The sequence below is a fragment of the Squalius cephalus genome, assembly GCF_949319135.1.
Source record: "Squalius cephalus genome assembly, chromosome: 25".
NCBI lineage: Eukaryota > Metazoa > Chordata > Actinopteri > Cypriniformes > Leuciscidae > Squalius > Squalius cephalus.
In genome coordinates, this window is record NC_137146.1 from 9,458,968 (window position 1) to 9,515,233 (window position 56,266).

General features: G+C 36.0%; 3 protein-coding genes across 7 annotated transcripts; all 3 read right to left on the minus strand.

Moving 5' to 3' along the window:
* Window positions 1–13,653: 13,653 nt before the first annotated feature.
* On the minus strand, window positions 13,654–28,413 carry tnk2a (tyrosine kinase, non-receptor, 2a). 4 transcript variants are annotated; one of them, XM_079863286.1, is made up of 17 exons: window positions 28,332–28,413; window positions 26,420–26,570; window positions 24,265–24,442; window positions 23,932–24,002; window positions 20,990–21,217; window positions 20,742–20,897; window positions 19,863–20,140; window positions 19,660–19,786; window positions 19,435–19,581; window positions 19,191–19,285; window positions 18,670–18,864; window positions 17,808–17,899; window positions 17,656–17,700; window positions 16,203–17,575; window positions 16,027–16,122; window positions 15,799–15,926; window positions 13,654–15,511 (listed from the first exon to the last, which is right to left on the minus strand). In XM_079863286.1, the coding sequence occupies exons 3-17, from the start codon at window positions 24,425–24,427 to the stop codon at window positions 15,505–15,507; spliced, it is 3,201 nt and encodes a 1,066-aa protein (XP_079719412.1). In that variant the 5' UTR covers window positions 24,428–24,442; window positions 26,420–26,570; window positions 28,332–28,413; the 3' UTR covers window positions 13,654–15,504. The 4 variants fall into 4 exon arrangements, with proteins under 4 accessions (XP_079719412.1, XP_079719411.1, XP_079719410.1 ...); XM_079863285.1 differs by having other exon boundaries at window positions 16,203–17,599; XM_079863284.1 differs by lacking the exons at window positions 26,420–26,570; window positions 28,332–28,413 and adding an exon at window positions 24,593–24,718.
* Window positions 28,414–28,989: 576 nt separating this feature from the next.
* tfr1b (transferrin receptor 1b) lies at window positions 28,990–40,936 on the minus strand. Its single transcript, XM_079863287.1, has 18 exons — window positions 40,840–40,936; window positions 38,613–38,662; window positions 38,300–38,519; window positions 35,607–35,907; window positions 35,056–35,193; window positions 34,766–34,853; window positions 34,519–34,644; window positions 34,269–34,367; window positions 33,819–33,958; window positions 33,563–33,723; window positions 33,367–33,483; window positions 33,199–33,284; window positions 33,033–33,096; window positions 32,130–32,259; window positions 31,921–32,011; window positions 31,453–31,689; window positions 31,198–31,347; window positions 28,990–31,094 (listed from the first exon to the last, which is right to left on the minus strand). Exons 2-18 carry the CDS (start codon window positions 38,655–38,657, stop codon window positions 30,852–30,854), a joined length of 2,436 nt encoding a protein of 811 aa, XP_079719413.1. The 5' UTR covers window positions 38,658–38,662; window positions 40,840–40,936; the 3' UTR covers window positions 28,990–30,851.
* Window positions 40,937–43,488: 2,552 nt separating this feature from the next.
* Window positions 43,489–49,643, minus strand: ccl20b (chemokine (C-C motif) ligand 20b). 2 transcript variants are annotated; one of them, XR_013820136.1, is made up of 5 exons: window positions 49,415–49,643; window positions 48,843–48,945; window positions 48,342–48,419; window positions 45,817–45,869; window positions 43,489–44,646 (listed from the first exon to the last, which is right to left on the minus strand). XR_013820136.1 is itself a non-coding variant. In XM_079862691.1 (4 exons), the coding sequence occupies exons 1-4, from the start codon at window positions 49,476–49,478 to the stop codon at window positions 48,191–48,193; spliced, it is 294 nt and encodes a 97-aa protein (XP_079718817.1). In that variant the 5' UTR covers window positions 49,479–49,631; the 3' UTR covers window positions 48,088–48,190. The 2 variants fall into 2 exon arrangements, 1 of the variants encoding a protein (XP_079718817.1); XM_079862691.1 differs by lacking the exons at window positions 43,489–44,646; window positions 45,817–45,869 and adding an exon at window positions 48,088–48,239 and having other exon boundaries at window positions 49,415–49,631.
* Window positions 49,644–56,266: the final 6,623 nt, after the last annotated feature.

Consider the following 56,266-nt stretch of genomic DNA (forward strand, 5'->3'; position numbering starts at 1 on the left):
CAGCTACGATGGTGTCACTCTCCTCCAAAGCCATTGGGAACCAATCACAGCTCCACAGCTGATACATTCACTTCAGCCACAGTTTTACATCCTGTCTCTCTTCATAAAGTGTTACAGTTTCAATGTGTCATTTGTCAAGAAACGTACATATATGTATGCATGGTGCTGGGCTAACACATCTCCAGGGTAAAGAATATGGAATTTTAATTGACTCTTTATACACAAATATGGGGTGACGTGGCAAGGTGACACTTGATGGATTTTTTTTCTCGAATGTGTCTGAAAACTGAGCTAAAACTCACACCTTACATTGTTCACAGTCAGTGTAAAGATGTTCTAAACATGCATGACGTTCTTTCTTCTGTTTAATATAAAGGAAGATATTTAGAAGAAAGTTGGAAACCAAAAGAGTTGCTAGTCCCCATTGACTTCCATAGTATTTTTTTCCTATACTATAGAAGGACCAGCACAAGTGTTCAGCACAAGAAAGAAATGAATACAGGTTTGGAACAACTTGGCGGTGAGTAAACGATGACAGAATTTGAATTTTTTGGGTGAACTATCCCTTTAAGTGCTTCACTGTAACACAGATTGCTTTTTTGGAAAAACAAATGTGGAATTTGGTTTTTTTTAGCACAATTTTTGTTCTAGAAATGCTGAAAACCATAAACTGAACACACGGTGTTTAGAATGTCTCGTTCTTAGTTAAGTTGTCATGGCAGCACAGGTTAATGACACGGACTAGCTCGATATTTCCACATGTAATTTCAATGGCATGTGAAATGGCAGACATGATTGTCTGAAACGTCTAAAGAGCATTTGTCGTATGTGGCACAGAGAAGCTTTTTAGAGAGATCAACTCAAGTTAATAACATAATATAATTTCATTAATCTCTCCTCATTCTCTCGGAGTATATGAACAATGCATACATTTAATTTAAGCGATATGATTTTAGCCACAATCTGTCATCTGAGACTAATTTTAGAAATTGTAAAAGTCTCTGACATTTGTTTCCCAGGAATAACATTGCCAACATCAGTGCCAAAGCATAACCGTTTTATAACCATAAATTGTTTTTATCTGTCTCCCTCAATATTCAAATATATAAAAATGTGCTACTAGTGCAGTATTTTAGTTATTTTAATGTTTCTAAGATTTAAATGTGTGTTAATAGGATTAAGTGTTTTTTGTGTAAAGTTGTATTCAATTTTACCACTTTGCTACCATGATTACCATGATTGTAAATCCCTTACTGTATAACTAGATTTTTGTTTTTAAGAAAATTCAACAATCAACAGTATGCTACAACATGCTGTTTATTAAGCTTACATAACTGAGCACATTATTTCAGCAAATTTAACACATGGTTAAAGTGGATTACAGGTGGTTATTAAAATACTGCATGCAGAGTGGCACAACTGCTATTGAATTTGTCACAGAAAGTTTTTAGCATGCCAGTGACTTCCAATACGTCCATTTGCTGTTATTTTGAAAGCGATTCAGATATCTGCTAGAATCAGCCTCATTATTCATATAAGAGGCTTCAGTGGATCAAACAGCAACCCATCCTGCCATGCTGTGGTATGAACAAGACATGACTCTGATATGACAGTGAAAATATTAGATGACACTGCTACATAGAGATGGAGTGTGTATGGATGTATGTGCAAGAGAAATGTGCCCTGAGAGTGTTTCAGATATATCAGACATTTGAATCTTTCACTTATCCAAAATGACTGATACATTTTTGTTCCGAAGTTACACAATATACTGGAGAGATTTTCCAATAATGTGACAGAGCCAGCCTTGTAGAAAATTCAATAATGATGAAAGTGATAGCACTGGGATATACTTCACACATGTTGTTTAACAGACTCCAAGCGACATTCAAAAGCATTAAAGTTTCTTTGGACGTGAACCTCATAAAATAATAAAATTATTCAGAAAAGTTAAATTAGTTTTGAGAAAGGTGTTCACATTCTTTTTGGGGTCACTGTACATTTTTTAGTCTATCATGTATCAGTTTTTCAGTAATAAACACTAAATTATCTCAACAGTCTCCTTTCTTTTAATTAAGCTTTACGATTTAAATCACCAATTTATATGCTGTGTACTCCGACAGATTCATTCAACAAGATTAAAGTTGCCTGCCTTTCAAATTTTACTGGACTAAAGAGAAATCTGCCTCACTGTCAGCTGGTGATTGTCCATTCCACACACCTGCAAATGAATGCAAATCTCACTTTTTAAAGGACACTGGAGTCTGTTTCCTAGTCAAGAAGAACAAACTACCGTTCTGCTGGAGTGGCCTTGCCTTCTTTTCTAAGCCATTCATCACATTGTCAATTACTGTAGGAGAAAAGAGAAAGTGCATACATAAATCACCATTATGAGTAAGTTCGAGAAAGAGGCAGGCAAGGTGAGGTGACACAGACTCAACCAAATGATAATGTGGTGGAAATCATTCCTTGACTGCTGAATTGAAATTAAGGGATAGTTCACCAAACAAACATAAAAAAAGAACGAAAAGAACATTCTGTGACTATTCACTCAAGCTAATGTCGTTTTAAATCTTTATACTGTAAAAAATGTTGCAGCCTTACATTTTTAAATACAATCAACTTAGATGTTTAAGTCATTTTAACTTAAATTACATTAAACTGACTTAAAAAAAATCTTTTATAGCATAAAAAGTTGAAAATTACTTAACGTATTTGATGAGTTAAAGCAATGAAAAAAAAAAAAAAAAAAAAAAAAAAAAAAAATATATATATATATATATATATATTACTTGTTCCAGAGCAAATTGATTTTGGTTAAGGGGAAAACTATGTTTCATAACTTTATATTAAGGCTATATTTCGCTTAAATCCTGTACTAGAGCTGCTTGTATGTTTGACTGAATTGTTTGCTTGTGTTTATTTCCTATTGTCTTTCATAATGGCTATTGTTGTTAATTTAAATATTGTAGTTCAATAAATATTTTTTTATATAAATAATATGCCGTATTTGGTATTATAACAAAGGATCGTGATATGGAGTCAGAACAAATATGTTGTTTTAGCGCTGTCAGGAGAAGGACAAAGATGAACATATCGCTTTCCTCAATTAATACAATTTTCTTCCAAATATATGACTTTGTGTTACACACAATAAAAATAAATTCATACTGGTTCATAAAAACAAAAACAAAAATATTTCTTAGTGCACTATAACTTCTGTTGAATCCAACTGCTAGCATGTCAAGATAGCCTCCCAAAAAGCAAGAAATCAATGTAGAAAAACACACAAAGCTTCATTTTACAGCTCATATTAAGTGACTGAAAATCCATAGGTATAATGTACCTATGATCGTTGCTTCCTTGATGGAGCATTTGATCAGTCATTCTCATGTGCAGCTGAGCACGGTGAAACTGGAGCAGGGAGTGTGTTAATACGGTAAAATAAACAGCTAGGCGTTTTTGCATTGTAGCATGAATCATCAGTTCACTCTGCGCCTGAAGGCCTCCTGCAACAAATACGCATCCCACCCTTACCACAAAGTCCCAGTTCCACACTTAGTCACCATCACAAGAACTCTAATGCCTAATAATGACTAAATAGGGAGACTGGGAACAAGGTGAACTTACTGTATTCAATCTGTTCTCATTGGTAATACAGAAATTGGAGGTCAGAAAGAGAGACTGTGTGAAAAAGTGATTGGGGTGCTCGGTAGTCATTATTCATGTTTAAAGAAATCCCTCTGCGCTTTTTTCATGACCATCTCAGTTGCTGATGTGTAACTTTGTTTGGTGATGCATCTGTGTCCATTTCCACAGCCCATTACAGGCATCTGTCTCCATTAAATACCAGGATGAGGGAGAATCCCCATAGAGAAAGAACAACACACAATGTTTTTTTCTATCATAGAGGAGACTTTCCACTGACTTCTATTGAATTATAGTGAGCTAATTATATTTTCTGTCCATTAACCCTTGCAGAAACCGTTCTACATTTTTACCATTTTCATTAAGCTATAATTTCTTGTGCTTAAACCATCTTCAGTCGATACATGACCAGAAACATCAGTGCCATTTAGAAATGAACTGAAAATGCACTCAATTCTTTAATTTGAAATGAGTTAAATTGAGGTAGCAAACATGACAGATTTTTTTGTTTGAATGGAAGGAATTATAATGAAAATGAACTGAAAATTCAAAAGAAATTCGTATGACTTTTTTTAAATGCAAAAGCAAAGTTTGTCAAAAAAATAGAGAACGATAGATGGACAGAACACCAGATGGATGAATGGGTGGACGGAAAGATGGAATGGACGGATGTATGGAACGAACAATGGAAGGATGGAACGAACAATGGATGGATGGAACAAACAGTGGACAGACGGAAAGAACAATGGATTGATGGAAAGAACAATTGACAGATGGAACGGATAGACGGATGGAATGAACTATGGATGCAACTGGCAGGCTTATTCATAAGCTTAAAATTTGTTGTACCAGAAAATCTCGCAAGGTTTCAAAGACTTGCAAGATGACCTGATAAAAGGAGGAAAAACATTAAAATGCAGAGTAAAAGAAGAACACTAGACAAGCATGGCTTTCATGTTGGGACTTGAATATGCTTAAATTCATTTGATAGACCTGTGGAGTTCTGGAAGAACGTGTTATGGAGTGATGTGTCCAAACTGGAACTTTTTGGACCCATGGATCAAGATTTGCACCGTCTGGTGCAAAAAAGACAAAGCTTATAAGCAGAAGACCTCCATCTCCGTTGGTCAAACATGGAGGTGGTCCAGTCTTGTTATGGGGGTGCTTTGCTGTTGCAGGAAGTGGAAATATTGACTGTCTGATGAATCATGAATTCTTTGAAGTATCAAGCCATTTTGGCAAAGATGCATGGTGATGCCTTCGGTGCCGAGACTTAAGCTTGATGATCAATGGAATTCCCTGGACAGCCATTTCAAAGTATAAATCCAAATCTACTTAAGCTTGGTTCAGGGATCAGTTGTAGAATGTCCTTGAGTGTGCCTGTACCATCTTCAGATTTAAATCTCATTGAAAATATTTGGTGGAATTTGAAGAAAGCAGTGTTAACGTGAAAACCAATGATTATCAGTGATCTGGAAGCTTTTTAAAGCAATGGGCCAAGATTGCAGTAGAGAGGTAACAGATGCTTCTAAGCACTTACGGGCAACGTTTAATGGAGGTTATAAAGAATAAAAGATTCTGTACAAAATTTGGCTTTTGGGGATTGACTAATTTTGTACATGAATATTTAGAGCCAATTTGAATTTTTTTCCCATTTTTCATCAACTTTAAGTTCTCAGAATCACTTAAATGTGTTTTAATAAACCTTCTGTAAAGACTCCTACTGGTGATTCTCAGAGGGAGCATTCCAATGGAGCATCGGATAAAAAATCTTGAGGCAACATCCATTTTAAAATTTTATTTCAAAGGTTCAGATAGTTAGGCATAATAGTTTATTGATGCCTTTGTTGAACTGTTTTCATTACATTTTGTTCTCGGCAGCAAAATGTCTTGTAGGTCAAGGGGGTGGAACAATTTGAATTGCAAAGATAGATAGATAGATAGATGGCTGGATGGACAGATGGATGCGAAGGAAGAATGCCAGATAAATTTGCAGGATGTTAGAAAGAAAGAAAAAAGAACATTTGGATGGATGGATGGATGGATGGACCCACATACACACAAAAACATGTATACACTCATGCTGAGTGCATATACAGAAAGGTGTAGCTTACAGTATATGATGATGTTTTATTTTCCTTAATGAAATGAACATTGCATACACTGAGCTCTCTTCGGCTCATGCATTAGGCCATCAAAAAACCCTTTTCACACTTGTGATACACAGAATCCCACTCAGAGGAACAGAGCATAATTATTATGATATGAATTTTGAAAAAGCCCAGTGGACGAGGATGAGCAGAGGTGAAAAGAAAAGTACTTAAAATTTCACACCACGGCGCAAGAGGATGACGAAAACAAACACCTTCAACCCAAAGTCGCTGCTCGGGCCAAAGGCTTCTGCTTAATGAGAGGCAAAACAGGAAAAGAAAAAGACTAAAGTGAGAGAGGAAGACTGAATGATTGGTGCATGCATTACGTCACACATTACAGAGATAACCAATAACTTTGATGGGAGTGTTTGTATCCATTAGTCATCAAAGCGTAAATTAATTTGCTGTTGGCTTTTCATCAAGGTGTGTGTATGCATGTGTGTGTGTGTGTGGGGGGGGGGGGGGGGGGGGGGTTGATACGGAAGCGTTATGATGGTGGGGAGCTTATTTGGTGACCTGCAGTTATCTGTCACTAAAATGACAGTTTGGAAATTGATGGGTGTAAAGCTGTTTGAACTACAGCCACGGTCTTATCTTAAGACGAGCCACCTGCACCCTCACATTTGTTCCTCCTCCGTCACGTTAACGTCTAAAGTCTGGCCATCAGACATTAAAGTTATAAGAAAATGTCACTCAAGGCCTTCTTTCTCTCTGTATACACCTCAGACCTTTCACAATACGGACAGAAAAAAATATTTTATAATTATTTCTATATATATACTCATGCTATTGGTAGACTGCATGATCAACATTTTGTTGATCTGAGTAGAATAAATTAATAGAAAGGTTTTTTTTTTTTTTTTTTTTTTTTTTTTACATACTTTCCCCATATTCCAGTTTAAAACCATTTGTAGGCTGACTCCACCAAAAATGAAAACACTCTGTGGCAAAACTTTGCTCTGTTTAAACATTCTGACCAATTTATCAATTATTCACCAGAAATTTCGGGCTGAAATTCTTGACTGAATATTTCAACAGTATCTTGTCTTCATTATTGTGACTTACATCCAAGTGAAACGAAATACTACAAAAAGAAAAATATATAGGGCAGGGACTTCTATCCATTGATTGTTGATTGGATGGAGGCAGATCTGAATGTGAGTTTGCAGTGACCAGTCAGTTATGACATTTCTCGAATCAGAAGATCGAGTTGACATTTCCATAAAAAAATTGTAAAAAAAGCAAAAACTAGTGATAAGGGTGAATTTTCATGTCAGAAATATAACAGAAACAGTGACAAAGAGAAAACGTATTTGATATCCTGGTTTAATCACATTTATGATATTATACAAAATAGTTTCAGTTTTTGGCCTAGTGTATGTTTTTGGTTTCAGCCAAGATCTTTCATTTCAGGGCGCTACTCAGTTTACGCAATTACCTTGGAATATTCCTTTGAATAGCGCATTATCTATCTTGTAGCCCTTGGGTTTAACACCTTTGAATGAACCTTTTTGGGGCCCGGGGAAGAGCCAGACATCATCTGAGTGTGATGGGATCAATATACTCAGGTTCGGCAATGAGTCACAGAACATTTAGGTCTCCAACACAGCTTTTAATGCTCCAGCAAACACAAGACAATAAGACTGGGAATATGTCCCCTTTTTCTGTATGGACAAACAACCACTGCAGACAGCACTTTCAGGTCTCTTGGTAATAACGGACACACAGCCTTTGCAGATGCACACCTTTTAGTTTATCCAACTGTGTCATCTTCCTCCTGAGATTTAGATTAAAAAAAAAAAACCTGTATATAAAGGTTTGAAGTATCACCAGCTGCCTTGATATACCAGGGCAACTCATAGGAAGCAACAGCAGCTTTGCTTACAACAGGAGTGTTATCGATCTGAATCAGCTGTCTTAGATGTTTCTATGATAGCAGAAGCCAGAAGCCGGACTACAGCAGACACAAACCTGTAGCATCACTTCTAATGTCTAATCTCAGCAAGAACAGGAGTCATCGGATATTACTTGAACGCAGTGGGGCTTTTCAATAATAGTTTAAAGAAACGTCTTTGGTCTCCTAAAGCTTTCAATTCTAGTTTGAATTATTACAGTAATATGTATCAGGGCCATTTCAATATTTTCAATAGTCTGAGCTTTATGCGCCACAAGGTTTTAGTAAACAAAGGAATTACTGAATGGAAATGTGATTGCACGGTTCACTCTGATGCTTTCTAATATTCTTGATCAGTGCTTCTCAATTGGTTTTGCTTTAGAGCTTTACATTGGACATCAAGTGGAGACCCAATAAAGAAATCAAAATGGGTTGTGATGCAAATGTAAAGAAATGTTGGGATTATATATTTAAGTAGAGTATTATTAATTAACTACATGTACTTACTATAGGGTTAGGGTAGGATTAGGATTTATTTGAAGGTTAGTTGCATGTAATTATGCATAATTTACTGTTATTATGGTAAGTACATGTAACATATGTAACGGACACTGTAAAATAAAGTGTTACAGAGTTTTCTCAAAACATCAAGATAATACGTTCTTTCTCTTAAGGATAGGACACTTTAGTCTAACTAGAATGTAAGGCTTTAACTGAGAAATGGTCCCTTAAACTATAGACTTCAATGACCCCTGTGATTTATAGTTGTCAGGGTACCCTAGAAAAACAGATGTATGTATTGACACATGTCAAAGACCTTTCTCAAACAAAACCTCTTTCCATATTTCATTTCTGGAAGCCGGGCTAAATAAGCAAGCATACTGCATTTATATCAAATACAGACATTAGAGAATACATGAAAAGAACAATTCAGTAATTACACTAACTTCTAAAACAAAGTAAAATCTCACAAGCCTAGAGAAGTCATTCAACTCATGTGATATTTAGAATGAAAAATATTGATTAATACCTTGATTATAATCACTCATCATTACATATACATTTAAGCAGCAATGGATTCCAAAATCCATCCCCTTCAGGTTACAATGGTGATAATTAACGTTTCTTAACGTTAAGCATCGGCATAACAGCATGAACAGCCACCTAACTCACACACAACTCACTTTTCTTTTCTCCTTTTTTCTTTTCCCAGACCGCTCTGCCTTAAAGGGGCAGGGGCACAATATAACCTTTACACAAATATATATAAAACTTTGAATAAGACAAAAAAAAAAAAAAAAATGTATGAATTTACTTTTTTTTAAAAAGGTTTTCTCTAAAGATCAAATCGTTACCTCGTAAAATAGTTATGTTTTCTCATAATATTGAGCTGCAAGATGCCTGAAAATGCCTGCAGCGAAAGAGAAAGGGATGAAGATAAGACCTATGAAGTCAGGAGTGTATTCACATTCAGCTGCACAGATGTCTTTGCAAATTGTCCTTCCCAACCAAACACACACATTCACACCAACACCTCCAGGACAGCAAAGCAGGTGTCAGTGGCACCTTCTAATTAAGAAACTTTACCAGCATGAGTGTGACAAGTCACATGGCTAGTTGAGACACACTCCCTTTTTAGTGTACTTTAAAGTAATACATGCATTGGTTTGCAAAAGCTATAGAAAAAAAAAGATGGCTAGTCTAATCAACCCAGTCTGAATCTAAGTATTACTGGTTTTGTGCTTGGAGCAATATCTAACAAATCAAAATACCATGGATTCAATTAACTAATCAGCCCCTGAAACAGAAGAAAACTCCAAGAGACAAAGCTCACACCTGCGTATAGGCCCCTCTAATATATTGATTAAGCTGAAAGCCTGCCGACCATGACTAGCATCTCAGTATTGACTGAGTATTGATTTATCAGACCAACAAATAAGTGTAGTTTATAACTTAGGGAATGGAATGGAATCCATAAATTCTATCACTAAGCATGATCATAGCTTAACTGCAACATGTCTTGCTCTTATATCATCTGTTGGTAGAAATAAATGTAAAAAAAAATAAGGTAAGAAACATAATTGATTAGACAAAACTGTATAATTTACCATAAACACACCACATCCCAAATGTACTTACATAAATAAAACAATCTTAACCAGGAGAAAATCTCATTTTAATTTAGTTTTGCACATTTTCATTGAGCACGATAAAATTAACGACAAACAAAACAAACTTCTCCAGATATTAGCTTAGCTTAGGTTGTACTTGTCCTAATAAAAACATTCATAAATATCCTGTTATACTTCCTGTTTCTAAACACTGGAAAAACGTGGATACTGCAGGATTCGTTAGCAAACTGTTTGTGCTGTACAGTTGTGTTCTGGACTCAGCATGGAATTGTTATACTGGAGAAATGGTGAGTGGTGTCATTAATGCTATTCACATACACTGATCATATGTTATAATGCCAATATGCACTGTGGCCTGACCTTGTGTTAGCAGAGTACTGGCACATGGCCAGGTACCTGTACATGTGAACTAGCCATCTTGCCAGCTGAGGTGTGGAATCACCTGGCTTTAATCACACCAGTAATCAAACTGATTGCATTGACATATTGCTCTCTGTGTCTCAGGATGTGTCAAGTATTTTCAAGGGGAAAAATAAATAGAGGTTAAGAATTGAAAAGGAGACACCAAAACAATACCAGAATCTGAATGCATCCAGACTGAAAAGAATTCAAAATAAACAAGGAAACTTTGTTTGAAACATTTTTGAAATACTTTGTTGATGGAAATAAAATATTCTACATGATGTTTGTGATATAACTGACCAATATTAGAGAAATTTTAGACCACAGTGAACTCACACTAAACTAACAGAATGAGAGTTCTGCTTGCTCATAAAACATTCACTATAGGCTTAAGAGATCTAACCAATTTAGATGGAAAGGATCTCAATGTTAATGCAGCTGCCTATACCCTATTAATAGACATGATATACATGGTATACAACAACCATAATGAAATTATCCTTCACAATAGTGCTTTACAATGAACAGTAAGAGAGCTGCATAATTGGCAATTTAACTGTTCAATAATACTCGCCTATTGAGTAATAAAACAGCTTTATCAAGATTAAGCGTGTTTTTTTGAGCGTTTCTCAAAAAAGCGGGGGTTTTTTGAGAACCAAATAATAATGTTCTAGGAACGTTCTTTTTAGGTTTTATTTTTACGTTGCAGGGAGATTATTTTTAAATAACCTAATATAACTTATTCAGAACGTTCTCTAATGGTAATTTTTAGGTCGTTATTTTGCAACCATAAAATAACATTCCCAGAACGCTGCTAGGTAGTTATTATTAAATAACCTAGAAATAACATATACAGAATGTTCACTAATGGATATTTTTAGGTTATTATTTAATAACCATGTAAAAACCTTCCATTTAAATGTTTTTTTGTAATGACTTATTTGTATAATGACCTTCTGGAAACATTAGGGGAACGTTAGAGGAACGTTAGAATAACGTTCTGGGAACATTGGGATAATATTCGAGGAACGTTAAAATAGTGTTAGAATAATGTTAAGGGAATGTTAGAAAAACGTAAGACTAACATTAGGAGATCGTTAGAATAATGTTAAGGGAACGTTAGAATAACATTCTGGAAAGATTAGAATAACATTAGGGGAACGTTGGAATAACGTCAAAGTACTATTAAAATAACGTTAGAAATATGTTGTACAAACCAAAAACTAACGTTCTATTTCAATTAAGACCAAAACAAACCTTAAAAAAAAAAAAAAAAAAAAAACCCTTCCTAATAAAACATTGCAGATGCTTTTGTGTAATGACCTATACAGAGCTCTAAAATTATCTACAGCATTTATGTTGAAATGAGATCAATCAAAACTGTAACATCTGCATCAGCTATCCATTCCTCCAAACGCCAGAGGGGACTATCTCCTGAGTACTGAACACTGCCATATGGATCATCGTTACAAAAACGCACTATAATGATTAGATAAATCCAACTTTATAGCTAAATTATTAAGCCAGTGTTAAGCATAGTGTGAAAAGCACAGAAATCATAAATTAGTGGGTTTGTTTCTATCTTCATTTACTGCACGCCTCTGATCTTTCTCATGTCTTCCACAGAAAGCCATACACTTGCGTAATTTAAAAATGAATGGTAATTTCGTTTTACTGGCTGACTAACATTTGTTTATCGATCTCTTTCTTGAATAATTACTTATAATTATTCACCAATACAAAATTTCTCCGCCGATACGGATTCAGAATGATATCAGCCGATACAGATAGTTAGATTTTTCTTAAGGAAAACAAATCTCTCCCAAAGAATGCTGCAAACTACAGGGAACCCTCTAACTTGGTCCACTATAATATTAGGGTTAAAAAAACACAACATAGCTATTAAATTCAACTTCTGGTTATATTTGCACTCAAATTAAAGTTGAAATGATTGTATACAAATCAGTTTTATAGTTTTTGTAAACAAAACAAATTTATCCAAACATAATACAATTAACAGCAAATAAGCTCTTCTCTATATGTTTAATTATACATTTGTTACAGTGTTATTATACATTTGTTACTACATTTCAATTATACGTTTGTTACTACAGTGTAATTATACATTTCTTACACTGTAACAATAAAAAAGTTCTACAGTGTAATTATTTTTTATGACAGTGTAATTATACGTTTGTTACAGTGTAATTAAACATTTGTTACTACGTTGTAATTATGTATGTTACTACAGTGTAATTATATGTTTATTACATTGTAATGAATTATACATTTGTTACAGTGTTAGTATATGTTTATTACAAGGTAATTATACATTTGTTACTACAGTGTAATTACATGTTTATTAGGGTATCCTGTGAAATATAGTAAATCATAGTGGACCAATTTAATCTTATTTAATCTTCCATATGATGGTTGATGTGCTCAGATTATTTTTGAATAATTAAACAATAAATAAAAACAAGATATGGTTTGTATAATGATGATTATGGGCATCCATACATAGAATGATGTTCTGGGAATGTTGGAATAATGTTAGAGGAATATTAAAATAGCATTAGCATAACGCTAGGGGCATGTTACCATAAGTTAGAATATACATTCTACAAACCAAAAACTAATGTTCTATTTCCGTTTAGAAAACTTTACTGGCTATCCAAAAACAAACCTCATATATACAGTATATATATATATATATATATATATATATATATATATATATATATATATATATATATATAGACATTATGCATCAGATGTTCAGCCAATGGTCCGTGGGCGTGACGTCTAAGGCTGAGACTACTAGACAACTGAAATGGACCCCTTAAAACCTGGGGTTATTTGTCAAGTTTGCTCTAGAAGTGCTATTAGTGTAATAGAGAATAAATTCATGTCTGGGGAATATGAAATATGATACAAGTAACTTTGAAAGCATTCTTTAGCACAGCACTGACATCTAATGGTGGATTAGAGAAATAAAGATTTTGAGAAATCATCAAAGTATCAGCATCCATATTTCAAATATCTTTTGATGCCTGACAAACTAACAACATAACAGCAAAATAAATTTTCATTAATTTGTACTATTTTATGTATTTCATTATATTCTAGAAATATATTTATATTCATTAGACAGCACCATGTCCTGTACATTTTGAAATTCAGTAGATGTTCTGTAAGGCGCAGCTCCACTTCCAGGGTCAGTGGGCCCCATGGTGCAGCTCCACTTCCAGGGTCAGTGGGCCCCATGGTGCAGCTCCACTTCCAGGGTCAGTGGGCCCCATGGTGCAGCCCTGCCTCTTGGAATCTTGCGTTCTGTATAATCTGTGAATACATCTATGAATAGTTGCCATTATACTTCAAACTCAAAAAGGCTGATAAAATAACGAAACCTCATTCACACCAGTTTTAAATATATACTTCATTACAAAAATACATATAGATAATTATAGAATACACATTTATAAAGCTTTTACAGTAAGCCCAGCATTCTGCCACCCAATTCAGAAAAAGTGGGAGGCAACCTACATAAGGTGAGCACTGACACAGGCTATATTTCAAAAACTGAACAACAATTGCAAAGACATGAACACAAAACCAGAGCAGGTAAAACATAACTAGAATACCGAGAATCTGTAAAGGAGGCAGATGAAAATTACAGAGCACACAAGCACAGAGCAAAAGCCTCAATTTGCTTAGTAAGACGTATGTGTGTGATTGATGCACGGTCGACATGTTCTGACAGAAGAAAAATGCACATAAAAAGCTGTTATTCAGTTCCAGTTAAGATCATTTCATTAATACAAACTTCTCCTAATCTTCATACAGAGACTAAGTGCTGTTTCTGAGATATATGAACCTGAGCAAAATCGCAAAATGCAAAGTTCAAAGCAGAGTTCCACTTACCTAAAGTAAATGAAAAATTATGATATTCTCATAATAGCTAAATCAGCAACTGAGAACAACTAGTCCCGTGATAAAGACAATAAAGACCAACAAAACTAACAAGAAACTGATGAATTAAGAATACACTAAGTGCATTTACAGTATTCTCTGCAGCCATCATGGCACATGAAAAATGGGTTTATTCTAAAATAGTCTTGTCTAGCTAGACTTTTGACATGAGGAATGAACATTCTCAGTTCGACCACAGTTTGTTTGTTTTAATCGTGGGTTATCTAAAATAGATTAAACCACAATAATAGAGGCATGGGGGGAAAAAAAAGACCAACTGTGGGTGATCTGTGGCTATGCAGTCTCAGGCGTCGACTAATTTTACCACCACAGAATTGAATAAAACTAACGAAAAACTAGTATAAGCTGAGATTAGCAACAAGGCCTATATACGGCATGCAACATCATGAATGAGAGTTAACCGAAGTATGAGCGTAAAAGATAATGCATAAAGGTGAGGTCATATTATCATGAAATTTCACAGGAAAAAGTCCATCGTCCATTGTCAATAATGTAGCGATGTATGAAGCACAGCTTACACAGAAGTCACTTTCAAACCAAGTTGGTCATTCGCCATGTGACCTTGAACCCTTTGAGGAATCTGTGTGGGGAAATCTTTTACCCTCACACGAAATTGCTGATCACATGGATTTCAATTCCTATTGAAATGACAGACTTCTTACACAAAAATTCGCAGAACAACAGTAAATGAGATTGCACCTTAATGGTCTATACATCCATTCATAATGGTCTATACATCCATTAAAAAGCTTATAATGTCTGACCAGTATACCCTGCAATGTCTTTACATTAAATTAGGAGACGTAGCAACCATTACAACTCATATCGCTCAATTAATATTGAGCAGTGCTGATAAGATTTAAATTATGTCCCCAATATTCAGATGGTTCCAACACCCCTGCATAAAATATTCTGAATAAATAAACTACAAACATTTCACAGGCTGAATGCAGTAGGGTAAAGTCACATTTGATGCAGTGAAAAGCAAACTTTTCTCTATTTTAAAACTTAAGCAAAATATACAGACACAATCTGATGTACATGGTTCATTTTTAACTGTTCACATTGCACTTGTTGTACTTCAAGTAAGTGAATTTTGCATTTTTCTTGTATTGATTATAAGCAGTTAAGCAATGAATATTCAAGTGACCTGCATAATCTATTAGCAAACATCTATTGTATAACTGGTCCACAGTCAAAGAGCTGAATTCTCATTGGATCGATTCTCATTGTCTTTGCTTCGCTGGAACGGAGATCAGCTCTGTTCTTCCTTTTCCTGCCATTAGAACCTGACACAAATCAGAGAGATATGTTGAATATATGTTGTATTCTTCTTTACTTTATTTTTCTGTGTAACACAAAAGACAACATTTAAAGAATTCGGGTTTTTTTACCCTCCATATAATGAATATCAATGGGGTCCAAAACAACACTGGACCCCAATGATTTTCTTTGTATGGACATAAATGTATTGAAAACAAAAAATGTTTCACTGAGGAAAAAAAGTCATACAGGTTTAGAGTAAATTTTCATTTTTGGGTGAACTATTCCTTTAATAATCATATAGTTATACTACCTATGTCTAGATGGACCGTAGGAGTCCAGCATTTGAGTGCTGGCCTGCTCCAGATTCCAGCCACATCTCTCCAGAGCTTCTACGCATTCAGGCCGAGCCTTCAAACCCAGTCGGAACAACTGCTCCACCTACATCAGGAAACAGTCATCTGTGTAAATGCTTCAAAGATCTTTCATCATCCATGAGCACCTGTCTCTCTTTTATGTCTGAAATGAAGCACACAGATACCTTCAGATATTTGACGGACTCCTGAAAGTTCCAGCTGTGTGTCTGAAGGGCCGTTTGACACTCCTCTACAGTCACTCCATGCACCGCCTCCTGCACCTACAGAAACAACCAATCAGTCATCTCAAAATACCATGACATCATTGAGTAGCCAATGGTGATGGTGAAAAATTGCTTACTTGTTGTATCGTGACACGGTTGTAGACACCTGCTTGGGTGCTGCTCGGCCAGGCCAGACTGTTGGAAGTCCCGCTGTTACTAGTGTGGCCGGGGGAAGAACTGGGCTTGTTGACTTGCTGTTGAACCATAGGCCTCACAGTGGCCATATTTGTGTTTTTTTTCTCATTGTTCCCCTCTGAGTCCTTCAAGAACCTCTCGTACTTGTCCAGGTATGCCGGTTTCTCAGGTAGCAAGTAGTAATGAGTGCTGCTGGCCTTCACGCCACCATACACGATAGGGAGGATGCAGGGACTCTTAGCCGGAGTCTGGCCCACTTCAGTAGATCCGTACTGAGAACTTGCAGTGGTGGCGGTTGACGTAGATGATGTGATGGAGGAGCTGGATGGCGCAGAGGAATATGACGACGGGGATAGGCAGGAGCCCAATGATCCGACGCAACAGAGGCTGGATCTCTGCTGAGGGGAGCCGCCTTGCGGCACCATAGGGCTCGGTGCCCGAGAGTTGGGCTGAGAAAGAGCGTGATCCCTTGGGGGTATCTGAGGCGGACAACGGCTCACGTCTTCTTGGTCTCCAAGAGAAACCGACAGTCTGCTGCCATATATTCCTGCCCGCTTAGAGGGCCGCATGGGTGGGATTGGGATTCTTGGAGGGATTTGAGGCCTGTCCTCATAGGAGGAGGGCAGGATGATCTGTCGGTGCGGGACGAGAGCTGAAGGAGTCGGGAGGGGTGAAGAAGGTAGGGAACGTCCAGTCGGAGGGACCCGAAGCTTCACCATCACTTCCCTTTGTAGCTCCTTGAAGATGTCTGCTGATTGCGAAAACGAGTGGGATTCCTCACCAAGCTTGAATGGTAAAAAGAGGTTGTCCTCCACATTGCATTTACCATCGACTTTAATGTCATCCTCTGATTGTGTCTGTTCAGGTACAGTGTCTTCCTGCACCGCAGATGCATTTATGGAGCTCACTTCCATGTCTTCCTGCTCAGCACACTCCAAGGCCACTTCGTCATATGCCGGAAGAGAAGGCAGGGGCCGCATATCCCAATCCACCACAGGGGTAGGGTGCATGGGGTTGGGCAGGGCTCGATTGGGGCTCTGCGGTGGCGCCATATCTAAGATAGATGCGGCGTAGGATAAGGGTGGTTTCGCTGTGCTGGGGTTGGGCGTCTCGGTAATGGGTGAGGGTGATGTAGAGCTGAAACTATCGTCTCCAAAGTCAATGAGTGAGACTTCACTAAGGCGGTCACTCGGCCTAGTGCTTTCCCAAGGCCAGGGGCGTAAACCCAGGTACGTGGGAGTCTTAAGCGAGAGTTTCTTCACACCCGTCACTATCAGATCATCATCATTGTCCAGCACAGAGTCGTAAAATGGTTCTGGGAACAAGTCATAAGGCAAAACTTTAGGAAAATTGGTTTTGTCATGTGATTCTTAGAAGAAAAGAAATGGTTCTTACTCTTAAGAAGAACTGCTGGTTTAGGAGGTCTGGGAGGAGGTTGTTCTGACACAACAGTAAGAAAAGATCAGAAATAAAAGAAGACAGAGAGAAGTGGTGAATTTGAAGAAGAGCAGAACAGCCCAGCTCAACAAGATCAAGCAATTGCTTACTTTTAGCCCGGTTTGGAAGTTTAGTGGGCTTGGCCGTATTTGAATCCATCCCAAGAACATCTGGAGGATCCATAGGATTACCAAGGTACAGACTGAACACAAAGCACATTGGGTAAATAACTAAATAAAACATCTTCATCAGTTTTGACAACACATGTGAAGCAAATCTCACAACGCAACCAAATACATAAACGCGCTGCAAATACTAACAACAAGTGTCGAACCTGCTTATTGTTCAATGTCTACTTGTAAGTGGTGTTGACGATGACCTTAAAGGTGAGTTTTTTGTTTATTTTAACATCCTGATCGTATGTCCGTTGTGAGTATTTGCAGTGTTTTTCTGTATTTGGTTGTATTGTGAGTGTTTGGAGCACATGTGTTGTTAAACTGATGACCATGTTTTCCTCATTTGCTGTTTTTTTTCTATTTGCATGTGTTTTATTTTTCAGTTTCAGCGCATTGAGCTCTTTCGGCCACTGTATCATACAGTTCTTGACATTTTTGAAATCACAAAATGAATAGAGGTTAAATAAAATGTAACATATCAATATTCAAATTTTCCATTAAAATAGTTTAAAAGCAAGAAACTATTTTAATGGAAAATTTGAGTAATTCAAATTTCAAAAACCCAGTAATTCTTAACCTTTTTTACTCAAAAGCCCTGCTATTTCTGGGAATTCTGCTGTAATTACCAGAAATAGCAGGGCTTTTGAGTAAAAAAGGTTAAGAATTACTGGGTTATAATAATATATTGCTGCTCTCTAGTGGTGAACACAAGTAAAGCGGTCTGTTCCCTAAGAGAGAAAAAAATCCATAGAGTCTGCTAACAAGAGGTCAGTCATGCATGGTCATGGAATATTACTCATCGATCTTGTCAGGGGCGCCCCAACTTCGGTGTGGGTCTGTGTCTCCATGGCCTGTGTGGATGAAACTGTGCTTGAGAGGTCGGCTGATGTCGTGAGCAGACAGACCAGCCACAGAGGTCACCACATTCCTCGGGAACTGTCCCACCTTCAGAGTCTGTCTGTTCTGACCTCTCCACCAATAGTTCTCTGCTCTGCAGCACAGAAATTAGGCTGTAAAAACAGACTCAAAGAACTAGAATAAATACACATTTTTTTTCCAAAGAAAGCAAGGCTGCTTTGTTAAACATTCATATCATTAGCATAAATGGTGAAAAACTAGGACAGTCAAGAATAAAATAATTGCAGTTAATTTAATGATTATTAAATCTATTGATCAAATTCTGACTCTGGCATACCTTAAAATGCTTTCTTTCCTGGGCCATAGGTTAACAGCGACCACATAATACAGTGGTTACTCAAACTTGGCCCTAAAATACGGCCTCACCTGCCCTCAAAAAACTCTAAAATCTGTGCTCACCTGCCCTCAATGATAGTGATGATGTCATTGGCATGAATCTTAAGTTTGTCTGGTTCATCAAAGTCCTGCAGTGCCCTCATGTCAGTGGGCATTGTCTATAAGTGAATTAGAAAGACTTCATCAATTAAAACAACCAATAATTAAATTGACATTCTGGTGTATGTGCAATTCAATAAAAAGACTTTGATACAAGGACATTCCAACCAGTATAATCACCTTCTGCTGTTGCTATTCGAGACCTTACCTCCACAAGGAAGTCCCTGAGGGACACAAATGTCGGCCTGTCCTCGGGTTTGGGCGACCAGGACTGCAGCATGACGTTATAAATGTCCTGCGGACAGTCCTCTGGTTTGATAAGCCTCTCTCCCTCCCTATCGATCTTATGGAGAATCTATGCAAAAGGACACACAGATGTCACACCAACTTTACTTACAGAAAAAAGTGTTTAGGGTCAGGTATGTGTGTATACCTGACTACCATTGAGTCCAACCCATGGTTCTTGCCCATGAGTGAACATTTCCCACAATGTTACTCCAAACATCCAGGTATCACTGGCATGGGAGAAGGTACGGGTCTTCAGGCTCTCTGGAGCACACCTGCAAAGCACAGGGCATGTCAACATGGGCTGGGGGAATGAATAAAAAGTAGATGGTGGTCTATAACTCTTCTCACCAGGCAAAAGGGACTTTGTGATGCTCCTGCATCACGTAATGATCATCGTTTTTAGGCAAGGCCCTCATTAGGCCGAAGTCACCGATCTTGATGAGGTCGTTGGAGGCTAACAGGATGTTGCGTGCAGCCAGGTCTCTGTGAATGAATCGTCGGGACTCAAGGTACGCCATGCCACAGGAGATCTGAACGGCGTAGTGGCACAGCACCGCTATCAAAATATGACCCTGACGCTTCCTCAGGCGGTCCAACAAAGCACCCAATGGGGCAAGTTCTGTCACCTGAAGCACAAATAAGATGAGTAGTTCACACAAAAATTAAAACCATTAACAATTTTAAATTTCAAATGTTGAGGAGTCAGTAAGATTTTTTTAGGTTTTTGAAAAAAGGTCTCTAATGCTCAACAAGGTTGCATTTATTTGATCAAAAATACCAGTAATATTGTGAAATATTAATACTACTTAATATGACTTTTCTATTTTAATATATTTTAAATTGTGATTTATTCCTGTGATGGAAAAGCTGAATTTTCAGCAGCCATTACTCCTGTCTTCAGTCACATGATCCTGTAGAAATCATTGTAATGTGCTGATTTGGTGCTCAAGAAACATGTCTCATTGTTATCAATGTTGTGATGCTTATAATATGATATAACATTCAAAAGAACATTTATTTGAAATATATTTTTGTAACAATGTCAAAGTCTTTACTGTCACTTTTGATCAATTTAATGTGTCCTTGCTAAGTAAAAGTATTAGTGTAGTTCAGTTTGATTTGGTTTAGGTTTGTTTGCTATACCATAAAGGTAGACTATATAGGAACATAGTTGTTTTTTTAAAGACACAGAATGCCATTTTTAGTACTTCAATTCTCATTCCTCACCATCTTCATGGGGTGTGTGAGGACAACACCATATAGACGAATGAGATTGTGGTGGTCCAGGGAGTGCATGGCGTTAACTTCCCTTATGAAGTCATCTAGACCTTCACCCTGCTGGTCCAACAGGTCTGTCTTCAGGCACTTTACAGCCACACTCAGCTACAGCAAAGGAAGAAACTCTATGGATTATATTCATTTTGCATATGGATACCTAATCATTACTAGTGATGTTTATCTCCCTTCCCTCTTACCACTCTTCCAGAGGGGGCTTGCCATTCTCCACGTTTCACCACTCCGAAGGAGCCGTCTCCCAGTTTCTCGTAGAGGGTGAGGTCTCTGTCACTGATGAGGCAGGTGAGATCGGCTGGCTGACCGTCTGGTTGAGCTGATGATGGGGATGAGCTGCGGAACACCGCTGGAGTCTGGGAATCGGAGTCAGGACGCTTCCCGGTGAACACCTGCTGGCCCAAGCACAGAGACTACGGCTGAGGGTGATTCCACCTGCCTCTGACTCCAAGATGCAGTAGCTTTTCACACAGTGAGAGGTGTCATTTATAAACCTGGCAGACATCAGTGATAATCTATGTGAAACTTAAATGCAGCTATGAGAGGAAAAAGACTTATTTAAAATCGACATATTTACAAAATCTCCTTCAGTGTTTCACAGAAGAAAGATAGTCATACAGGTCTGCAATGAAATGGGGATGCGTAAATGATGACAGAATTAGAATTTTTATTTTTGTGTGATCTATCCCTATACACACACACACACACACACACACACACACACACACACACACACACACACACACAGTATATATATAACATATATATATAATAATAATAATAATAATAATAATAATAATAATAATAATAATAATTCATTACATTTATATAGCGCATTTCTCAGCACTCCTCGGGAATCTCCTCAACGTACTCAATGTACACTCACCTAAATGATTATTAGGAACACCATACTAATACTGTGTTTGACCCCCTTTCGCCTTCAGAACTGCCTTAATTCTACGTGGCATTGATTCAACAAGGTGCTGAAAGCATTCTTTAGAAATGTTGGCCCATATTGATAGGATAGCATCTTGCAGTTGATGGAGATTTGTGGGATGCACATCCAGGGCACGAAGCTCCCGTTCCACCACATCCCAAAGATGCTCTATTGGGTTGAGATCTGGTGACTGTGGGGGCCATTTTAGTACAGTGAACTCATTGTCATGTTCAAGAAACCAATTTGAAATGATTCGAGCTTTGTGACATGGTGCATTATCCTGCTGGAAGTAGCCATCAGAGGATGGGTACATGGTGGTCATAAAGGGATGGACATGGTCAGAAACAATGCTCAGGTAGGCCGTGGCATTTAAACGATGCCCAATTGGCACTAAGGGCCTAAAGTGTGCCAAGAAAACATCCCCCACACCATTACACCACCACCACCAGCCTGCACAGTGGTAACAAGGCATGATGGATCCATGTTCTCATTCTGTTTACACCAAATTCTGACTCTACCATCTGAATGTCTCAACAGAAATCGAGACTCTTCAGACCAGGCAACATTTTTCCAGTCTTCAACTGTCCAATTTTGGTGAGCTCATGCAAATTGTAGCCTCTTTTTCCTATTTGTAGTGGAGAATAGTGGTACCCGGTGGGGTCTTCTGCTGTTGTAGCCCATCCGCCTCAAGGTTGTGCGTGTTGTGGCTTCACAAATGCTTTGCTGCATACCTCGGTTGTAACGAGTGGTTATTTCAGTCAAAGTTGCTCTTCTATCAGCTTGAATCAGTCGGCCCATTCTCCTCTGACCTCTAGCATCAACAAGGCATTTTCGCCCACAGGACTGCCGCATACTGGATGTTTTTCCCTTTTCACACCATTCTTTGTAAACCCTAGAAATGGTTGTGCGTGAAAATCCCAGTAACTGAGCAGATTGTGAAATACTCAGACCGGCCCGTCTGGCACCAACAACCATGCCACGCTCAAAATTGCTTAAATCACCTTTCTTTCCCATTCTGACATTCAGTTTGGAGTTCAGGAGATTGTCTTGACCAGGACCACACCCCTAAATGCATTGAAGCAACTGCCATGTGATTGGTTGATTAGATAATTGCATTAATGAGAAATTGAACAGGTGTTCCTAATAATCCTTTAGGTGAGTGTGTATATATATATATATATATATATATACATATTGTGTGTTATATATATATATATTTTTTTTTTCTGTTAATTGAAATAAACCTGAAATAAAATAAATGTTTTTTTGTTGTTGTTTTTTTATTATAAATAATTACACTTAAAATAGCATACTAAAAATTAAATAAAAATAAAAATAATAATAATAATTTGTTATATTTATAGTATATAGCGCTTTTCTGGGTACTCAAAGCGCTTTACATATGGAAGGGGGGGAATCTTCTCAACCACCACCAATGTGCTGCATCCACCTGGATGATGCGACGGCAGCCATATTGCGCCAGAACACCCACCACACACCAGTTTACTGGTGGAGAGGAGACCAATTAGTATATATGGGGATTATTAGGAGGCCATGATGGACAGTAGCCTGGTCCTACCAGACTTTCGTACATTTCATTTGTACAGAGTCTGGCCACTCCCCATTGACAGGCGTTAACTTCCTTGAAGGTGGGTACTCTGTTGAAGTTTAAAACTATTGGATCTGCCAATAGATCTGCCCCGCAAATATACCGCAAACCCAGACGACGTACTGAAGTAAAATGAAAATTGAGCAGAAGTTCGTAGGAGGGTGGAGCCAGGCTAGATGGACAGAGGCCACTGGGCAAATTTTGCCAGAATGCCGATGTTACACCCCTACTCTTTTTCGAAAGACATCCTGGTATTTTTAATGACCACAGAGAGTCAGGACCTCGGTTTAATGTCTCATCCCGAAGGACGGTGCTTTTTGACATTATGGTGTCCCCATAACTCTACTGGGGTGTTAGGACCCACACAGACCACAGGGTGAGTGCCCCCTGCTGGCCTCACTAACACCTCTTCCAGCAGCACCCCGGTGTTACCCCGGAGGCCCATGCAGGGACAAACCAGGCTCAGCCCTGCTTAGCTTCAGTGAGCAACCAGTCATATATATATATATATATATGTGTGTGTGTATATATATACACATGTATAATATAGGCATTTTTCATTTCAGGGATTCACACCATACCTTGCTCATCCATGACTTCCGTTTGCACATGGCCCTTCTCCTTTTCACTGCCTCCCACAGCCGTCTCTGACCTGCGGAGCCAGAGAGGGATGAAAAATATATAATAAGATATAATAATATAATACATTATAATATAATATAATATAATATAATATAATATAATATAATATAATATAATATAATATAATATAATATAATATAATATAATATTCATCTTTTTTAAATTATATTATATATAAATAAATAAAATAAATAATTTATTAATAATTTAATGAATTCTTCCAACATTCAAAACTCCTCTCACACAGTTAAAACACATGCAACCCCACTCACCTGGGCGGCCCATGCCGATCTTTTCAAGGTCCTCATTTTTGACATAGTCAAAGTGTGAGAGACGTGTGACATTGAGGTCGTCACGGATACGCAGAAAATACTGCTGGAGCTGCACGTCGGTGAGCAGCTCCATGAGCCACTCCGTACCCTCCTCAGACTGCATGTCTTCACCGTCCGGCTGCACACACACAACATAAGCATAAACAATATTATCCTCCACAGTTCTGCTTCTCAAGTAAATCTGTTATTTTAAGGACATTTCCTGTAACACAAACAAAAATTTTTTTTTTTTTGCTGTGCAGAGGAAACAGTACACAGCATCTTTTACCTCGTCTTTTACATTATAGTGTCGCTGGTAGTCTGAGACTGCCGCCATTTGTGCATGGAAAGCAGTGCTTTCAGGGAGTGTGTGTATGAGTGAACTGCACTCCCTCGGGGTGTGTCCTGTTTTCACAGTAAACTGTCAAGCGTCTCGTCTAATCTGCAAGATATATTTCTTTGATTCTTCAACCTCCCATCAGCCGCAACATGAAGCTCTCTTTCATAAGCTAAAGTCAAGAATAGCATGTGTAATCTGATTCTTCGCCGAAAAAATAGTTGCAGTCTCATGTGAAACTGTGTCTTCTGTTGCAAAACCTCTGCCCAGCCTCCTGAGACTTAGTGTGAAAGATTATTCCCACCCTTTTGGATGAATGAATCAGTGCGCACAGTGCCTTAAATCCAGCTCATTGCAGTCCTGTCCTGTCTTCCAAACATGTCAAGATCCATCTTCCGTCTCATCTCCTTAAGTCTCAGTCAGATGAATAAAAAGGTCACAGCTTGTTAACGGTAAAGCATTTCCATATTAGTGTTTTTTTTTTTCCAGAAGCAGAATTTTGCTTTCTCTTGCTGAGTCACTGCGAGGTGCAGTACGAGTGAGGCAGACCTCAAGACACAATCCTTAAGCAGTATTGCAGTACAAAACAGAATGTGCTCAACATCGCACAGCTTAACCTCGCCCACAAAAAAAAAAAAAAAGAGGGTTATATTGATGTGTCAACATCATTGTTCAAATCCTTTGTTTTATTTGTGGCCATTTTTCTAGTGACAGGAAATTACTGAAATAGGATTAGGAAACATCTCTAGCCGGATTCAAACTCACAAAAGTGTCACCACACTACATGCCAGAGTATGTGCACTATAACGGACGGATGTATAGATAGACAAACAGATTGATGGATGGATGGATGGATGGATGGATGGATAGATACAGACAATGCCCCGACATAACACAGATTTAGCCGACTGACCAATCAGAATCAAGTATTCCAGAGAGTTGTGTAATATATATAAAGAGAGACAAAAAGAGAGAGACAAAAAGGGTGTCAAAATGTCATTGATTCTATTGGGGAAATGTACATCCACTTATGGATCAGTAAATCAGGACGTGTTTACCCATTCACTACTGATTTATGCAGCTCTTTCGAAAGAGAGAGAGTGGGGAAAGGTGTAGAGAGAATGTGATTGTGAGTTGCCTAAACACCCTGAATTAAAACAGCCCACACACGTGCATAAAACATATTTATTCACACTTTTTCACGAAACGCGTAAACCATCATAAATCACCCGCTGAGTGTGACAATGACGCATTAACCCTTGGCAACTAGAGCATGACTAAGAGGAGCAGACAGAATGCCACATGGCATCTCTTTCCCTTCTAGAGATCCTCTACGCGCAAATATGAGGATTTCCAATACAGGACACTGTCGTAGGAGACAGGGTAGGGTGGAAATGTCCACCCTCTTAAACTCTGATACTGTGAGATATTATATACTTATGCAACGGACTCACACTGGCCTTATATAGTGGTACAGCAGGTTTAGAAACCATATATTAAATATTTCATAACCAATTTAAACTATTCAGTCTAAACAGAAATAGATAGATAGATAGATAGATAGATAGATAGATAGATAGATAGATAGATAGATAGATAGATAGATGGACCTTATAAAGAGGTACAGCCCATATAGAAACAATATTCTAAATATGTCATAACCTATTTAACAATTCTGTCTTTTATTCAGGACATTCTAAGTTTAGAGAACTAAATATAGCCTTGCTTATTTATCCAGCAAGGCATTTATGGTGAAATGATATCTAGAAGTGGTCTTACCAAGCTTTAGGCCAGTCCCGAGGTCTTCAGAAAATGTCCACTAAATAGAAGATGTCAGGGACGGTCCTCTGGCGGTCCAGTATTTGACAAGGCCATGACAGGCACATATGAGCCAAATCAAGGCCACTTCTTCTGACTAGGCAACGTCAAACTGCACAACAGATTTACATATGCAGAGATGAGTAATCATGGTGAGCTTTTATTATCTTATTACAATGTGTATTTTCAAACATTTGATAGTGATTGCAGAGATTTGCACACATAGATGCACGCAAGAGGGATAATCGTGAACCGTGTAAGGCAGGGTTCACCGATCTCGATCCTGGAGGCCCGCTGTCCTGCAAAGTTTAGCTCCAACCAGCTCCAACACACCTGTTTGAAAGTTTCTAGTATGCCTAGTGAGACCTTGATTAGCTGGTTCAGGTGTGTTTAATTGGGGTTGGAGCTAAACTCTGCAGGACAGCGGCCCTCCAGGACCGGGATTGGTGAACCCTGGTGTAAGGTGAACATCATCCAGTTTACATATTCAAATCGTTCTTGTGGACTGACTTATCTCTTTCATTCAATGAACAAACACGCCCTGAACGAGTCAGTTGCTGAATTGGGAACTGCATACTAGCAGACTGCTCATAAGAGAAGTAGCTATGCTAGTATGTGGTTTCCGAATTCAGCAAGTGTTTTGAATCTGTATAAGACTCTGACTTAATATGTACTGTATAATAACGCTTGTTTTGGTCACAAACGAGTCGACTCTGTGTTAAACAAATCTGTTGAGTGAATGATTCAATGAATCATGTCATTCATTAAACACTTTTGCCACTTGCGCAACAACAGCATTCAAATCTAAATGAATCTTTTTGGAGAATGGATTCAAAAGATTTGAATAACTGAAAGTAATATAAATGTTATTTTAGCATCACTGAGATTTGTATTCATCATTTTATTTTTAAAATGTTAGTAATTTTGTTGTGTTTTTGTCATTTTAGTTATTGAATTTTTTAAATGTCTAGTTTTTATTGATTTTTATTTCAGTTTTAGTTATTTTAGTAGGCTACATCAAGTTAAACTAAATGAAAATGACAAATGTTGCTTTGGAAACTAAAATAAAGTAAGAAATAAAATAAGATTTTGTTTTTCATTTAGCATTTATTTTATTTCATGTAACTAATTTTTTTTTTTAGTTAACTGTAAAAATAGCCCTGATCTAAATCCAGTTGAATTCTATACCAAGACTTGGCAACCGGATAGTTGGGATAATGAACTATATTACCTGGGGATATAATTGTTTATTGTTTGTGACTGAATTATTAGGCTATTACATATTGAACAGTTGCGTTTTGTCGTATTGCTGTTGAGTCGTGCTAAAGAACACCATTTACCCGTGATATATCACTGCAATGCACTCCATCTTGTGGTTTATTTCTTTAAATTATAACATTTTATTAGAAATTTAGCTTAGATCGAATATAAATATAAATCATAAGCCGGGCAGTCGGTCCAAAAGGAACTATGTAAAACGTTTTGAGTTTCCCATCTGGACAGCATTTTCAGGAACCATAAGCGCGTTCGAGTCTTCATCTCAGGCCCATCAGTGTGGTCTAGCTAGACAGCACGCTAGGTTTTGAGACACAGCCACTCTTCCTTATTTCAGATAGAGGCGGACATAACAAGCTAATTCAAACAAGCGTAAGTAACCTCTCTATAAATAGATAGTTTAGTTCAACCAAATAGGCATTAAAGGCCGGTGTTATAATACTGATCACATGCTCTGTAGTGATGCAGTCAGTCAGTCATCAGGATGGTTAGCGCAGAGGTACCTGCATTGATCAGTGCCGCAGTCCGAGCTCACATTCATGTAGTTTTGAGTGAATTATATAACAAAACAGACAAGCCTGTCAAATGATATACTTACCTCTTAAATATTCGTTTTAAAGAAAGAGAATAAGCTGATCAGCGGCCGTAATCCTTCTTCACCCTCGGTACAAGGATGCATCTCTTTCTTAAAGCGACAGCGCTTTTTACGCAGACGAGCGCGCGGGGGCGTTTGTATCTGGATGGGAATCTTATGTGGTTCTTAAACTAAGCTAAATAGATAACGAATGAAGATTTAATATAAACGAGGCATTTGAACATGTGTGATTGGACACTACAATGTTTTAGTTGCGGCACATTCTAAGGTAATTTACTATAACATCGTCAAGTGACGTCCTAGTATAATTAACCTGATGAACACTGAACAGCCAGCACCTGGTTTTCATGGTGCATTATGGGGATTTTGCACTCATTACAGCATATTTGCTTCAATTGCTTGTGAGGACCACCAACTCACACACACACTTTATTTTATAAATATAGACGAAGCCAGTTACAAATACACTATTATAACATATCTTTTGGAATTTTTTTTTTTTTTTTTTTTTTAAATGTTGGCCCTCAGTTTAGCAAATATGAACACAAATGTTTGTCCCCATCAGGACCAAATTAAAGACAAATATGTTCAATGTTTTTCACTACAGATCTGTTTTATGTCTTGTGAGGTAAGAAAATAATAATAAAGTCTTACACAACAGTAAACATACAAGCAATGCCAGAGTTTATTGCAGAGCAAATTAAGGTTGACAGATTTGACAGATATCAGTTCTAACAAGTAATCAAATAGTTGTAACCCCAACACATTCAAAAGATCAATTTCAACTTCCCTGCTATTTATTTTGATAAACATAAATTTGGTAAATCATCCCCACTTGTCTAAGTAAAAGTTAAATTTAGATTTGATTCATGCACATTTTTACATGCTATGAAAGATCAAACAATTTCTGTTTCTGGTAAGTGCCACAAAGAGGAGAAAAGACAGTTTCAGAATAGTATGCATAATTTGCTAAATGTGTCCACCAAACTTTGTCAGAAGTGCCTTCAAACATGAAACCATTACGTAAAATCAGCAGTAAGGTAATCAGTCATACATCATATTTAAATCATTATGCAATATGACCACATCCTCTTTCATTACATCTGCCTTAGAAAAATAAGTACAGAATTAAACCACCAAAAAGAAAAAATCTGAGTTTCTACTCAAATTATAATTACACCTTTTTCAAAATCGCAACAGAAACAGACCAGAAAAGTGAAATCTGAAACAAGAACCCAATGAAACACTGAAAAGAAACTGACTCTGATAAACAAAAGTCATGACGAGATGTAACTCACAACTTCAGTAGTTATCTAAAGTTATTAATAGAAACAAAGCAGGAAAAAGCCACACAAAAAAAATGAAAAATATTTACATAAACTATGGGAAACACTGTTCCCGATAATTTGATCCACCCTACAGTGAAATATGAGGATCACTGCCCTCGATATATACACGCTGGTAGGCAAAAACTACCTTCAAACACTCCACATTATGGAAGACACTGCTCCCGATAATGGTTTTAGAATAGAAATATAAATGTTACACAGAAATGCTGTTGTCACTTAAATATTGAGCCCACGAGTTTGGTCAAATGGAAACCTGCTTTGCCAATTAAATGAATTGTTTCAGACCAACGAGAACTAAAAAGATACTTCAAGTTCAATGATAAGATCTTAAAAACCATTCAAAATCATGACTCAACAGACCAAACTTTTTTTTTCTGGTTTCAGTTTTGCCAATTTATGGCTTTTCTTAAAAAAAAAAAAAACTTTTAAGAGGAACTGCTCCGTGAGTAATAAAACAGGTGCTTTTGAGCTTATTTCCTCAAGCACCTGTAACAAGAGACATTTCTGATGCCAGCTGTTGGTAACATGCATTTCTGTTAGCAGATGCTGCTTTTAAGAACTGACAGTATAACCGTCACAATTATGGAAGACACTGCTTCCGATAATTTAAAAAATAAGAAGACACTTTTATAGTGAACACTGTCACTGATAAATAAGAAATAAATATAGTATGTCCCTCAGTTGGTCACAAAGTCTGAGTTTGGGTTTTTTTACATGAAACTAAAATCCCCAACTAGCAGCCGAGTGCAAGGTTTACTCCATATGCAACTTGATAATGAGTCATAGATGAGGAAAAACATCTTGAGAAAAATAACAACTAGAACTTGAAATGCACCCTAAAATCAGTTTTCAGAAGTGCAGAATAATAGCAGAATATGATATTATTTATCCTTAGTCAAGCAATAATAATACTTGTATAATAATTAGATATTATAATCAATAAATTATATAGATATTATTCTTATTTTATTATCTCAATATAGTTCTCAATGTTTAAAGAACTTCCACAATTTAACTTAACTCTGCCCTATCATACATTTTGAAGCATCTTGGGCAAAATTCATTGTTCCAAATCAAATCAAATCTACTTTCATAGTGGCAGGATTATGCGTGTATCGAAAAGCACTTTTAAGCAAAACCGATGTCAGGTTGGTTGATGCAATGCTGAAAAATGCTATATCTCGTTGTCTAAGGACCAGATATCTCCAGCCAGGTCATTGGCACAGCCCTGGATGGTCCAGGTAAGTAGAGCAAAATCTCTTAGGACCTGGTCTTTGTCGAAGCTTGCTTTTTTTTTATGCACATCATCCAGGTACTTTTCCAGATCTGTGGCGGTTTGCCACCCATTACCAAAGAAAACGTGGCGGAACGGGATCTCTCTCAAAGAGATGTAAGGGGACAGAAAATTATGCTCCACCTTAAAAGAGGGAAAAAAAAAAGACAAGAACATGAGAACTTGGCCAATATGCATCAATCAATGATACAAGATGCGCCTAGAGAAGCCAAGAGAATAACTTCACCTTCATTATGCGGTTATTGATTATGCGACACATCTCGATGTCATCCAGGTCGCTGTCCTTGATGTCAGTAGCTAGAGAGGCTGCGGCACGGCCAAAGGAGCTCTTTGCTGCGTTCAGCCACTCCGTTGACAAAGACTCAATTTGATCGACCTGTTGAAAGAATTTTGAGAAACGAGCAAGTTATTTAGCAAATTCAAAACTGGTTTAAGTAAACCAGCATAGCAAAACCATCATGCATATGACAAAAAGCATTACCTTGTCAGATTTGAGACTGTTAACACGACTGATGATGGCGCTCACGTGATCTGAGATCACGTTGCCATACGTGGTAACGTCCAGTTTGAGAATGTGGTCATGAACGAGACGGAGGGCCATCTGCCCAGCAACCTGAGCAGCAACCAAGGACCGCTGAACCACATTCTGACCGGTGACACGATCCAGTTCACTTTTACCATCCATATCGGTTCCAAAATACTCGTAGTCACCAGTGGCCTGGTGAAAGAAATCGAAAAATGAGTATGCAAACATCTGGATGACCTTTATGAACAGAGTAACACTTAGGGCCATCAGTCTCTTAAAAGCACAGGGTAGTGAGCTTGAATAGTAAGAAAATGGCTTTTTGGGGAACTTAAGTAAGGTTAGGCACAATGATTAATTTATCAATTCATTAATTTTTTTATTGTTAAATTGACAGACCAATAAAACATTACAAAACACACTTACCTGAGAAGAGATGAAACTAAAAGACACAGATGGGATTCCAGAAAAGGCCAGGAAAGGATATGCAGCATCATCCATCTGCATTGGCGTCAGACTGGGCATAAAACGACAACTGATTCAAGAGCATGTGCATGGCATATCACCACAGAAACAATCATGATTATCTTGATGTTTCGATCCATTATAGCAAAAATCAAAGCAGATTTACTCACAGAGATGACAAACTTCCACCGTAACTCTGGAGAAGGCTTGAATCTGACCCACTGTTTTTGACTTTTTTCAGGGTGTTCTGCAGAAGGGTGTGCAACAAAGGACTGGCAGAAGCTCTAAAGGAGCCCACACCTGATGATTAAATAGAAACATTTCATTTTTTAAAGGATATGGAGAAGAGTAGGGAAAGAACCTACAAATTACATTAGCGGAACTCGAACTTGTCCGCCACATGATCACCATAGAATTTCTCAGGTGCATAGGCACTACTATGTATTAGGTAATATTAACTGCCATGTATCTTTTCCAATATGATGTGTTTTTATGACAAAATCAAACATCTTGGAATTTCGGAAGTGTTGAATGAATGGTTTACAGAAATGCATGCTATTCAGAAAAAGGCATAACAGAGATATTTAATTATTTATTTTTCAAGTTATTCCATCATTCACACTGATAAAAAACTGTTGGGAAAAGATAATGATGTATAATAATTTAACATCTTGCTACTCTCAACCTGAAGAACATAATTTGTATTACAGCCTTCATTTGAAATGTCTGAAATGCTGCTAGCCCTAGCCAAATTATGTAGATAAGTAAAAAAGAGAAAGAGGAAGCAGAAGAAGAGGAAATAGAAGGATCAGTACAAACACTTCAGTTCTTGGACCCCTACTACTACTACTACTAATAATAATAATATCTATGTGTAAACAGTGAAGAATTAATACAACAAAAAAACAGTCATGACATTCTGTCTTTACAGGAAATTGTACAACTTGGTACGGAAACACATTGAGATATCGTGACAAACCTTAATAGAGATATATATATATATATAAAACATTTGTAATTTGTTGTACAAAAGCCTATAATAAACTTTGATCACTTGCACTCAGTAAACTTACCAGTAACAACCCCATCCAAACTGATGTAGGTAAAGGCTTTCCTGTCCAGTGATGCCCAGTATCCCTGTTTAACACAGAAGAAACAACACGTTACAAAACCGTAACTGAGCTTTAAAACAAACTGCTTGCAATTATTGCCAAGCACAGATGACATTGGCACACAAACCTCAAGCCATTCAGTAACTCCAACGTTACCAAAATCCCCTGCAGTCCAGCTGGCAAACACAATGCTTCTTTTGGGTTTGAAACCATCTAAGGTGAAGAGGACAAGGAGTGAACACATGCCACAATCTACTGACAGACTGCATTTGAACACAGGTAGAGAAGAACATACCTTTCTTCAACTCTGTGAAAACCCTTGCAAGCTCCATCAGAAGAGTAGTGCCAACTGTAGACTTGGCATATCCCCAGCTCAGGGAGTCCCTCTGCGCTCCAATCACGACATAGCGATCTGACGGATTCAGACAACCACAATGAGACTGAAGACGTTCAGATCCCTAGACTTATTTAAGCAAAATGTAGAAACTCACCAGGGTCAACGTATCCTTTGATGACTCCAAACACGTTATGGATCTTGGTGTCAACAAGCTTATTATAGACAGCTACGTCTACTATGTCAGTTTCTTGTCCCAACTTGTAATCAGGGAAGTTACCTCTAAAATGATCAGGAACTTTGCTTGGTTGCATTTTTCTGTGAGAAATTAAAGAATACCAATTCAGTTTGATGTTTCTGGAAAAAGATTTTTTTTTAAAATGTGATCAAAGTAAACCAAAACTATAACGTACGCAAATATTTGTTGTGCCATTTTATTAGTAATCGTCTGGGCGAGAATTCCTGGAAGACCAGAGGACCTGATTGGAGGAAACTGTGTGTGATTAAAAGACGGGAATCCTGGGGTGTAAGGATCACCTGATCCAAGGTGGACCTGTAATTAATGACCAGAATGAATGAATGAATGAATAAAACATTTATGATTTTACTTGTTCAATTCATTTTTAAATTCAGTTCAAACCATCACTGTTACTGATTTTTAATGTATTGTAAAGTCAAAATTTAACAGGCAATTCATATTGCCTTTGCCATTATCTAAAAAAACATTCTAATAAATATATTATAAAATAAAATATAATTAGTCTTTCAATTTGAAATAAATATTTATTTATTTAAATTAAAGAAGTTGTAATAGCAAAACAGTCAACACAACCATATGAATTTCATTCTTCTGCATAACTTACATGACCATAGAGATCAGTGTCCTCAGACATTGTTTTATAGTCAGCCTGGTCTGGGTAGATCAGAGCTGCTACTGCACCCATCTTAGCAGCATTCATAACCTAAAATGGTGACAAACATATTTTGATCAGCACTAGCAAAAAGTATGTTGCTATTAATAGACTGTTACTGTAAATGGAGTTGGGCACATTTAACCATGAGTGTCTAGCAAAACACTAATAGTTCAGAAAGAAAATTAACTTAATGCATCACCTTCTGTGCCATGCTGATTTTTCCAGCTCTCATCAGTACGACAGACCCATTTAGATTTACTTTGTATTCGTTCGTCACAGTCTGCAGGTCAGCAAGCTCACCATAGTTGACGTACACCACTCTGCCCTGTGAATATAATTGTTTGAGAAAATAATTGAGAATGCAAGTCATGGGACAACTACATGACTGACAAAACAAGCAAAAAAAGAATGTCAATTGTTTCCTGCAGAGGAATATGAAGGCTCACCTTTTTACGTCCTGTTTCACTGTAAGCCAGGAAACCCTTTGGACTTCCGATCTCCTCTGAACCAAACCACACTTTGTTTGGACTGGCGCTTTTAGGGTTAAAAACAGTCCAGATTACAAATAGCACAATCAAAGGAAGATGGAAGAACTATGACTGCAGCTACTAAGGTGTTCTAACGTGTTGCTATGCGTTTTTTACGGTGTTCAACTGCTGTGCAGTTGCCAGAGTATACTTGCTGGTTGCAGAGTGATTTCTTTTTATCGTACAGTGTTTCTGGAGAGCCTACTGACCTGTTAGGAAACTGTAGCTTCACATAGTGCTCATCAACCCAGGGTTCCATTTTCAGTTCCGTGAAAAGATCATGGATTTTGTCACCTAACTTGTTATCTACAGGTGATCCTGCATAACGGTCCCTCTGGGAATTCTCACTTGATGGAAGAACAATGGAAAGTCAAAAAAGAACAATAGCAGATGTGTACATTTACTCATTCACAATTGTGTTAAATGTTTAAACTGACAATGCTAACAATAATCAATAATATTAAAGGTAACATTTTAGTTTAGGGTCCAATTCTCACTATTAACTACAACTTGTGCTTCAAACTCTTAATTACTGCTTATTATTAGTTGTTTTATTGTTAAATTTAGGTATTGGTTAGGATTAGGGATGTAGAATAAGGTCATGCAGAATAAGGCATTAATAATATTAATCACATATTATGTGCTTTATAAGTACTAATAATCAGCCAATATCCTAGTAAAATGTTTGCTAATAAGCTAGTTAAAAGTGAGAATTGTATCCTGAACTAAAGTGTTACCATTTTAATGATTTAAAAGATACCTTAATTTTGCTTTGATGTTTTCAGATGACAGTTTATCATTCAGAAGTTTAACAATGTCACTCCAATCCATAGAGGGTACAGGAGCATCATAATTAACATCTTGATTTTCTTGAACCTTTTGAGTTGGCTGAACTTCAGTGTTTTTAACCTTTTGAGTTGGCTGAACTTCAGTGTTTTGAACCTTTTGAGTTGGCTGAACTTCAGTGTTTTGAATCTTTTGAGCTGGCTGACCTTCAGAGTTTTCCAAAGAGCAGGAAGGCAACTCAGATTTACGGTGGACATAGTATCCAATGACTAAACCTGGCACAAGAAAAAAAAAAAAGAGAAAAAAATAAACAAGAGAGTAGTTTCTCACATGAGTCCTAGGATAAAACTGAGAACAATAATTACTTATTGCATGGCTCTCTGAAACACTTCATTTTGATTGGTCACTCACAGCATTATGGGGTCAAGCATTTTTGTACTGAACTGACCATCATCCCTGGACACATTTATATCACTTTTAACAAATGAATTAAATCAATTTCATATCTGTTTATTTATATTTACATGGTAAACAGTAAACAATTTATGAAGTGCATGGGATAATGCACATAAACCAAGAATCATACAAGATCACCTGATCACCTTTCCGCAATGTGGAATCATGGAATCCAGACATAAAAATGGAATTTACTGTATAATGTGGAATGTCATAGATTTGGCAAACTTTGGATGAACAAAAAGTATGGGTGTACACTAGGGCTGGGCGATAAAACGATAACGATATGTATCGCGATAGACACGTAATCAATATCAATAAAAAATGCGTTCGATAAAACGTTCGATATTTTTTTTTTTTTTTTTCGTCGGAAGAAACCAGCAAAGCAAGTTTGATTGCATGAACAAAGGCACTCACTCTCTAGTAACTAGATAAAACAGGAAAAGTCAGCTCGCCTGACTTAAAGTCTGACCGACCGTAGTCAGACCAATGTCATCTGCAGATTATGCAAGACCGTCGTCAGTTTCTCTGTTATTCGCGTGCTGCTGATGCGCTGTTCTAGCGTGTGCGTTTCTCAGCGCATACATGTGAAGCTCACATGCACTAAAAGCCTGTCTACCAGCGCCTGAATACTAAGTTATCTTTCGAGTCTTATTTTGCTAATACTGTACACACAAGGTTTACATAAACTAGTCGGATATGTCTAAAGTGAAAGCAAACTTGAGAAAATTGAGAGAAAATCTGCTTGTCAAATGCGTGTATAATAGACGCGTCGCGCGCAGCTCTTAAAGAGACAGTAGTAATAGTAAACACGCTGCCGCTTGTCCTTAAAGGGATAGTTCACCCAAAAATAAAAATTATCTCATTATTTACGCACTCTAATGTTGTTCCAAACCTGTATTAATTGCCTTCTAATATTTTCTAATATTAATATTTTGAAGAATGTGGGTATCCAAACAGTAGCTGGTCCCCATGGACTTCCACAGGAGAAAAATACACTATGGAAGTCACTGGGGTACATCAACTGTTGGTCATTCTTCCAAATAACTTTTATTTTCAACAGAAGAAAGAAACTTATTCGAGTTTAAAACAACGTGAGAGAGTAAATTATGAAAATTAGAATTTTTAGGAGAACTATCCCTTTAATGTTAATAAAACAACAAAATGTAAAGAGAAAATCACTCACTGCTCTTGACTAATAACTTTATTAATAGCTTTAATAAGTATCAATGTATAATTTATAGAAAATAGAAAAATAGATTTATAGAAATAAATCGTAATATTATATTTTTGCCATATCGCCCACCCCTTTATAAAGCATTTCTTACGTATTCTTTAATTTTGCACCTTAATGTTAAGAGATAATTGTTAAGTGTTCATTGTGATTTTAGACTTTTGAGTTTTTCATGGTCGTGTTGACATGTCTGCCTTTATAACTGATGGGATTATAATCAGAGGTAGGTTAAGTTTAAAATAAATAATCTTTAAATGTAATATATTTGTCTCCTGGACTGGTCCTTATTTTAAATATGTTATAAAAAAATTCAATAATTATCGATATCGACCGATATGAAACACTTATATCGTGATACAGTTTTCAGCCATATCGCCCAGCCCTAGTGTACACTTAATCAAATCATGATATGATCTCACCATGATATGATCTCACCGATGTGACCACTCTAGGCTGTTCCCTGGAGCATACGATCACATCAGTGTGATTATAATGTTCAGTGTGTCATGTGATCAACTGCTAAATTCAAATCTGCTCTAGCAGAGACAAATGCGCTCTGTACTTGTCAAACATCACAACTGTTCATTGTTTTCAACCACATAATGTTTCAGACATTTAAATACACACGAGTACAAGAGAAAGTTTGTAAAATACACACTTACGTTGATGGACGTAATTTGATTTTATACATATCAGATACATATAGGTAACTATAAAGTTTACTCTATTCTTCTTCCAGTTCACTGGCCACTTACTTTCATGTCCTTCAGAAGAAGTGGATGAATTTACATGATGTAATTCTGGCAGCTCTAAAATGCCAGCATCCAGCGCCCATTGTAGATTAACTAACATGATCATTATAAATGTGTTCAAACGACCATAAGGCCGCTAGTTTTTTTATTCTTTAATAATGACTGAATGATATTTAATGACATTAGGATATGGTAAAGAACTGAATAAACTACAGAAACACTCACCCACACAGAAGATAGTCAGTATTACACCCACGCAAACCAGAATCCTCCACTTGGTCAATGGCGCAGAAACACTGGATCTCATGTACTCGTCGCGTTGCACGTGTCCTTGTTCTGTACCATCCATTTCCTCCTCCTCACCTTCCACAGAGAGCTTCACCTCCACACGACTGCTGTCTCCATCAGGATTCTGACTGAACCGGCTGTATGAGCGACCGTTTACCTGTTAACGGGGGGGGGGGGGAAATAATTAAGCTTCAAATTCCAGAGAAATAGACAAAAAGTCAATGACAAGTTTGTTCAAAACAGAACTTACTATTCTCGAAAACTTCATTTTGGCTTGGGTAATTGTTCCCGCCATGGAATCTGAAATGGAAGAGATATTAGCAACAAAGTTTCTCACAAGATCAGACAAAGAGCCCTTTTTTAAAGACTCTAAACACAGACCTACTTGTTCAAAGTCCAAACATTATTTATCCACTGAAAAAAGGACTTGTCTTTTGATTCGTTGAACTGCATCCAAAACCCAGAGCCGCCCTCTACAGCGGCTCCAGAGCTAGTTAAAGCAGTGATAGGAATCAATATGGCGATTATATAATGTTGATAATGTGACGTGCACCAAAAACATTTAGCCAACTAATTGTGAAATACTATGTTTAGTTTAAATCTAGTGGCCCAATAACCCATTAACACTAACTAAAGGAAGAGTGACAAATACAGATGGAAAAATACAAAATTACTTTTACATTTACGTATTTAGTAGTTGCTTTAACTAAAGCATCTTTTAACAAGAGAAACATAGGCAATTCAACCCAAATCCAAAAATATTTAAAGTATACAGTACAATGCCAGATACAGCTAGATTATGGCAGAGGAGAAATGTAAAGAAAAATGTATTGTGTTGGCGTGCATTGGTTTAAGGTTTAAACTGGTATATTAAACAGCAACTATCCAGATGAACAAGCAATGACAGAAAAATTAGAGCCACAGGTTTATGACCCAAATTTTTTTTTTTTTTGAGAGATAGTCTTTGTAAAAACTGTGGCTTTATAATTAGTCAAAAAATACTTGTTGCAGGACATACTTCCCAATAATGTCTGTTGTTCTGAGGTTTATTATATAATTTTTCTGCATTCAACTGAATCTACAATTGTTTGAATGACAAAAACAAATTGTTTCATTAGAGGAAGTAGTTAGTTGCATGTGGCTAAGATAACTTCCTACTAATTCAACCACCAACAGCCACAATTGGCGCCAATTTCACAGGAAAGAGTTTTGACAGATTACAAAAACGCTAGAAGGCCAACGAATGAGTCAGGACACTCCTAAATAAACTTTAAGCCAAACCCAATCCAACTTTTGCCTTAGTTTGATTGTACCCTTGATGATGCCAATGATATTTCAAGGTTCTTGAGCACAAAACAGCATTCATCACGTTTCAACGACCTTGAGCAGAAAAATAATTATAAAAAGTATAAAGCGGGTTTAATAATCAAATAAAAAAATGAAATTACAATCTCCTCTCTATTCTAAGTCCAATTAATTTATTCATCCAGCAAAGGTGATCAACATGTCAGCCCAATGAGTATGGGGGGGATGGGGGTGTCCCCTTCCATGCATAAATGCAATTTAAGCTCAATTAGACATGGAAGCATGAAGATATTATCCTTCAAGACATGTGAGAGTCACAAACAGCATCAGACATTGATATGGAGGAGGGTTCATAATGATTTCTATTGTAAATCAGCTTATAAAACACTTAATGCAGAGCATTGAGAACCAACAAAATTAGAAAATATATTTTTTAACGTTATTCTCATCTCCAGACTACAAGGTTACAAGGTTACAAGGAAGTTCCTTGTTACAGCACATGCAGCAAGGACGAATATGAATAGGCTACATTTTTTAATTTATTTTTGGCTGTATGTAAAGTAGTCATTAGGTTTATATAAGAAAATAAGGCAAATTCATTTATTACTCTTTATAGAACACTTGAAGGTCAAAGATTTTTAGCACTTCCTGCCCACGTGCTCGTGGCCCAGAAATATAGTTCATCATTACTTCAGCCAATGTTCTAGAGAAATAATTAATAGAACACAACCTTAAGCACGAATTAATATTAAATTCAGATCATTTTATGCAAAGTAAGACCTTTTTATTGTTGTTTATTATCCATTTAATTTTCTATTTTAGGTCTGTATTTCCGCCTACATAATTATCGTCAAAGAGACTATCTACTGATCTTTCTAGTTTTAACCACATAAGTAATGTGTATGTTTAACATTTTAACAATAGTGTAAACCGCTAAAAAACATACAACAACAATCAACTTATTTATTCACCCACAGCATGGGACGAGGTTCAATGACAGTAACGTTACACGATATTCTCACCGAGCTGTCATTGCAGCCATCCTGCTAATTCATAAAAGATGGAGCGTAGAGGCATATTGAAGTGCAACATTCTTGCTTTTACATGAGAATACTGGTCCTGTAAATGAATGTTTCTTCTTATGTGTGTGTTGTTTAAATGCCAGTACTTACTTGCAAAAGCGAATTTTGAATGTCCTGAATGTTCTCCACGCGCTTGGTCGCCTACACCGGTTAGGGTGGAACACACACTGCACGTACACACTCGCGCAGGCGCACTGGCGCAGATCTAAACGTCACTTCCTAGTTCCTTCCTATGGTTCCTTCCACTGATCTATATAAAATGAAATTAAATAGATCAGTGGTTCCTCCTAACAGGCTTGTTGATCAGATGTAGCCTACACTTCACATGGACAGTGCCAAATAAATTTCTGTTTCATAATTATTACCCTTGTAATAAATATTTAAGTCAATTTAACCGAAATGTTACATCTACATACATCCCTAATCCTCTTTTTGCCAAGAGGAGGAACATTCTCTTTCAGTCCTGTAGTAGTTTATTTATTTATTTATTTTATTTATGCCAAATAATGTAAATAATATTGTAAATAATGTAAATATGTAAATGATATTCTAATTATTCCAAATAAAACAACGGTTAGGTGAAAAATTATGTTTGTAAACCAGTAACCATGATAATAAAACCTGTTGGTGAATTTTTGCTAATTTAATGGGTAGTTTACCAAGTGCAGGGGCACTATAACAAAAATTCAATACCTCCAATTTTCTTAAAAACAAAATTAGGAAATATATTCCATATAGAATCTTTTTAACCAATTTACTTTTAACACATGGTTAAATAGGGTAAAATCAACAACTCCCAAGACCTCCATCACTAATCCTATTTCTTAGAACCACCTTTTTAATTTTGTGTGATTTATTTTTCCATATGAAATTATATAATAATTTATCTAATAAGGAACATAATGACTTGGGACAATCCATTACAGAAAAGAGATAAGAAACTCTTGATAGACCCTCTGCCTTTAATAATAAAACTCGACCAGTAGGAGACAAATCTCTTGCCAACCAAGAATTGAATTTCTTTTTAATTACATCTTTAATAGGGTTTAAATTAATTTCTGTTATAACCATATTTGAATTCAAGGATACTTTTACTCCCAAATAATTAACTAGGCCCTACATCTTTAATTTGAATTCCACAGATCGCTGTTTTATCAATATTTTTTAAAGACAATATTTCACATTTTGAAATCTGAGAAAATTCTTGAATGGTCTCCAATGCTTTAGGAACTTCCGATTGATCTTTTAGGAAAACCGTGGTGTCGTCTGCGAATTGGGAAATTTTTATTTCTTTATCATGAATTATAATACCTTTAATCATATTATTCTGGTTGACCATTACATTTAAAACCTGAGTAACTATCAAAAAAAAAAAAAAAAAAAAAAGAAAGTGTGAGATAGGGCAACCTCTTATTCCTCTGTGAAATTTAGGTGTTGTTCCAGAAAAAAGTTTAACACAACTACTTCCTCTTACATAGCCTATAATGTTCTCACTGCATTGATAAAATAATTATTAAAGTCAAAGAAATGTAATAAACTAAAAATGAAATTATGGCTAACTGTATCGAAGGCTTTTAAAAACATAATTAGAGCAGGATCCAAAACCAAATCACGATAATTAATCCGATCAAGAACTAGCCTTACATTGTTTGATATGTGTCGTCCCTTCATAAATCCTGACTGGCACTCATCAATCAAATCATCCAGGCCATATTTTAGTCGTTTTGCCAAAATTTTATAGTCGTTATTTAATAATGTGATTGGGCGCCAGTTATCAATCAAAAGAGTGTCTTTATGGGATTTTGGTACTAGAGTAATAACACCCTCTCTCATTGTATGGCATCCATTGACAAATGATTCTTCATACACTGCCAATAAAAATGTAGATATACAAAAATGTAGACACAATAAGTTTTATATAGCTCTAAAGTCAACCCATCACTCCCTGGAGATTTGTTATTTTTCAAGTTATTAATCCCTTCTTTAACTTCTTCCAATGATATATTATTTGAACATCTAGAATTATTAACAATTTTTTTTTTTTTTTTTTTTTTGAAGTAATAGAATTTAGATTAGGAAAAGGGTCAATAGCATTAGAATCCTTTTCATACAACTTACCAAAAAAAATGTGTTATATGCATAAGAGTAGTATCCTCACAGACAGCACCAGCAATTTTCATTTTCCTAATCGCATTTACCTCCACCCTTCTTTTTCAAGACTAAAGAAATATTTACTATTTTTTTCTCCCATCTCTAACCACTTCTTTCTTGATCTAATAAAGGCCCCCTTGGCTTTTTCTTCATATATTTTGTTATAGTTTATTTTGGAGTTTATTCAAAGTGGCCTGATCCTCAACAGTTAAAGTGGCTCTCTCCATTAAATTATTAATTTCAGCTGAAATTTCAATTAAGTCTGCCCTTCTTAGCTTTTTATTTTTTATTTTTTTTACCATAGGTCCTAACAGCACACCCTATTTCAAATTTCAAATGTTCCCATTGTTTACCAAATTCACCATAATTAATTGCAGAGTTCCAGTGATTTTGGATAAGTCTTTCTATAATGGATTTCAAGTCTTCAAATTTAGCAATGAATTATTGAGCTTCCAGTATCCTCCACTAATTCTATGATCCTTACGCCCAGACAATGCAACTTTAAGGCTAATAATTGTATGGTCAGTTAAAGCAATATAGATGTTTCTAAAATAAAAGGCTCTAAGTCTGAGGAAACCAACCAAAGGTCAATACGCGACTGTAATGAGACATTTTTGTTGCTCCAAGTAAACTGTTTAGTTGAGGGTTTTTTTACCCTCCAGATATCAATCAAGTCAAGGCTGTAACTTAAAAGATCACTGGATTCACTGTTTGGAGGAAATCTATCCATTGAACCATTCATGACCAAATAAAAATCACCACATCATTAGGGTTATTATTCATGGCAGAAAAGCAGTCTTCAATTTCACCTAATAACAAAGTGTTTGCATCTTTTGAACAGTACCCCTAAACATTAACAATAATGAATTTACAATCATTTATATCAAGCAGTAGCATTATCCAATGTCATTTAGGGTCACCCTTGCTCCATACACATTTTCCATGGAAAGTATGTGACAAAATTGCAACTCCACCGGAGTGACTTGACCCATGAGCTAACCACATCTCACCTCCCCAAAATTTCAAATCCTCAGGGCACGAATGAGACTCTTGAATGAAAATTAAGTCGCTTTTGCATTCTTTGCTAAAAAGAAAAAAAGCTTTTCTTTTGACCAAGTTCCTCAAACCTCTAATGGAACATAATTTCAAAACCATCAAACGGCAAAACAAAAACAAATAAAAAGAGTCCAAAAAGAAAGAAAAAGAAAGCTTAGCTTTTCTCCTTCTAAATTTATACTAGCAGGAATCAGGAAGTATCCTATGTATTTTTTCTGGAACGATTTCTTTGCAACGTATGCTTATAGAGCCGATGAAGTAAGCATTTTTACCTTCGTTGCGTGCTTTTTGTACATAAGGCCAGAGTAGTGCACGGGATCCTTTTTCTTCTTTTGTCAGGTCTTCTCCGAAGCGTATTTTGCGTTCTTTCAGGTACTCTTCCAGAATGATGAAGTCAGCGCGGCAGCGAGGATGATAATGGCCCTCGCGCGACCCGACACCGTCATGCCCAATCTATGAGCAACGTCCACCGCCTCGCTCATTTTTTCCCGCAAGCTCAGGTAGGCTACCACTCCTTTGCAGATCTCTGTCACTTTGATCTTGACATTTTCATTTTCCATTTCTGGAGGCACCACCGGCGTTTTTATCGCTCTGCTTCCACTATTCTGTTTTCCAACTGAGATATCGTTGTTGCTTGTTCGGAAACTTTAGCTGTTAGTTCGCCTTTACACTTCTGCAGGTCCACAATTTCTGCGTTGACAAAAAGTAGTGACATTTCAGCTCTTCAATGGTGTTTGAATGTCCTGTAGTAGTACTTCCACTAAATGTGTTCACCTTCACTTCTTGTGTTACACCAGCTGTGTAGCCTAATATTTTTGTCAGCAATTTCTTTTTCACTCTAATGTTTCTGACAATAAGGAGCTAGATCGACATCTTAAGCTTTATTTGTATGATGGGTAAATATTCACAATGCAAAATACCTTAAATTCAAACCTAACTGCAAAGTATTTGCTTGTGATTTACATTTACTATTGTCATTACAGTCATTATAAATCTCCTCCAATAAAAAAGCATGGAAAACATCTTGTATTATAGAACAATTTTTATGTACATTGTAATATATATTTTTCCACTGTATCTCCCACATGTTCTTGTTCTTTGTTCTGTATTATCTGTTTTTTTTTTTTTTTTGGACTGAATTATGCAATACATTTTTTTTTTACACAAATTACACTTCACAAAATGTTCCCATGGAAAGTAACTCTCAAAGGTAATGGACAATGGATTATGATGGAGTATGTTGTAGACTTCTGTTTTGCATGGCATCATGCAGACAAAAATGTGCAATATGTATACCAAAATGTAATTTATTTGTATTCGAAATCACTAAAAAGCCCTTAATGGTTATTATTATATAAAACAAACTGTTACATTTTGTGGAAAAAGTACTTTACAGTTGTCACGTTTGGTTGGGAGTTTTGTATTCATGTCCATGTTTTTTGAAGTTTTCCCATTGTCATGTTCCTGGTTTTTAATTTTTATTTTTGTATTCACATTTTTGTAAATAAACTGCCCATGGGTTCTCACACACTCGCCTTCAGTGGACTTCTGTGACAACAGTGTAATGCCCTGAGGCTATCCCCAAATTTTGGATTTTGGATTTGCATTTGTGAAAACAAAAGAGAATACTTTTCCTCTTTTTTGTCTTTTTCTTTTCTTCTGGTTTTATTTTTCAGACTGTGTTGTTTATTGTGTTAAATGTATTTTATGATACATAATACATGTATAAATCATTCTGAATAATAATAAATCAATAATTTAAATAATACTAATAATAATAACCTTTTTGTGCCCTTGTAATTAGTGTGTAAGTTACACACATCATGATCTACTTCAAACAAATATGTGTGATAAGCTTACCTTTTTGCCTGTGTTAAAGGTGCAATCTGAACTGGAAAAAAACTGGAACCAAACTGGCGGTGTAGAAGAAGGAAGTGGTGAATAAAAAATTCCTTGTTTTATTTTTCTTTTACTGTATGGGCATGTTTGTGTATTATCAAAATATATTCATTGTGCAGTAAGAATTATCTTACAAACTGTTAAAAACTCTTGAATCACTTTGTTGAGAACTGATGATTTCACCGTTACATTAGATGCACTTGTGTTATATCCTAAATAAAGAGCACAGATTTTATAAAGCGATAGTTGACCCTAAAATCTAAAATGTCATTTACTCACCCTCATGTTCCAGACCTGTATGAGTTTATTTCTTCTGTTGAACACACACACACACACACACACACACACACACACACACATATATATATATATATATATATATTGAAGAATGTTTGTAACCAGACAGTTGATGGACCCCATTGACTTCCATAGTATTAGTTTACCCTACTATGGAAGTCAATGGCTACCGTCAACTGTCTGGTTACAAACATTCTTTAAAATATCTTCTTTTGCGTTCAACAGAAGAAAGAAACTTTGGAACAACATTGACGAGTAGTTCATTTTTGGGTGAACTTTCCCTTTAAGGAAAATATCAGTTGAGTGAAAAAAAAACCACCTTTAGGTTGAAACCTAAAACTGGTGGAGGAGAAGGAAGTGGTAAATAAAATCCCCCTATTCTTTACTTGTGCTGTGCAAATCAGAGCATATTAGATGCGCTTTTAGATCCTTAAGTGCACAATAAAGAGCACATTTGTGTCTTAATGAAAACAGCAGATCAGAAATGTTGGCGTGCAACATACTGTAACAACAACTCAACAAGGATGTGCTTTTACTAAACTACATTGAGCAACTGATCATTGTGAGAGAAGTGACTAACAGGAACTTTTAGTGTAAAGCTGCATGTAACTGAAATAAGAGAAGATCTGCAGAATTCCAGCAATCCAACACCGTCTGTAGTAAACTGGCTCGAAAAGGTTAGCATTCTGGTTGGGCCGGTCTTGATTCTTGATCCAAACGTACATGAACAAGGCTCTTTTAAACAACCATTCGTAACTTTTGCTAAATGTGCAGGTAATATTAGACAAAATCCTATTTTTTATGCTCCAAAATCCTTTCAGTTATAGATTGTCCAGTCTTTTACAGGACTGCATACGCTCATTTTAACTTGATGACATGCTTGGCTGTTTGTATTTGGTGTGTTATTTTACGGAAAGCCATATTATATAACCAGTCGAAGATTTTTAGGTATTTCAGTGTTTTCACTCCATTGACATCTAAACCTTTTCAAAGACTGTTTGATTGATTCCTTGATATTAATCATGCTTGTCAAAATAATCGTGATTATCAGTTTAACCATTATCGTGCAGTCCTACAAAAATGTAATTGAATAGTTAGTAACCATTCTCAATAAAAAGAGCTCTAAAATGTTTTGATTTGTAAAACAAAAAAACAAACAAAAAAAACTTTTTTTAAACTAAAATCCATTGTACAGGGTGGGCCATTTATATGGATACACCGTAATAACATGGGAATGGTTGGTGATATTAAAGTCCTGTTTGTGGCACATTAGTATATGTGAGGGGGCAAACTCCTCAAGATGGGTGGTGACCATATACTAATGTGCCACAAACAGGACTTTAATATCACCAACCATTCCCATGTTATTACGGTGTATCCATATAAATGGCCCACCCTGTATAATAATTTTCATTGTAGTGCTAGTGTATTGTTGTAGTTCATCACAGAAATTGAGTGAAATAAAGGACCTTTATTTAAAAATACAGTAAATACAGAAAATATAAGTGAAATGTAATAGAAAACAAACAATTTATATATAAAATTGCATAAAATGTTTATTTAATTTTATATTAAGAGGAAAACTACATTTCCTACTTTGTCAAGGGCAAGACTTGAACAGAAGAGGGCAGCAATGAGTAACCAAAGGCAACATTCCAAAATAAAGGTTCAAGAGAACATTTGTGAATGGTAGAATCATTCTTATCAAATATATAATTCCTTTAAATATATTATTTCTTTATAAGAAACATTTAAATAGTATTTGAATTAGCAAAAAAAATTAGTGTGATAGTTATCAATACAAAAAGCTCTAAATTATTTTGCTTCGTAAAAAAGTAAAATAAAAAACACACAAAAAAACACAAAAAGGTCTAAAATACATAGCAAACTAGCTATATAGTAGCTTGTATTCCGCCCTCTATAAATACTCTGTTTATATACAGAAATACAGAAAGTGCACATAAGTAATGCCAATAAAGAATATATATATATATATATATATATATATAGTACTGTAACTTTAAAAGTAACAAGTTATCTAATATGGATGTCTAATGCCCGTGTCCTTCACTCTTGCTGCTTTCATCCTATAGGGGACAGAACATTTTTTCCATCAATTTATTTTTTTAAGCACAAAATATAAGACTGCATTCTTTCATGTTAGTGATTTATAAGTCACTTTCTCTTACTTTAGGCACTTGACTCTGTTTTGCGTCCAATTTTGTACTGGGTCAGCGCAGATTTCTTTTCCTTTTTCGGTGTGGAAACTGCAATGACATAACATGCCATGACCTCAAGCACCAGAGACATTATTATCCTTATTATGTCCATAAAATAAAGGACTACACAGTTCATTCATGGCATTGCAAATTCAACCCGCAAAATATACAAAGAAAGAATTTTTGCTAAATCAGAAAAAAAAATCTGTTATAAATGCAAATGATAATGCTTTATCTTTAAACTCAATATAACAAAGCTTAGAAATGCACATTCAATTTTTCCATATATTCACGCATAACAATACACAGGCTTATTCTGTATTATTACTATTTGTCACAATTGGTGAAATAATCTAAACACATTTTGCCTTTGTGCACTTTTTTTGTACAATTATATATACTCATTTATTATACAATTTCAAACTTACATAGAGTGCATCAAACATGTATGCAAAATAAAAAAATACTTACATAATAGCTGCAAGATCACAGCCGCCAGTTATAGGTTGGATATCATAGCCTTTCAGAACTGCACAGCGTCTGGGTCTTTTAGTGTAACTGAGGCAGCAACTACCTGTGATACAGAGGGGAAAGAGTTATTCACGTCTTTACACATCTACAGGCTGTGTCAAACTTTCCACTAATGTCCAAAATGCCAAAACAATAGTAAACGGTATTGTAGTGTTAGTGTAGCATTAAGGACTTAACATGCATTAAGACAGCTACTTCAAGGGTTTCTAATTTAAATTCAGCTATAGGATAGGCCCATAACTGAACAAGTAATGAGGTCCATCTTGTTTTTGTACTACAATTGTACCCTTGATCATGAAACATAATCTTAATTTTTAAAGTGATACTAGTCCATGCAATCAATGGGTTATGTAATTAAAAAATATATATATTTTAAAGCAGTTGCTCAACATTTCATCAGCACATTTTTACAGAGTCAAATAACAACATGCTGGCGGATCATTAACGCATTCAATAGAGCGCATTCAATTTAAAAGATCTATTGCAAATTCCTTGAAAGCACTATCACTCACCTGCCTCTGTCTCCACGTGAAAAATGAGGAGTGTAACGAAAGCGAAAATACATATTTTGATCATTTTTGAACTTTGGAAGTAGTCCAGTATCTCATAAAGTATTAAAGTGTTGTTAAGAGAGTGTTAATCCACACAGAGAAAAGATCTGAAGAGCTTGAGTTAGATCACTCTTTTAAGCCCTTGATTTGGGTTTCCCCCACCCTTGGAATTTATGTTTACTCCCCTTTGAAATTCCTCAGTCGATATGTATACGCCACTGAATGAGCAGGTGTGAGAGAGTTGAATAGTAATCTACTTCCTGCTTACAAAAAACACATTCCTCTGTATGATGGATAGCCTATTGTTTATGAAATACATGTATAACATTATGCTTGAAAATACACATTTGACTAATTTAAAGGCTAATTTACAAATAAATGAATTCCTTTAAAATCGGACTTTTTCCTGGAAAAGCGTTCAGATGAAAAAAAAACAAACAAAAAACTATTAACATTTTGTTCAAATTCTGTTTGTCCTCCAAACCCTTTTTAAACAGGCCAATGAGGAATATTTTGTACCTGATCATAAATACATGGAATGAACCAAACAATAGATAAAGATTCACAAACATTTTTATGCCTTTAAAGTTTGTGTATGATTTACATTTTAGATGCTGTCTATTCAAATGTGGTATGTATGTGTGATAGAACCACATTTGACGTTACGTATCAGATTATCATGTTGCAACCTTGCAATCAGACAAAATTATTAAACAGATTCAGTATTGCTCAAAATGAATAAAAATAGCTAACTGCAAACTCAGAATATTATGCAAACCTGCAATAATTAAATATATTTAAAAAATAAAACAAATATAGGCTACTTTAAGTATTTAATCTCACTTTATTAAACAATGTCTTTGCTGCTGACATTACCAAACTTACTTTAGATAAGCATTACATGTGCTAAATTTTGTTTCGTTTTTATTGCTGAAGTATTATGGCTGCGTTTAACTTTTAACACGACACACTCGTGTGAACTTCCCACTTCCCCTCGAGGAATATTCGCCGCCATTTTGAAGTGCATTCAACTTCGTTAAGTCGACGAGAAGTTTATTTGAATAGACCATCGACCCTTCGATTTTGACCAAGGGAGCAATTCTCAACATGTACACTTCAGGTAGATCCATAGAATTTTCGGGCCAATTAGGGCCGGATTCGGGATTCGGGACAAGGACAACAGCTTAAATTTCGGGACTGTCCCGAATTTTTCACCCTAGTTGGGAAGGATGCTGTAAAACAGGATAAAAGACTTACCCTTTGGAAGAGCCATTGATAAAGCTACAAGAAGAAACGCGAAGGTGCACGTCTGCGGCGATGGTATCAGTTTGTTTCTTTCTGTTTCTATTTTTGTCATTCTCATTCACACTGCGCAGTTTTTAAAAAAACTGATAAAGTGTGTAAATTCAAGAGCCGAAGCAAAAACCGTCCGGAATTTGGCCTATAGATGAGAAAAAGTAACGTAGCCTAACACATTACTTTCCATAAAAAGTACGTTAGGCTAACTAACGCAATATTGTAATGCATTACTTTTAAAAGTATCTCTCCCTAACACTGCATAAATGTGTGAAGAGCAGTCTTTTTTGCAACTATGTATTATGAATGCAGCTGATGTTAAATTAATTTTGGATGATTTCTATTAGACACATTTTTATATCAAAGATATAAAAAGTAAGAGCTGTTATGACTCATCTTAAAGGCCTAAATCCAGTTACTCGACCCTTTGGACTTATCAACTAAAATAACGTAAGCATTTACAGTTGGTCACACCTTATTTCACTTACGAACTTATGGTTCATATTTTATCTTGACACCTACAGTACAAACAAACTTCCGTCAACAGTGTCAGCACTGACGTGCAGCAGATATGATGAAATATGCCGACTCAAATCAAAGATTAATGGATAACAAAGTGAGTAAATAATGACAGAAATTTCACTTTTGGCTGAACTGTCTCTTTAAGGAACAGACCTATTATTAATTTGTAGTTTAACCTGGATTAACAAAACTTATACAATAAGGCTCCGATTTCAACGGTTGCATGTGGTTTTAGTCCTTTTCACTCTTTTTGATCGACTCGCATTATGCTGATTTTAAAGAGCTCCTAGTCTTACACTGAGACATTTCCATTGATTTATGTGGATCATTTTCTTTAATGCAGTTCCTGCTGATTTGTGCAAGAAATCTCTAGTTATGTTAATTTCTTTAATTACTGAATTCTAGAAACTAAAATCAGAAAGCAGAGGACAGAGGTGGTGATGCTGATGAAGCAGACATGATAGCTTTGACGATAAGGCTATATTTTACTCCACAGCGTCACCAATTCCAATTACAGTTGAGGTAAAATCTGCAGAAATGAATGAATAACTTATGAAGAAAATAGCACTGGCTAATTTTAGATGTAACCTTTTACTATTTTGAAATTATGGAAAATAATCAAATCAAAATGTGTACAGTTTTGGATCTGGGCTTAAGATAGATTTCACTTGGGTTGTTTTCTCTCTTTATCTGTAGGATATTTTGTACTTTGTTTATGCAGAAGTCTAAAAATAGCAAGGTGCTAAATTTAGATGTCCTTCAGAACTATAAATAGCACCCAGGAAATAATTTGAATACTGTTCTGCATATGAGAACAGCCATATGGTGAGAAGAGCAGGTTTTAAATGGAAGGAACATGTAAAAAAAGGTGATGTAAGAATACATTTTATATATATATATATATAGTGAGGCTTATGCTTAAAACATGCAAATATAGAACAAGGCAAAATACACTAGAAAAGATGCCTTGAAACAAGCACTTAGATCTAAACATTTTAAAATAACATTAAAAAATTAGCTTGAAATCTTTTTATATTATATACAGAGATGGGCATAAATGCATGGAAATGTATTTAAATACAAATACAAAATACTGTGTGGAAAAAAAATGTATTTAAATACAAATACAGTATTTTATATTTTGAAAATACACAAAATACATGTGAAATTGGCCATCCAATAGAATAGTATTTTGTATTTCAAATACGTATTTTAAATACATGTAGGCCTATCTGAAATACTGCCCACCCTAATTATATATTTATGGTAAAATGTATTATGTATTATGGTAAATATATAATACACATTTAGTGCCATTAAATTAATTTTAGCCATTTAAAAAAAGTATAAACTGCTAGATTCATGCAGATCACAAAAAAACAAAAAAAAAGATATGTATATATATATATATATATATATATATATATATATATATATATATATATATATATATATATGTGTGTATATACGTATATGTATATATACATATATACATATATATATTATATATGTATATATACATATATATACACATACATATACATGTACTGTATATATATATATATATATATATATATATATATATATATATATATATGATTATTCATCTTGATGTTCACCATTGAGTGCTTGCAAATCCTTTGAAAATATCCTAAAATGCCTGCATGGTCAGCTAAATATTAACTTAATGACGTAATCATTTACCACCTGAATTACCATTTGAAATTTTCTACCATGAGATCATGGCTGTACAAAGTCTAGAGACTTCTGAGGCTGGCCGGGCATGTCGTTAAACATTTCTTAAAGGCAAACGCTCTTACAACATAGGTTCTTTATTGGTATCTACGTTTCCATGAAGAACCTTTAACATCCATGGAACATTTCTTATTGCACAAAAGGTTCTTTAGAAAATTAAAATGTTCTTCACACCAAGAAAAAACATCTCCTTTAAGAACTGTTCACTGAAATGTTCTTTGGCAAACCTAGAATGGTTCTTCTATGGAATCGCTGCATGTGAAACCCCCCTAGCTTTATCATGCAGACAAGAAGCCAGCAACACTATGAAGAAGGCACTTTGCAGGTCACTTCTTGGACATTGTTGGAGTTTGTGATGATATCTTTACACGTTTATCTTTGGTGAAAATAGCTTGCATTCCAAGTTTATTTCCATGACCGTTGTTTAAATACCAGACATTTTTGTATCTTGGCTAACCTTTAAACTGATTTCATAAAATGGGCTGCATGCGTCACAAACAGATCACCTGCTCAGGTTTCTTTGCAACCTTCCTTCCCTTCCCTCTAACTGGAACTTTATAAATTACATTTCTTACAGTTTTGGTAAGAGTCTGAGCAATATTTTTCTTTGTGTTGCCTTCAAGATGCTGGAGGCCAACACAATGCATTCAGTACTGCGTTCATATTTTGTCATCAAACACAAAAAACAGAAAGACTTCCAGTTATAGGCCAAGTCCTTCTGAATGCACTAGCCCATATAACTGGATGTTTGTGTATAGCACTTGTTTGATAAACATTGTGATGTTTTACATAGATATATCACATTTTTCAGTGCATGAATACTGGCACTATCTGTGCATACGTGTTACATCCTTTGTTGCTGTGTCTCTCTCCCTTTCTCTCTCTCACTTTCTTAGTGAAATTAGTTAAATGAATAAATCTCTCTCTCCTTACTTTTTACTTTTCACTTTCTTAAATTATACATGCATTATTCTCCGATATATGGATTTTATGCTACACTTATTCACCTTATTTATAACATGAGAGCGGGCGCAACCATTTGTAACCAGAATGTGTCAAGCTTGCAGTTTCATCCTCTTTTATTTTACCAGTACAAAAACAGTCCATTATACTGCTTTATATTGCAAACTGGTACATGTTATCACATTATTCAATGCATTATAATAATCATAAACACACTGGTTTGTAATGCAAATAGTTTTACTGTTTAATGCACTTTGTTATTCTTCTGGAAGCCTATCAGGGAAATGAATCGAAATTCTCAGACATTTAGATAAAATAGTTTAATTCCGTGTTGCAATATGAGCAGCTACTGTATAAGAGCGATTAGTATGGCTGTCAATTATAATGAAAACCTCTGTTTTAATAGTGAGCAAAAGTTCCTCCTACAGTAGTTCCCTAAAAACTATCCACACTAACCACCTCATTTGGATAGCTGAGGATCACATATGAGGTCATACACAAAAACAAGATGATTTCATTTCCAAATTTGATTCACTGAAAAGAACGTTCACATTGGTCACTCATTTACAAGTGTTCCCTGCAGACTCAGGACATCAGTGTAACGTCATGAAGACGTTGGACTCCAACTTTGTGCAGACGTCAAATTTTGGTTGAATATGAAAATTGGGTTGACGTCTAAATCCAACGTTTGTTTGACATCAAGCTCCACCGTTGTGTAGACGTCAAATTTTGGTTGAAAATGAAAATCGGACTGATGTCCAAATCCAACGTTTGTTTGACGTCAAGCTCCAACGTTGGACAGACGTCAAATTTTGGTTGAAAATTAAGATTGGGTTGACACCTAAATCCAATAGTTGTTTGACCTCAAGCTCCAACGTTGTGCAGACGTCAAATTTTGGTCGAAAATGAAAATCGGGTTGACGTCTAAATCCAATGTTTGTTTGACGTCAAGATCCAGTGTTGGACAGACATCAAATTTTGGTTGAATTTGAAAATGAAAACAAAGTGGACATCTAAATCCAAAGTTTGTTTGATGGCAAGCTCTAACATTGTGCAGACATCAAATTTTTGCTGAAAATGAAAATTGGGTTGACGCCTAAACCCAGCATTTGTTTGACGTCATGCTCCAACATTGGACATACATCAAATTTTGGTTGAAAATGAAAATTGGACCGACATCAATTGGCGTCTAAACGCAATGTTTGTGTGACGTCAAGCTCCGATGTTGAACAGGTGTCAAAAAATAGTATTAATTTGATGTCAAAACCTAATGTTGACTTTACATCAAACCGAGTACCTAAAATTATTTTCATAAAATGTTCACATATGGAAATGTATCACTGATTAATAAGTAAATGGGTATTTTAGCATAAAGCAAAACTAAACAGCAAGGTAAAATGCAGCCTCTCTGATAAGGCAATAGCATGTTCATTGTTTTTTTTTTCCTCTGGGTAGTCAAGAGTTGAAAAACAAGATGCGCCGCAGCAAGTTTTTTTTCTACATCACTGATTTTATAGCTAACTACATTTTATATTTGTCGACAAAACTCTACATCATACTTATGTTAGTCTTGCGATGCAGCTAAGCATCACATTCCAAACACATATGGCTTTTAATCCGTTTCTGAAAAGTTACATGCCAATAATTTGCACATACATAAGCCTATTTTCCATACAGTGACACTATCTTAACCTCAAAGAAAGCCAAAACAACATTCAATCAAAAAAAAAAAACCAGCCAGAAGGCTTCCAAGTCAAATTATAGCAGTGTGAGGCCAAGGCGGAAATGCAAGTCTTGTTTTTCCTTACTGAAAATATTTCTCTGTACAGTGTTAATTCAAGACCCACTATGAGAACCAGCGAATCAGTTTAAATCATGAACAAATCATTTAGACTATTTTTATAGTACTGTTTTTTTTTTTTTTTAACAGACTATTGTTGAATGCAAAAGAAAAACTATGCAAGCAAATGACAGGACTGGGACTGAACTTAAGTCGAACTTGACTTAATATGTTATCTTGTCTAATCTAATGCCAGTGAATGGTTGTGATGCTAACGATTAGTTTTTTCTTTAGCATCTGGCATTTAGATTGAGAACTGAAAAACAGATCATCTGAAGATTTTCAAATTTGATTCATTTTCCAAAACATGACGTGTTTCCAGAGAGCAGTTGAGGATGAACATATGCAAAAGTATGCAAAAAGCGTATTTGTGTCACTGATATAAAACAAACACCACTACAGGGATACCTGTTACTTTCCTTAAGTTTGCATGATAC

Excerpts from the sequence above, each read along its gene's own strand:
- tnk2a (XM_079863283.1), bottom strand. The coding sequence starts at position 24,640 with ATGGCGGCAGTCTCAGACTACCAGCGACACTATAATGTAAAAGACGAG. Across the intron at positions 17,900-18,669 it reads GCCCCTGACAAGATCGATGA|TCTGTACCTTGGTAATCCTA; the intron begins GTAATATTCCAT and ends CTTTGTGTTCAG. Across the intron at positions 16,123-16,202 it reads ACCGTGTCACGATACAACAA|GTGCAGGAGGCGGTGCATGG; the intron begins GTAAGCAATTTT and ends TTGTTTCTGTAG.
- tfr1b (XM_079863287.1), bottom strand. The coding sequence starts at position 38,657 with ATGGCGGGAACAATTACCCAAGCCAAAATGAAGTTTTCGAGAATA. Across the intron at positions 35,194-35,606 it reads AACATCAAAGCAAAATTAAG|TGAGAATTCCCAGAGGGACC; the intron begins GTATCTTTTAAA and ends TCTTCCATCAAG. Across the intron at positions 31,348-31,452 it reads ACAGTCTCAAATCTGACAAG|GTCGATCAAATTGAGTCTTT; the intron begins GTAATGCTTTTT and ends TTCTTTCAACAG.
- ccl20b (XM_079862691.1), bottom strand. The coding sequence starts at position 49,478 with ATGATCAAAATATGTATTTTCGCTTTCGTTACACTCCTCATTTTTCAC. Across the intron at positions 48,420-48,842 it reads TGTGATCTTGCAGCTATTAT|TTTCCACACCGAAAAAGGAA; the intron begins GTAAGTATTTTT and ends ATGTCATTGCAG. Across the intron at positions 48,240-48,341 it reads AACAGAGTCAAGTGCCTAAA|GATGAAAGCAGCAAGAGTGA; the intron begins GTAAGAGAAAGT and ends TGTCCCCTATAG.